Raw genomic sequence first — 67,500 nt, forward strand, 5'->3', positions numbered from 1 at the left:
AAAGATTATTACCTTATCCATACTCGCCTTTGTCAAATAATTCGAAGGGCACTTAAAACAATAAATATATCCAATCAATTTACAATAATACATAATCACAGTCTGCTTAGGATCCCGACAGTTCTGTTATTCGAAATGATTAGCGTTAAGCCATCTCTTAAGACAAACAAAGGCTTAGATTTAAGCTCCGCCAACACCAAGTCTCGCGGCCACCACGATCGACGAGCACACGGCTCAGACGATTAACTTCTAATAGGCTTCTGAATGACAAATCAATGTGTGAGGGTTTATTGATAAAAGAACCCAAGTAATATTTATAACCATTTAAAACTAGAAGTTTGTACCACTTTTGCTTCAATATTTTCTAAAAGTGTTAATTAAGAATTAACATTTTGATTAAAAAAATATTTTAAAAAAACATTAATAGAAACATTTCGCAATAGCATGATTTAATTTTTTTTGGTCTTTTTTGTTGTTGTTGCTGTTGTTGTTGTTGTTGTTGTTGTTGTTGTTGTTGTTGTTGTTGTGTTGTTGTTGTTGTTGCTGTTGTTGTTTAGGGGGGGGGATTGTTTGTTTGTTTGTTGTTGGTTTTTTTTTGGTCTTTTTTTCGGGGTTTTTTTTTTAGTATACACTACAGAAGATCGTTTTAATCCCTCTCCACATCGCGTGTAATGATCATTACTGCACTGTTCGTTTCACTGACACTTTAATTATCTTTTCCCTATGAAGTGGAATATTTCACGAGACAATTTCCTGATATTTTCCTTGAAGCGTAAATTATATTGCTAAGATTAGGCAGGTTAAATTGTAAGGTTTTCATATAAAGAGAAAGAAAATATTAATATAATAAACTCTGCAGTAGGTCGGCTGTTTTGAATGTGTTTGAAATAGAAAACCAACCTGCTGCCAACAGAAAACAAATACTCTTTTTAACGTATTAATTGACAGGTCGTGTTTGTTTTACAAAAACATAAATCAAGAAAGAACTTCGAGCGCCCGAAACTAATCAACCAAAAAACGAGTTCGGGCTTTCGACTTGGTACTCGAGCTAGGCATGTTAATGTAACTGCTGTGTGCCTTTTGTCATTTATCAATAAAGCGATTTCTTAGAAGCAAAAAAAAAAAAGAAAACCCAGACTCCCATTCATGATTGAGCACTGGCATTTTTCTAGTGCTTGAGTTAAAAGCAGACAGTAGGCAAGTGAACACTTTAATATTCTATAGAAGAGAAGTGGATGCCTTATAGCTTAATCCAACGTTTACAAATAAAACACATTTTTTAAATTTTGCCCAGAAACTTTTCACTTTAAATAATATCGATGAAATAAGTTGACTCTCAGCTTGTCAAAATTTCTAAAACCTAATACATCGGCTATGAATTTTTGATAAGTTAAGAGGCATCTTAAGTCATCGAGATTCGAAGAAGAAGGGAAATGGTTAAAAAAAAAAACAAAAAAAACAAAGCGTATTGTCAGTGTATGAGAGTGACCAATAGAGGACCAGATTCACACAATCAAACGGATTTGATCTATCGTTATGATGTCCAATTTATTTTTCAGCCAATCAACAACGATTTGGTTGCTGAGTCTTGTGTTTGGTCTGGCGAAAAGCAAGACCACCCTATAATATTATTAAACGCCATGCCATATCCATGTGGCTTTGTGGTTTTAAGGAACTACACTCCGCTTTTAACCTGGTTGGAGTTCCGATGTGGGCGTGGAAAAGTTGAGTCCTTGGAAATTTCCTCATATTGTTTCATCATACTCAGACGTAAAATGAGTACCTGGTCGATAAAAGCATTGTCTTTGTCATCATCAACAACAAAAGGAATAGTGATAATAAAGCATTTCAAACGTCATGTCTTGTTCTACATGTTTGGTTGCTATTATAAAATGCTTTGAGCACAATGAGTGGATATTGCTTGATTTAAAAGCTCGTCCTTTTTATATATAAATTAGTAAGCCCTTATTATGTATTTCTTTCCGTATCCCAAAACCGGATAACGTATTTGGCCTGATGGCTCTATATGACCTGAGACCAGCAAGTTTTTTGGTGACAAACACACAGACATGTACAGTACTCGCTGGGTTCTTGCACGCCGATTTTCAGCACGCTCTGCAATGCGACACGCAGGAGCTAGGTGACCGAATGCATTAGTTATCTCCCATGAGCATCGGATTTCGGCACGCGTGGATTCTTGCACGCTTTTTGGCTTCTCCCAAGATTACGCTAGAATCCGGCGGGTATTGTACCTACTAAACTCGTTCATTCAATTTTGGAATTTGACGACTTCCAAGTTATGCTTGTAATAAACACACAAATTATAAAAATTGTTTTAAAGAGAAATTTGACTGGCGGATGGAAAGGTGAGGTAAAATCTCTTCGAAATGATTCAAGCAATAGATCTATAACTTATTTACTCAGAAGACAAAATAAGAAGCATTACAATCGATAAAAAAAAAATTCTTCCCGCACTAAGATTAAAACTTGAGATTCTGATGTCTTTTGATTTGACCTAATGACCTGCTTTGTTTAGAATTGTTGAAGAGGAAAGGAAGTAAATGTGCTTATTCAATATTCTATTAAATATGTGTTTGGCTTAAGTATTCTTAACAAATAGCTGGAGAAGTAGAGGGGGTGAAAGTTAAAACGTCTATGATAATATTACTTGGGTATCGACCCACCGTCTGAAATGATAGATTATCATTATTTCACCGAGAGGGGCACAGAGAGAGAGAGAGAGAGAGAGAGAGAGAGAGAGAGAGAGTGTGTGTGTGTGTGTGTATGTGTGTGTATTTGTTTATGATAGAGAGAGAGTTTAGTAAGAAGAAGGAGGAGGAGAAAGAGGAAGAAGAGGAGGTGGTGGAGAAGAAGAAGAAGAAGGAGAAGAAGAAGAAGAAGAAGAAGATGATGATGATGATGATGATGATGATGATGGAGGAGGAGGAGGAAGAGGAGAGAAAGGAAGAGGAGGAGGTGGTGGAGAGGAGAAGAAGAAGAAGAAGAAGAAGAAGAAGAAGAAGAAGAAGAAGGAGGAGGAGGAGGAGGAGGAGGAGGAGGAGGAGGAGGAGGAGGAATATTATGTGCACAATTACGAAAATAAAATCGATTTGATTTTTTAAATGAATTATTTAAGATTTGGGGGTTTTTTTTTGTGTGTTGGAAGTTGGCAAGAAAGACAGTACATTTTAATTTTGGTTTGTATAAGGGGCTTCAAAAAAAAAAAAAGAAAGTTAAAACAGCATGTGTATAAAATAACATAATGTAGAAGGAAATTTAAGTCAAAACAAAAATCTTGAAGATATTTAATTTCAGTTCTTAACACCAAAAAAAAGATGCGTGTGCCTAAAGGTTACGTAACTTCCTGTTTCTCTACCTGGCACGCTGCTGACAAGGATGCTTTTTTACTATATGAAAATTACATCAGTTATCGTATATTTTATCGATTAAGAATAATTGACTGAACATTTCAGTTGTTCTATTTCGACTCGAATTTTGATTTTTTTTAGAATTACGTTTGCCCCTTGTTTTCGACCGAAAACCGAGGATTATAGTCATCTTAAGTTTTTTGTTTTCATATCTTACACCAGTACCCGCTCCCAAATTTATCACACTGTACGGCTTCGGCCATTCTATACATCATCGTCATGGATTTATATCCTTTCCTCGAATGAGAATGGACAGAATGGCGGGAAGGGGGACATCAGAAAACTACGTGTGTTATTGAAATCCAATAACGGCATAAAAGGCAGTGATTGGAAAACCTGAGTTGCCTTATCGGAACTCCATTCAATCAATATCAACTTAAGTCGAATAAGTCGTGAAAAAAATGCGGGTTATGCATTGAGGTTTCGTTTTGTTTTATTTTTGTTTGTGTTTTTTTTTTTTTTTTTTGGTGTTTTTTGTTGTTTTTTTTTTCTGCTTTTTTTGTTGTTTTTGTTTTGTATTTTTGTTTTTTTGGTTTTAGGGGTTTTTTTTTTTTTACTGGTATAAAGAATATAATTTCTCTTTTAAAATTAAAAAAGTATATCTATGCCTTCTGGCCGGGTGTTGATATATTAAAAACATGAAAGAGTTCATGTGCGTTAAAATGCTGCATTTATCCCCCCCCCCCACACATACACACACACGGACTGCAAACCGCATTGTACCACCTTTCTATTTCATTCAGTACAAAGTGCCTTTTATGCGTCTTTTTCTTACTAGCATTCTGACAATATCCGTCACCACCAATAGCCAGTCTAATCATTTAAACCAGAGTTGAGTCTGTGTGTATATATGTGTGTGTGTGTGTGTGTGTGTGTGTGTGTGTGTGTGTGTGTGTCTGTCTGTGTAGAGCTCCCTATCCAAAAATGCAAACCTCGGAACCAGAATGTTTGCGATCATTGTGAGGCTAAATCCTTTTCCAGATTACGATACCAAGTTCCATATCAAGGGCATTTTTAAATAATATACCATAATATATCATAATGTCATAATCATTAAGGGTTAGATAGACCAAAAAGACCTTTAAATAACCTGTCATATCCAGATAATATGTTTATGATATAAGATTCCAAGAATAAAGCCAAGGACAGAAACAGATGGAGAACGCTTGTGGAAGCCTTATGTTCCTCAAGGAGTGAAGAGTATTAAGTCAAGTAAGTCAGGTTATATTATAACAAAATACCACTATTGCAGATACAAACTAAATTTCAATTTTGTGTATTAAATAATAACGTTTTATAATAGAAGTATTGATCATACGTGTCATAAAAATGAACAAAAAAGGTAATTTCATCGTATACGGAGTTCCAAGGCATGGATGTTCTCTTAAAATGACAGCCTTTTTTAAAGTATTCTTTTTTTCAGAATTTTTCGTATTAGAATTAAGTACATTCCACGACCTGACTGTGATTTTGATAAATGAGTTTTGTGGAGCACAGAGGGATATTTTAAAAGTTGTCACACGTGTGATGCTAACCAAAAATAAATCTCTAAAATTAATTATAATCAATTTTATGCAATATGTTATATCAATATTATTATATACATCACATATTTCACAGGTAATTTTTTGTATATATCTAAAAATTTGTATTGGAGACAGTGCCAGATAAAACAAGAAAGAAAAACACAAGAAAGAAAAACATCCCAAAAAATTACTATTGATTTTTAGGGATGTTTATTTTTCTTGTATTTTTCTTTCTTGCTTTGTCTGGCACAGTTTCATACACTATTTTTCAGATATTTATCTTATTACAGTACCCGCTCCCTAATTTGGCACTTTTATAATTTTTGTAACCACAATGTGTCAATTAAACAGCCATACAGAAGGTATTCTATGGTAATTGTCCCTGTTAAAAAATAAACAGTAATAACCAGAAACGTTTGGTCTATACAAAGAGGGAGGATGGATATGGGAAGGAAGAGAGTGAGTAGTGTGATAAAAAAAAATGGAGAAGTGAGAGATGAAGAAGCAGAAGAAGGAGGAGGAGGAGGAGGAGGAGGAGGAGGAGAGGCGGGAGGAGCAGGGGGAAGAAGAAGAAGAAGACGATGAAGAAGGAGGAGAAGGAGGAGGAGGAGGAGGAGGAGGAGGAGGAGGAGGAGGAGGAGGAGGAGGAGGAGGAGGAGGAAGGAGGAGAAGAAGAAGAAGAAGAAGAAGAAGAAGAAGAAGATGATGATGATGATGATGATGATGAAAGAGGAGGAGGATGAAGGAGGAGATGGAGGAGGATAAGGATAGAGGAGGACAAGAATGGAGGAGGAGGAGGATGGAACTAGAAGAAGAAGAAGAAGAAGAAGAAGAAGAAGAAGAAGAAGAAGAAGAAGAAGAAGAAGAAGAATGAGGAGGAGGAGGAGGAGGAGGAGGAGGAGGAGGAGGAGGAGGAGGAGAAGGTTGAGACAAAGATGAAAATATTGTGTTGGATGGTTTAACTTTTCTTTCCTTTTCTTTTTGTTTACCTCCTCTTTTTTTATAATCTTATTATTAATGTTCCATCGAAGGTCAAATTATAGCGTGGCCCATGACTCGACGGATATAGAAAGGTAGAATATTGATTTGGGGGGTGAGGAAATTGAAGAATGGCGTGAAATGAAAATCATTTCAGACCGGCCTGGTTGACGAGTGATTTAGATGTATGGCTTAATTATGTATAATATAATGTTGGGGATGGGTCGGAGGGGGAGGAGTAATGCCAATTTAATGAGCTTTCTTTATTGTTAAAGATGAAGGAGAATGCTTTTGACTTATAGGTATATATTATAGAAGGAATAAACTTGACGTCACTCAACTCTTTGTTATTTTTAGACAGCCATTTGGATGATTAGTTCTCACATAATTCTGTCAATGAGACTATAAACGTTAAAGGTTGCACACAGTTTTGTGTGTTGGTACTTTAATCAGGCTGGTAGATGTGAGTATTTTACCTTAACACATAGCTTCCATAAGAGTTTGTGAAATAAGGACAAATCATGGTTTGATCGTAATTCTAGAAATAGACAGGGTGAGGGGAAAGTAGATCAATCGGTTGAGTACATAATCACACACAAACTGACCCGGTCCAAACCCGCGCTGCTGTCCATCTTGCCCGGCCAGCAGTGGTGACTTGCTTGAATTGATATTAAATTTAGTGGAATGTGTCGGGCATTAAATGCGTGTTTAATTCAAAGGGTAGCAAGCTATGTGCACATATTAGTAGGTCTGATGACCGAATGCAATTATGGGCAGTATGTAACATTAATGTAATGAACTTTTTAAAATTTTTCGTTGGTTTGAGAATTTCCAATACAACAATGAGCCCATAACAAAGTGGGTTATCAGACCTGCACAAAGAAGACGTCGGTAGCAAGCAATAACTCATGCCATTGTCACTCTGTACATTGTATTTAAAACAATAAGGCCGGTATATTTGGAGTTTCGCCCGATTTCTGTAACGTTTAAAGATATAGCAGCAGCATCTCGTTATATTCTGAATAGGGCATCGGTCTATCAAAAGGTATTTTCAGCCAGATATAACTAAGACCCATATACCCAATTACTTCTGGGTGGTCAGAAAAGTTCTAGGGAGAAATAATTCTTTACGGATCCTGGCCTAGTGTGTGAATCAATAAAAAAAAACAAAGCACCATTATCATTATGACAAGTGTCATTAATATTACAATAATAATAATAATAATAATAATAATAATAATAATAATAATAATAATAATAATAATAATAATAGTAATAATAATAATAATAATGATGATGATGATGATGATGATGATGATGATGATGATGATGATGATATGATGATGATGATAATGATAATATAATAATAATAATAATAATAATAATAATAATAATAATAATAATAATAATAATAATAATAATAATAATAATAATAATAATAATAATAATAATAATAATAATAATTTTACATTCGTTGAACCGACCTGTCATGTGAGAAGTGTGCACACGGATTAATTCAAAATTGTATAAATTTAGTATGTGATGAATGAAACACCCACTATAATCCAGTTATGGAATTCCATGTTACCCATGGCGTGTCCTTTAACCTCAATCCACGCAAATTCCAAACATTTTGCAGATAATTTTGATGACGTCTACGATTATTTTTTTAAAAGTTCTATAAAGGCACGAAGCTTTCACACTATCATGCTATTGATATCCGACCTGCCTAATTGAAAATCTTTTTTTTTTAAATTTGTAATTTTTGGGAGATGAAGATTGTAGTCGCTAAAGTTAACTTTTAAAATTAACAATTTACCCTCACAATGATGAAATGACACTTCAAAATTCATAAAATTATGTATTCTGGCATCAACTTTCATTTTCATTAAAATTTAATTACAAAGAGATGCTCGTGAAGATCTGAAATTGAAGTCAAACAATATCGTAAATCTGCGAATTTTTCGTAATAATAGGCAGGTCTGCTGGCACGGACCTCTGTTGATACATCAGGTATTGGTCTCGGACGGACAGATGACGGGTTTAGCGTAGTGTAATGATCTGTTTGCACTTCACGACATTCCACCAACAAACGCCCACCATCGTGACTCAATCGTGTCTGTCTATGACTTTCCACCCCGTATTACCGTTTGTCAGTTCGTCATCATTACATGACATCGAGACTATGTCAGAGGGCTGGCTGGCCTTCAAACCGGAAAGTCTAGGATTCGAGTCTCGCTCTGAGCGACGCGTAATTGAGTCCTTTGAAAAGGCTATTTATTCACATTTTTTTCATTGTATTCAGGTGTAAAATAAGTACCTGCTCCATGACAGCGTTATCTCTATCGGAAAAATTGTCATATCGCCTGACAGGCGTCATGTCTCGTCCTACATGTTAAATGTCGCTGTTGGCTAAGGACCCATTGTAAAGCGCTTCAAGCACGTTTAATTGAGATTGCACCATATCAATATTCAAATGGGGTTTTGTTGGGGGGTTTTTTTCGGGGGGGGGGAGGGGGGAGGGGGGGTAAAATCGAGTGACATTTTGTTCACATTTTCCTCGTCCCATCAGAGATGGAGGTAAAATTCAGAGCTATCCCTGCTGTAAAGCAACTTTGTCCTTGTCCGACAATCGTACTAGCGCCGAAAAGGTTGCATGTCTTCGTCCACTGCATGTACTGACTAACATCGCGAGCCTACAATATTGTAAAGCTCTTAGCGCGTGCTCTTTACAATGGATAAGGACGATATAAAAGCAATCACTTATCTATGTGATCGTTCAATACAGCTATCGGGCCTTACCTCGATAGAAATCGACGTGAATGATAAACTATGTGTTTCCATCGATGGCATGACAATTAATCTGTGACGTATAAAAACTTTACAATGACAACTTGTTAAAGGTCGTCTATGAGTCATGAAGTTCATGAACTAAACACAATATTAAGTAAATATTAGACTGTCTGAATTTGTTGTTGGCTAAATTTGAGTCCGAAACGTTCCTGTTAAAGTATTTTAATTGCTTTATTTATCGTTTTTTTTTTTAATATAGGGGAAAAAATCAAGGTCACGTGGGGTTTTGTTATTTTTCAGATTTGAAGTTCTTTCTCGGGTTTATTTCACTGTTATTTTTGCAAACAATTAAGGAAGCAACTTAATGGCCGAGTGGGTATTGTCCTTACACCAAGATGACCAGGGTTCGAGCCTTCTGTCAGCATCTCGGTTTTTCCTTGAGCAAGAAACTTAGCAACCCCTGTTGGTCATTTGGCAGCGCTGTACGTCTAGGTTATCACGGTCTTTTTTCGAAGACTCCCATAAAAATTTCCCCTAAGGACGAATGAGGGGGGTTGATATAATAGTAATAGGCTCTTGATTGATCAGCCATGGCTATTAAGCAGTTAACTGTCGTACTCTGGAAAAACTCGCATTAAAAAATTTGGCCAGAAAACCCTTCCTTAAAATATCGATCAATTTAAATGACCCTCGTCTTGGCTAAAACATTCAAACCTGAGACTTCGCAAAGTTTTGAGAGTTTTTGCCAAGATGAGGGTCATTTAAATCGATCGATATTTGAAGGACGAGTTTTCTGGACAATATTTTTTCAATATGAGTTTTTCCCGAGTACAGCATTTAACTAGTTAAATCCATGCAAATGCAGAGTGTGCAATGTTACGATGGCCCATGTTGTGGAACCGTGTGTTCTAAAGCAACCAAGTCATTCGGCCATTGGTAATAGGATCTTGTTAATCCGGTTGGTCCCTAACTGTATACAGATGATCAGAGAACGTTAGTGCATTGGTAATGCACAAGCAGTAATAATTTAATATTTATAGCACGTTTGATTCTCTCTCTCTCTCTCTCTCTCTCTCTCTCTCTCTCTCTCTCTCTCTCTCTCTCTCTCTCTCTCTCTCTCTGAGTTTTGTTTTCTCCAACTCCAGTAATGTGAATTTGCCATCCATCTTTGCTCCTGTGAACATGTAACTACAGCCATTGTACATAGTAACTCCCGACTGATGATATCTAATAATTTGATTTTCGATATCTTAGCTAATCCTTTCAAATAACGTTGACTCAGCAAAGGTGGTGGCCTGGTAATTGAGTCATTTAACTTTGAATCGAATGAGATATCTTTTTGATGTTGATCTTTGCAACATCTATAGTAATACTAACACTCAATCTGACAATAAACATTACTTAAAAATCAGATAAATTGGTTTTAAGTAATGTATTTATGTTTTAATTGTTTTCATTACTGGCTGAAGAAGGGTTTTGAGCCCAAAACGTTCCGTGTTTGGTATTTTGTTCTTTTTTAAAGCTGTTATATTCATATTTATTTATTACTTTTTACAGTCCATAGTTTCTAGCAACATAGTATCAGTTATGGAGAGAAAGATAAAGTGAGTAAATGTGACTCATATATTTTTTGTTTGTTTTGTGTTGTTCCCTTAGATATGAGTCACACTTACTCACTTTATCTCCATTTTATTGGCTCATTTAGGCACCTGTAGTTTTGGTTTTAGTATCAGTTAGATCTTTTGTTCTTGTTCTCCCACGCCCATTCTGTTATTTCTTTGTTCATATAATATATAAAACAAAAAAACCAAGAACGAAAGTAGTCATTGTTTATTTATTTGTCAATATGGAGCAACAATCAGTTCATACAAACATTCCTCGGGATGAAACAAGTACCTTGTTACCACATTTAGCGATTGGTTATCACTCTAAGAATAAAATTCTGTACCATGTTTAACTACTAGGTATTCATTATTCATGCTTGTTAGAGAAAATGTCATGTTGGGGTTTGTTTTTTTTTTTTTTGGGGGGGGGGGGGTTGGATTTTATTTCCTAAAGGGGTTTTGCGCACTGTGACTCTTTTAGATCATATTAAGACAAGTAAAAAGAAGTATGGTGGGATCGACGTGTACACATAAGCAGGTCTGACATCCAAATCCACTTATGGGCATATTTTAACATTGTTATAGAGGACAATATTTTGGGTCATTTTTTGAGATTTCCATTACAACAGTGAGCCCATAAGGAATTGATTATCAGACCTGCAAATAAGTGCACGTCGAGTGGGATGGTCAAAATATTTTATTGTTAATATTTGTTATTTTCAAAAGTTTAACGACACTTGCGATAAACATGGGTCTTTTAAGCGCCAGGAGAAGTAAGACAATAGATTTAGATAAAAGGGAGAACATGAAAATACTAACTAAATGTACCTCTGTACCTAGTTTGAGACAAAAACCATCGCGTCACCTGGGCCTTTGTAGAAAATGAATATTACATTTGTATTACCTCTCTCTCTCTCTCTCTCTCTCTCTCTCTCTCTCTCTCTCTCTCTCTCTCTCTCTCTCTCTCTCTCTCTCTCTCTCTCTTCTCTTTATATATATATATATATATATATATATATATATATAATATATAGATAGATAGATAGATAGATAGATAGATAGATATATAATACGCACATAATATAGAGCACGCCTAATACGTCTAACAGAGAGATGATTTACAAGGGGAAAAGATCATCTCTCATAGAAAACACATGACAACAGTGGCCCATACCCCAATGATAGACTGTGATCCCAAACCCCGGATTTTCTATCGCCCATTGTGCACAAGAGTACAGTCCATCCTGATAAAAAAATAAAAACACCTAATAGTTTTGTCCCACAATACACTACGCATGAGTCGGCCATTGCCGTCTTGTTTCAAATTCAGTGGAGAATAAACAAAAATTAATATTGAATAAAAAATAAAATCCAGGCAAATTTATTTTTATCTTAGTCAAGGAAAGTTACAGAGTATGCTGTTGCCTCGGTTATATGGAACTGTAATCTTAATGTTTATTTTGCGTGTTATAAAGATGGCCTGAGATGACTTGAGAAATTGAGATCAAGGGGACAACTCAAATTCTTATGAGTAATCTATCCTTGTGCCATTCAAATGTCCAAACTGAACACAAATATGTACCAAATCTTCTCCTTCAAATATACACTATTTAATAATTATGAAACAAATAGTACAGGAAATGTTTAACGAGAAAACAAAAAGATTGACTAAGACAAAAAGATGTATCGATCTGAATGTCTCCATTACAGTCAATGATGTGAGGCAAGTCTTAGTCAAACAAATTATGTCTCATTCAAGAACAAGTGATGCAAACTACATAGAAGAAGGAGACAAAACAGAAGTGTAGGATAGATCAGATACAGTAAAAATAAATGGATGAGGAGTTGAGGATTCCTACCCGACATCAAAGTCGAGAGGCAACTCGCGCTCGTAGACAACAGCATGAAAGAGTTGGCACTGGAGGAATAAAATAGCACGATTACTATTGGCTGCCGTTGGAATATTTGATCAACTTTATAGATCATTGAATACTACTCATTTCATTTCTTTGAGAGTACATGGAAGAGGGTGAATAGGGGGCGGGGACAAGATGACAAACAAAGAACTGATGTGTAAACTCAATGATAAGAGTTTAAATCTGCCTTCGCCATCTTTTTTTCACATTTTTATGCTGTTGGGTTGGGGTTTTTTTCAATCAATATTCCATTTACTAGTTTCAACAACATGGATGGTTTCAGTTGATATCGAGCATTCATTCAATGCACTGATTATATTTTCTCTAGAAATACTCAATTAACAACAATTTAATGATGCAATTTAATGATGCTGCGCAAGAGACTGACATTATTTAAGTAAAATCATCTTTCTCTTTTACACAAATATGCTCTAAATTAAAATTCTTATGTATTCAGAGAAAAAAAATGTGAACTCATATAAGAAGAATAATGTTTAAGATGGACCTCCAAAATTGAATTCTGAATTATCAAACAGTAGGTGTGTTTTACAGACACATGAAACTTGTAATGATAGAGCAGCGATCAGATTTTATACATGGCAATAGCTATACATATGAGTATCGATTCCAAAGCCAGGACATGCAAATGTCAGTGATACTACATCTCTCTCTCTCTCTCTCTCTCTCTCTCTCTCTCTCTCTCTCTCTCTCTCTCTCTCTCTCTCTCTCGTTTCTTTTTCTCTCTCTCTTTCTCTCTCTCTCTCTGTCTCTCTCTCTCTCTCTCTCTCTCTCTCTCTCTCTCTCTCTCTCTCTCTCTCTCTCTCTCTCTCTCTCTCTCTCTCTCTCTCTCTCTCTCTCTCTTTCTCTCTCTCATATTTGTATGTATCATTCTCTCTCGATTTCTCAGCTTTTCTTTCCCTTTCCTATTCCACACCAACTTCCTCTCACTAAACCATACGCCTGCATACATTCATACAAAACACAACTTTACCATGATTGATAACTTGCAAAGCACAGCTTTAATACGGTTTCAAAGTATTGTCATTTAAGGAAATAACAATTTGACATGATATGATCTAAATTTATGTAATAATTATTTTAATAAGAATGAAAGACATTGTGAAGATAATTTTAACTTCTTTTTCAGAAGGAGAAAATTAATAAGAATAATGTGGTAATGAAAAACAGCAATGTGCGAAGTCTTAAAATAACAGAGTAACAAGTCGCATAAGTTGTTGTAATTATACATTTGCAAAAAAGAAAGAAAGATAAACCCACAAAAAAACTCCCCAACAAACTAATCCATCCCTTTTCATTTCTTAACGTTGTCAAATGAAATATTTCTTTTAATATTGAATGAAATTATGAAAACCTGATTCCATAATAAGAAATACGGGAAAGTAAAAATCTCAAAAAGGAAAGGAATGGGAAGAAATTTGTAAATCTTTAGAAAATTGTCTTCTTCTTTTAAAACTTTTAAGTCAAAATTTGAAAAAAAAAAAAACGTTTTAAAAGCTAAAATTCTTACAAGACTCATGTTTAGTGACTGGTTGATGGTGGTTTAGGTACAAGCCCAGATGATGATTTTTTCAGATTTAAAATGGAATTTCGATGTTCTTGACTTCGCTGCTCATCAAAACTCTCCTCTGTAAAACTTGTTAAACTCATGTCTGATAGATTGTTATGCACCATTGGAATGGGTTCCTTTGATGAGGGAGTTCCACGACTTGATGAGGATTCATTATTGAGACCTTGCGATGCATGAATGAGGAATGAGTTAGAGGAAATACTGGGAAGACGTAACGGATCCACAGTTTCATCTTCTTGTTTGAAATTCGAAGAGAAATTGCCTTGGTTAAAGTCTTCTGACATGGATATGGATGACTGCTTGCCAGATGTCAAACTTAGGTTACTTGATGTGGATATTTTGGGGAAGCCTTTGAAATCTTTTGATTTAGATCTAAGTCGAGGTGGTAAGGACTCGTTTTTAAAGTTATTCTCAGAGTTTCTCTCCGACACTTCTTCCTTCCCAGACTCTAATAAGTTATCATACTCATATGAACCTCCATTGTGGTTATTGAAAAGTGCATTTTGAGAAATGTTTTGACCCTCTTTAGTTTGGATGTCAACATCATTGATGTCATTATCATCCCCTTCTAAGCGTTCGTCCATGATTGCTTTCCAAGCTTCAGCTGAAATAGTACTTTCCTCTCCTGGAGATAAAATAAATTTCAAATAAATTAATTCTTATACACAGTCAATGAGACTATATTACAAAGGAGTTAATGAATGTAAGACAAAGTGACAAATCAGGGAGCAAGCACTGTGTAAGATAAAGGTGTAAAAAAGTGTGTATGAAACAGCACCATATAAAGCAAGAAATAAAAATACAAGAAAAAAAATCCCTCGAGGCAGGCTGGTTTTTTGGGATGCTTTTATTCTCTTGTATTATTCTTTCTTGCATTGTCTGGCACTGTTCCGTATACACTTTTTCCCATCTTTATGAATGTAAGACAATTGTTGAGGCAGGTAGATTAGGTTTAAGGAAATTTGGAAATAAAAAAGCTCTGCATTTAAGAGAAAATTATAAATTCCTGGTTGATTGCCTCCTATAATAATTCAAATAAATAAATAGAACATCACAAAAAGACAATATTGAGATTGTAAGACAATATTGAGATTGTTATTAGATTATTAAATTATCAAGTGTATCTAGGTGGTAATCTCTTACACAAATAATCTGCATAACTTTTTATCTTTTAATAACGACAAAATCAAATTGAGCTTTCATATATTTACATGGGGTCCCTAGCAAATAACAACACAAAACAAGTGGGATGAGACAAGGTTGCCTGTAGGGCGTTATTACCCTTTTATTTTCAACAGCAACACTGCTGTTAGAGCAAGGTACGCATTTCACACATGAATGCAGTCAGAGAATGTGAGTAAAGAACTTAACTTTGCACCATCCATAACAAGACACGAACCAGGGACCAACAGGACCAGATACGAGTGTCATACCGCATACCACAAAGATGCAAGCAACTTTAAAATTCTTTAAAATATTGTTCTAATAACATTAAAATGATTCTGTCAATAAAACTTTTATTGTCATACAAACCTTCATCTTCAGAGAGGGCAGAAAGCTTGGAACTCATAGGGAAGTATGCCTCTGACAATAGCTGTTGAAGTTGTTCATTAGACAGTTTAGGGGGGTTTTCCATCAACATCAGTCGAGAAGAGACCTCCGACCTGAAGTAGATAGGATTTGAATCATAATATTCATAATATTAATACAAATCCTTTAAAAATTCATGAAGAGGGCAATAAGGATAAACTGAATAAAGCTTCAACTACAAAAGGATTAAACGTCTCCTTCAGAGCCATTTGGCAGATGGAACCGGAGTTTATCCCGGTTTCTATAGTGTGAAACAGACACTAGCAATTGCTTGCTACCCTTTGATAGGAAGATAGTCTATCGCAAAGTACTTTCCATCAGATCTACAATACCCAGCTACCTAATCACTGCTGGGTGGACAGAGGGGTCAGAAAAATATCTCAACAGCACCAAGGGTCCATCTTGGTCCTTTTGTGTGTGAAGCGAGTGCTCTACCAACTCAGTAATTGGGATTAAATGTTTAAAGACCATAAAAAGTTGCCTGAAAATAAAGAAATATATGGAGAGGCAAGAGCTGAATAGAATTGAAAGACGAGAAAGACAGAAAGAGAGAGAGAGAGAAATAGGAGGAGAGGAGAGGATAGCTGTAGACAGGAAAACAGCTATATTAGAGAAAAATATGTTTGTGTGTTTGTGTGTGTGTGTGAGAGAGAGAGAGAGAGAGAGAGAGAGAGAGAGAGAGAGAGAGAGAGACAGAGAGAGAGAGAGAGAGACAGAGAGAGAGAGAGAGAGAGACACAGAGAGAGAGAGAGAGACAGAGACAGAGACAGAGAGATAAAGTGAAGGAGACAGAATGAGAGTCGGTTGGAGAGAAAGAGAGACTGAGGCAGAGAGAGAGAGAGAGAGAGACAGACAGAGAGAGAAAGAGAGAGAGAGAGAGAGAGAAAGAGAGAGAGAGAGAGAGAGAGAGAGAAAGGGAGAGGGAGGGAAAGAAAGAGAGAGATATAGAAAGAGAGAGTGGGGGGGGGGGGAGGTCAAATAACTTTACTTGGAATCAAGACACTACATATCACATGCCTTGAACTCATAAAAGAATGTGAAGACAAACATTATCTATATATAAGCGAATGTTTAGGCAACAAACCTGGCTGTAGAGTCTGGTGTGTCCATGACAGCAGATGTGCATGACATGGAACGAGCACACTGATTCAAAAGATCGTCTAGTTGTTCATCACTCAAGTGGCAGTCAGATCTTCCGGTCTGCACCATGAAAAATGTAAAGTGGATTAGGCATGACTGAATAATATTGGATATTCATAAATTTACGACCTCAAAAATGACATCATATACTGCATGTTATTTAAAAATTTAAAACGCTAGTTTAATACCAAATTATTCTCTCCTTTACATTGTTAGGGAAACACCAAGCATTAAAAACATATCTAAATGAGGGACTGCCTATGACCAGAGTGTATATCAGTGTGTATCAGTAAATATGATAACCAAACGCAATCATGGGCTTGTTTTAACATTGCTGTAATGGGCAATATTTTACATTGGTTTATGCGGCTATGTGGTATGACATTCGGATCGGAAGGTCCTGGGTTCGAGCCTCGCTCGGAGCATAGTTGAGTCCTTGGAGAAGGCTCTTAACTCACATTCTTTCACCTTTCTCAGGTGTAAAACGAGTACCTGACCATTAGCAGTGTTGTCTCTGTCTGAAAAAAATTGCAACATCGCCTAGCAGGCATCATGTCACGTCCTAAATGTTAAATGTTGCTGTTGGTCCTTGTAAAGCGCTTTGAGCACATTTAGTGGATATTGCACTATATAAAAGGTCAATTTTTTAAATTTTTTTGAGAACATTTCCATTACAACCGTGAGACTATAATAATTTGGATAATCAGACCTGCATGTACACGTCGCTTATGACTGAAAATAATTCTGGAATCTTTCAGTGATTCCAAAATATGTATTAGACCCTTGGTGAGTATGTAGGTGTCAAAAAGAACATGCTCGACATTGTCAAGTTGTCTTTTCTTTTATTCGGTTTCGTTGGGGTTTTTTTTTTTTTTTTTTTTTTTGGGGGGGGGGGTGTTTTTTGGGGGTTTTTCACACTTCCTTGACCTTCCAGTAGTGAGTGGATGATCAAGCCTAATATTAGATCTAGTTGAAACTACTCTGAGTGTCCAATATCATATTTAGAGAGTGGCAATTATCACTGCCCATTTCACACGACAAAAACGGTTGTAAACTATGATGTGAAAAATTTATTGATAAATCTTTCTATGCTTGTCAGCAACAAAAACTTATTTCTTTGTTTTCTGTTTGTTGTCTTTTGTTAATAACGTTATGCGAGGTTGGCAGTGTCAATTATCAAACATATCAATATTTGGGTGTGAAATTCGAGTTATGGTGAGTGGAATCAAGAATCTTCTGCAAACTTAAAAGTGGAATCTGATGGGAATTTTTTAGTTTGTTTGGGTTTGTTGTTTTTGTTGTGTTTGTGTTTTTGAAGGGGGAGGGTCCTTTGTTTGGGGTTTTTGGTTTGTGTTTTTTTCTTGTTATTGTTTTATTTCCTAGTTTTTCGCTTTTGTGTTATTTTTATTTGGTTCGGGTTTTTTTGTTTTGTTTTGTTTTTTAAAATACTAAGTCAAACCGCACTGTTTTGCTATGAAGTGTTTGCGAGTCAAAAATAAATGTAATAACTTTTCATTCTTAAGACTTTATTAAAACTGTTTAGCATCATGCATTATGTCAATCAGTGCCAGCGAGGTAGAATCAAGATTATCATTATAGAAGAGAGCAGGGTAACAAAATTACTCACATTTAACATTTGATGTGTCGAAAAAATGAATCTAAGCAATGATACAACTACATTGTCCCACATACATCATTATACGCCAAAAATGAATTGATTGTAGCTCAATACCATGAAAAACTAAACGTGAAACAGGAACTATTCATGGATTAACAAAAGGAAAAATACTTTGTCAACACATTAGTTCCTTAAAACGTATTAAAATTTGTGTACAAATGTGAGAAAATGAAAATTTTTTGTATAATTTGACAAATGTGTGTGAATTATATACTTAATGTATAATTGAATAAATAATAAAATAGATCAAATTTACAAATGATACAAAACAAGAAAAAGAAAGCCTACAGAATATTTAGCAGACAATATTTCCATTTTACCTCTGTCTCTTTGGGGGCTTTAAACATTTCCAATTTTTTCTCTATAGAATCTAGCTTTGCTTTCAGCTCACGTTCCTCCTTAGTTTCGTACAAAACTTGCTCTCCAAAACCATCAAGTAGATTCGATTTCATACCCACACGAGTAAATAACATAGGCTGGCAAATAATTTGTGAAAAGCATTTTGAATATTTTAAAAAGTGACTTTTAATGAATGCCATAACAGTGAAATTGAAAATATTTCTTACAGTGATAAAATCAATAATGAATTGAAATAGATGAAAATCATACATGAAGCTGTGAACAGAACATCATAATTATATGGCATGTGAAAGACAGTGAAAAACTTAATAATTCATGATTTGAAAATAACATTTGGACAAGAGAAAAGTTAAAACATCAAAATGAACAGTACACGACATAAACGATAATCCAATATATTGTGACTTTTCAATTAACATAATAAAACTAGATGAAAACACAGTAATTGATTCATATAATTATGTTTTGACATTGAAGATAAGAACTTAAGCTAAATTTAAGAATAGATATAACAGTGCAATAATTAGATACAAAATCTGTCCAGCAGCATTTATTTCACACACACGACATTAAAGAACAAAGAGTACTGACATTCTAAAAATAATATAATTTACTACCTTTAATAGGTAATCTTGAACAAGTTGCACTGACAATTACATAATACTGTAACGAAGAGGAGTCATATTGAAAAAGATGAAATACCAAAACAATCAGTTGAGAGGGGTGTAGAAAGAAAACAAAACATTTCTACCTATACTTTATTTAAATCCGACAATAAAGAAATTTATAATCCCTGACCATTGTAAATACATCAATGTTAGACATAACATAAACTTAATGTCAAATCAATTTATGTATAAAACATTTTGTTAATTTTTTTCTCACCCTCGGACTAGAATACTGTGATGTTCCCGCAATAGATGCGTAATCATCTTCAGGCATGATATATTTCAATTTCTCATCAATGTTTGTGAGACTCTTCAACTCGAGATCATCAGGAATGAATCCATCACCAGGATTCAAAGCCAACTGAAAGACACTGGACTCTGTACCATCACCGATTGATTCATCCAACTCTGGAAGTTCATCAATGTCACCAAGCAAATCTTGCAGACGTTTCTTTTCATCATCGGTCATGGCAATAGTTTCATTTGCAGCAGCAGCAAGCTGTAGAAATGTTGAAAAAGCACATCTCATCAGTGAGTTCTCAACTCTTCAAAAAAAAGTTATTAAAAGGTTACAGCAGCTTTCAAAGAAACTGTTATATTTATTTATAGCTTCAAATTTGAGCCCTAGATAAAACAAAACTTATACTTTGATGTGATTAGAATTACAGATCAAATCTTGCACAAAATTTTAGTAAAATCTAAAAATGATTTTAAACAGTGGAGGAATTCAAGTACGTTTTAGTTAAATTTTAAAAATGAATTGTCTTAGCAAACATTAAGTTGCCTAGTCTAGTATTTCCTTTTATTTTGTTTTTGTTTTGTTTTGGTTAGTTTTTTTTTTTGTGGATTTTTTTTATTGGGGGGGGGGGGGGGGAGGAGTTCTGTCATGAGCATATTCATATCTTCATTAATATATATATATATGAATATTTCCGCGGTATAATGCTTCAACCGAAATATTTTATGAAAAAAAAAACCTCACCTCTTTATTCCTCTTGATGAAATCTTTCTTGCTGTTTTTGCGTTTACTGCCATCCCCTGGTGCACAGGACTCTGCCCTGCTCTTTGACTCTGCCCCCTGTGCATCAGAATCTGGTGAATTGGATCGAACTGAAAAAAGTGGATTTCAAAATAAAGAATAGTATATTTACATGTAAGACTTTTAGAATCGTTGTAGTCGGGTCATTTTAAATCATGAAACAGTTCTGGAATTGTTGGTTGAGAAAAATATGTCTCATTTCATTTCATCGTATGAAATATTGTAAAGAAAGAAGAAATATAAAGCAAAACAATAAATTAGCAGATGCATTACAACCGTTTTGCAAAGTAATGATACTGATCTAATGAAATTAATAAAACAATATTCTTATCAAGCAAAAATATCCAAAACAATTTATTTTTTATCAGTATTAAACCCCTCCCTTGATGCTCTGTTCAACTCTTTTTTCTTCTTCCCACCTGAGTATAACTAATAATGCATATGTTAATAAATATTAAATATAAATTATAAATTATAAATATGTGATCCAGCGTGTCAATGTGGCATTATGTCGGATTGAACTAGGTGGTAAAGAGTTGGAAGTCAAAATTATCTGTATTAAGAATTTAATTTTTTTTTTTTAAAGGAAACAAAAATCATTCTCCTTAATGAAGACATTTATTTAAATTCAAATGTTATAAAGTGATCTTAAAATCAATTCTAAACATAAGGCTCATTCTGACAGAATACTGTTTTGATACAACTGGTCACATATAAAGTAACTGTCTTTTTCTCATTTCAGTATATTTTTAAATATTAATATCGTATACTAGTTTTATTATGTTGATTTTTGTTTAAAACTAATAAATCATCCTGACGGTTTCAAATCAAGAGAGGTCTGTTCTTCTTTTTTTGTGTGTGGGTTTGTTTTTTTTTAAGGAAGAAGAGATGGTAAGTCTTCTATATCATAAAGTCAATGATTTCCATAGATTAGTAGTTCCTTACAAATGAGAAAGATTAAAGCGAATTCATTTTTTTGGAAATCATTAATTTACTTTCAAACCATCACAATTATCCTAACATGCCCTAATTCTTTACTTACCTCCCTTGTCAGACTCATCTTTCCCTGAAGTCTTTCTCTTACTCTTACTTGTAATTTCACAATCGTCAATTTGTGTCTGGAATAATGGCGGCATGTCTTCATCTTCCTCATAATCAAGTGAGATGCCTATGGACATAATAGAATGAGCACTGCATATAAAAGACAATTGAAAGTGTGGCATTAGTCACTGGTTCTGTCACTTAGTCTTTTGGAACAGAGGAAGCACAATAATCAAAATAACTCACATTTACATTGAAAATGTTGCAAGTGTCCATTAAATTCAATGAGAAATTAAAATTCACAACTGATATAAGATAATCCACAATGTTCAATATCCAAACTGATACAACGTTTGCAAACTATTCAAAACAGAGCCGCACAACTAATTAACAATCTAATGGCCATACAAAAGAAATTCTATATAATCTCCACAGTTAATGAAATGATTGTTTTTAAAGCGTGTAGTATTGTTCATAAATGTTTAAATAATCAAGCTCCAGTGTAACTAATGAATTTATGTCAAAACTATAATCCAACACGGCCATTGAGGTCGGCTGGAAACTCTTTTTTAATTGTCTGAAGAACTAGATTATCCCTTAGAAATAAGTCTTTTTCTGAAAGTAGCCCCATCTTGTAGAATACACTCTCCCCCAGATATAAAAATAACGAGGCATAGTCAGTCTTTCAAAAAACGCCTTAAGACAGAACTCTCATACAGAAGATGCTTAAATCTTAATTTAATTTTAAGTTTTATTTTATTCCAATTTTGATCTTAAGTTGAAATTGCCAATTTCCATTATATATCTAAACATTTTTTTCTTTCTTTTTCTTTTCTTAAATTATAAAATTTTATTGTAATTAATCAATCGAATGTCTTTGGTTCGATTAAGTTATTAATGTTAGTGAAGAATATTGGTGTATGTGTGTATGTTTATGTTTGTGTGTGAGTGTAATGTATCTGTGTGTGAGTTTGTGTACGTATGTGTGTTTGTTTCTTTATATGTGTTCTCAAAATTGTCAATGAATGAATGTTTGAATAACAATTAATGCTGTAAAGCGCCACAGAGCACTTATGTGGAAGTTGAGCGCTATAAAAGTACTTATTATATTACTATTACATTCATCTTTTGTATTTGAGTTGTTGTATCTATTATTGACTTTGAGAGTGGTGTTATTAAAGAATACTTGACAGCGATTGTGTTATTATTGACCCCCTACCTACTCTGTTAAGATATATTAAAAAATAAAATTTAAAATTTAAAAAATAAGGAAAAAGAAATATCGAGGGCCAGAGAGAGAGAGAGAAAGAAAGATTTTATTTTACTATGCATGTTATTGAATCATTTAGGCACCTCTAGATTTTGGTATTACAAAAATGTATTCCCTTATATAATTTGTGTGGCAATTACATTATTTGATGTTATAATCCTGTACTTTCAGTTTAAATTAAGTTAATATATAATGTTAATAACTTATATTGCCCAGATATTTACTTTATCTGGCTTTTCATGTAAAAATGAAAGGAAGAGTAATTATGCTCCTCAATGTTATGGATTATTTGCTTGCTACCAGTATATCAGTGAATTTTTGTGTTGTTCGAAGCTTTGCTTCTGATCTTTAAGCCACGATTCGAGTCCAGCTGTGGGCAGTACAAAGTTGAGTCCTTAGAAAAAGCTTTTCACTCACATTTTATCACTATACTCCAGTGTAAATAATAGCATTGTCTCTATCAGAAAACAAAATTGCAACAGCGCCATACAGGCATGATTTCTACTTTTGCATGTCCAACATTACTGTTTGTTTGGGACTGTTTGTAAAGCACTTTGAGTAAATTTAGTGGATATTGCCCTCTATCAAAGCTCACGTTTAAATTAAAAAATTAAGATTAGATATTCCTTGAGTGAGCCATTTCATCAACTTGTTTACAATGCCTTAGATGATATTAAGCACCCTGCCTTTAAAGGCTAGTCTCTGAGGCATGAGACAGCAAGTATGGTCTGCTATCCTTTGGACATGTCATTTATCTGTCGCAAAGCACATTCCACTAGATCTAACTAACTCAGTAATCCAGTCTATGCAGGTTGGGCAGAGAAGTAAAAAAGAAAAAAGCAACTAAAAGCCAAATTTGATAGGTGTAAAAACCACAATAACCTTACTTTACACTTCTTTTATAAACAGTCTCGATATTAAAAAATTAGTGCGTAGAATTCAAACACAAAGAACATACATGATTATTCAAATATTCTTTTCTTTCATTCAATGTGTAACTTTTTTGATGATGAGAGGTCATATCCAAAATATTGCAATGGTAAGATACGGAACAGTTTGATGCCAAAAACAAGTGATTGCATGAATCAATCACTTACCAATCAATCAATCATTCAATCAAAATCAATCAATAAATGAAATATAGCTTCTTTCAAAATAAAAATAAAGGGTACCTTCATTATGACTAGGAGGAGGAGCAAGGGCAAGAAACTTTTCTGTGTTGGTTTTGATTTCTCTGTAATTTGTAGCACCATGATGCATCTCAGATATTTCCTCTTTCAATCTGACAAGAATGAAAATATTGACAAAAAATGTCTAAAATGTCTTCTTGGAAATAGTAAATGATAGTTAAAACGTTTTGTGGCATGTAAAACAGCAGCTAATAATTATAAAAGTCATTCCATTTAATTACCTGAGTTCCATTTTATGAATTTGTCTCTAGTTTATTAATCTCCCAAAGAACCTTAATAATAATAACTGTTGGTTCAAGAAATGCAATATTCCATGATAATAAAAAAAACATGAACCAAGTTTGAAAATACAGTCATATTAATGACTAAATATAATACTGCATGAAGAATAAAATGCATGAATGAGTGAATATGTCTGTGCTGTCTATATATGGATGCTTGCTGTGAATGTATGTATTACTTCAAGTGTGTAAGTCTGTTCTAGTATCCAGTTAGTAATTTGTTTCCATAAATCTCTGTCTTGTGTTCTTAGCTTTTGAATGTCATCATGTGTCTTAAGTTGCTGAGGCAATTGGATATTTCCTTGTGTTGTTGAAATCAGTTCTTTGGTTGTTGTTTCTAAATACGAGGGCTCTTTCATAATTAACCGAAAAATGCCTGTAAAATCCGCGTTTTTTTATGCTATCAACAAAATTCTTGCACGTGTTCATACCTTGACTCGTCCATTTCTCTACGTAACAGCCAAGTCTGTCGACACACTTCTGCCAACGCCGCACCATGGAATAGATACCCTCTTGGAAGAAATTTCCGTCAAGGTTTTGTAGCCATTTCCGCACATGGTCAACAAGCTCTTCATCGACATCAAAGCGCTTTCCTGCCAGCTCACGTTTCAGTGGCCCAAAGAGGTGATAATCAGATGGTGCGAGGTCTGGACTGTGTGGTGGGTGTGGCAAAATCTCCCATCCATATTTCTCTAGCCAACCTTGCGTTACTCGTGCTGTGTGGGGTGTAGCGTTGTCGTGTTGCAAAATGGCCCCGTTGGTCAACTGCCCTGGGCGCTTTCTGCGAATGGCCTCCCTAAGCTTGTCAAGAGTTTGGCAGTACCTTGCAGCATTGATTGTTTCTCCAGGTTGTAAGGTGTCGAACAGAATAACACCACGACTGTCCCAGAAAACAGTTCCCATTATTTTCTTTGCTGACCGCATGACTTTGAATTTCTTCGCGACAGGTGAGGATGGATGTTTCCATGTCATCGAATCTTGCTTTGTTTCTGGGGTGCAATGGTGTAACCAAGTCTCATCACCGGTTACTATGCTGTCAAGAAAAGTCACATCGTACCCTAGAAAGTCTCCGCCGGCATTGGCAGTATGCCCGTGAACCCTGCGTGAGCTCTTGCTTCTCAAAAGTTCCCTGCAGATGTCCAATCTTTGTTCTTTATGATTGTCTGTCAATTGCTTAGAAACCCATCTTGCGCTGACTTTTCTGTAGCCAAGTTCATCAAATACAATTCTATGGGCAGAAGTTTCCGAAATTTCAAGACTGCTTGCGATTTCATGAAGTTTCAACCTCCTGTCTTGACGAATAAGCTCATCAACTCGCTTCACATTGTCTTCTGACGTCGCAGTTATCGAACGCCCTCTCCCTTCCCTGTCTGTCAAGTCGGAATGGCCGGCTTCAAACAAATTACACCAGTGATAGACTTGTGTACGGCTTATAACATGCTCATCATATACACTCTGAAGTTCTTTATGAATTTCGGTAGGATTCAGACTTTTGGCGTTCAAAAAACGTATGACAGCTCTGATTTCCTCCTTTGACCAAGATTCAAGGTGGGCCGCCATCTTTAAAATCGTCTAGAAATTCATTGTGCAAAATGATGCACTTCATAATTTCTGGGAATATTCGTAAGGAAATAAGGAATATCATGTCGTTTACAGAATTAAAAAATTTCCACTGGTTGCTGAGCAATGGGCATTTTTCGGTTATTTCTGAAAGAGCCCTCGTATAGTTGATATTTTTTGAGATCTTGATTCAATGCTGTTGGAAAATAAGTTGGTGTATGCCCTCTGTATTTGGCTCCTTGTTTGAAATAATCATGCATCAAGGTTTGTGCTGGAATATTTTCATCCCGTCGGAGTACGTGTCAGAACAGTTTCCATCTTTGCTTCTTTATTCATGTACTGACTGGTTGTACTCTGCATCTGTCATAAACATCCTTATTTCTGATTTTGTCTGGCCAATGTACCCCAATAACTTGTCTCAATTGTTTGCAATGAAGGGAGTCCAGGGTGTCCAAGTTCTTTTTTGTAAGACCCCACGTACCACAGTTGTACATAAGGATTGGCAGCACTAGCGCCTCATAAAGGCCTATTCTTTTATTTTCATAAATGATGTTCGTCCTGTTCCAAATGTTGTGTAGTTCTCTGAATGCAGTTTGAGCCAGCATTTTTCTCCGTCGATGTCTTCATTCTCATTAATCAAGTTTCCAAGTTTCCTTACACTTTTCCATTCCACTTGTTTCTTGTTAACCACTGTGATTACTGTTTTGGATTTGTTGACCTTAAGATTTCAATGTCACAGAGTATTTGATATAATTGGTATGTGCTGCTTCTCCAAGTCTGCTGTATCAAATATGATATCAACATCATCTGCATAGTCAGTTCACTGGTAAGGATTTGAGGAATCGGAAGTTTGTGTCTTAATTCTTTTAGTGCTGCTTCCAAATATACGGTAAAAAGAATTGGGCTCAGAATGTCTCCTTGGGTAGTTCCCAGCAATGTTAAAAGTGAAACTGTTTCCGCACAAGATGTAAACATAAGTGTTGTGTTTGCCAGCAGTAGTCGGATATTAATTTTTTTTGAGAAATGAGTTTAGTACCTTCAAAAGCTATGTTCTGAGGTTGTATCAAAGGCTGAGCTCATGTCACTCCCCAATATAGTGAACTCTTCCTTGTATTTTTCAGTTCTGGTTTTCAACCACCTATGAGCCCATAGAATGTCACAGGTTATCCTATCTTTTCTGAATTCGCTCTATGTTGGAGACAGATATTCCTCCACTTTTGATATTATTCTATTGAGTGTTATCATGCTAAGCAGTTTTCTTAGTTTTGAAAGAAGGTCAATTGGTCTTAGATTTTCTAATGGTCCTTTTTTCTTGTTTGTTTTATTCAACAGAATTAGTTTACCAGAGTCAAGATCAAGATATATTTTATGTTCGAACATTCCATTAAACATATTAGCAATGGTGAGGAGATGTGGCTCAGTTAGACATTTTAGTTCCTCTGCTTTGATGGTGTCAATTCCTGGGGCCTTATGATTGTTACGTTGGTAAATAACTGCACTAACCTTTTGGTTCTTCCAGTCTTGATTCAGGTTATTTGAATGGTTCTATCTGTTGGTCCCCTTTGTACTTATTCTCGAAGAGGTTTTTAACTCTTTCAACTATTTGTTTGTCAACACAGATTACTTTACCCTCAGCATCAGATATTATAAGACGACTTTTTGTTTCTGTTTAACGTTTTTAACAGCTTTGAATATTTTCATGCTGTCTGGGGCTGTTTCTATTTCCATTGCCATGTTGTCGATTTTGCTTTTATAATTGACAATAGATTGTGCTTTGATTTTATGCATCACTTGATTTCTCAGTATTTTCCAGTCTCGTTTTATTTATTCATTGTTGCAACTGTTTATATTGAGTTGTAGGGGCAGGGTTTTTTCCACATTGATTTGTATACGCTAAAGTTTGTTAGTTTGTTTTTGAATGCATCATGTATAGCTTCATCTTTTAGGCGAGTAAAATCTGTTGCTGGTTTTGGTCTGGGTTTTAAAAATCTTAATTTACTGACTGCTTGAAAGTAGTTACTAACAGTCTGTGGTCAGTGTTTACGTTTGTTCCAGAATATGTCCTTGCAATGTTCAGGTGTTTTTTGTAACGTTCTGGGACAATAACATAGTCAATTTGGATATAAGTCTTTACAATATTGTCATCCACTTTTATCGATCCTTCCCATGTGGTTATATGTCTAGATGGATGCTTGAATGCTGAATTGGCAATAAACATTCAGTTTTCTGTACAAAAATCAATTAGGTGTTGACCATTATTATTCCTTTTACCTTTGGAACATCTTCTTTTCTATGTTTGTTTATGAGGTTTTCTATTTCATCAAAAAAAATTTCTCTCTCATCAGCGTCTATTACTGTTGATACTGCGGTGGACATATGAGTGTTGATTATGATTGTAGATCTGTTGTTATTTAATATATTGCAGAGTTCTTAATTTTTAATACTGCTTGCCTACCATGAATGATCCTGTATGTTTCCAAATGTGGTAGCCATGCCTGAGATACTAGAGACCCCAAGCCCCCCTGTCTGTTTTCATTTTCGTGTGGAAAGGTTATTAGTCAATTCCATTCAATGATCTGGTCTGTTTCGGGTCGTTTCGTTTTTTGAAGGCATACGACATTGAGATTGTATTTCTTTAAATCCTTGATGAGATTGGTAGTCTTAATATTAGAAGATAGTCCACGGACATTGAATGACACAATAGTTAGTTGCAATAATCAAAAATTAATTAACAGCTTCAAAAAAGAGCAGAATGCCCAATAGAAATAGATGTAACATGTATCCAATTGGATTTATTGCAGTGGATACATGTTACACCTATTTCTATTCCATCTGCGATTTCCCATGTTTTTTGTGCACCTAATTTTATGCATCGTTTTAAATCTGCTCAATTTGGAACTCCTTTGTAACATATCAAATGCTCTTTTTTGTTTACTTTCCAAGATTTTTCTACAACAAAGAGGACCTACAAGATTTCTCTGTCGTCAATCTGGAATTTAGTAATGTATTTATCTTTATTGTTTTTTTTTGTTGTTGGCTGAAGAAGGGTTTTGAGCCTGCAACATTCTGTATTGGTTATTTTGTTATTTTTTGAAGCTGTTATATTCATTTTTGTTTATCACTTTTTACAGTCCACAGCTTCTAACAGCCTAGTATCACTTTGAGCAATATTTATTTGTGATGATTTGAGGTTTTCCTTAGAGCAAAATATAATTGTGTGTTTAGTCCCAGATTTAATGTAAACACTGGTGAAAACGATATATCAATAATTGGTCACTCACCAGCTTTGGCGCATCAATATGGGAATACTGTCTATTCTATTCCTTCCTTCTTCGAAAAGCACCATTAGTTAGAAAGGACATACCATCAGATTATGATCTAACACAAATTACATCACTAACAAGTCGAACCAACACACACAAATTCACCTTTAGATGTACATGTGCAATGGACTCCAATCATGGAATAGAATATTGAAGATCAATTTGTCTAATTAAATGGACTGATAGTTGAATCTTTTTTTTAATTAGCTATAATACCTATGACAGCTTTGGGTAATTTTATAAAGAGTCAACAGTGTACTCACTTTTTCTCTAAAAGAAGCCTGTCTCGTTTGACTTCCCTTTCTCTTTTCACCTTCTTTCTCAGAATTCTGTCGAGCTTTTGCATTTTAATGATTGCCTCCTTTAATGCCGGGTCCATCTCAGTCTGCTCTGTGTTGTCAGAGGATTCAGTCTTGGCCTCATTTGAGTCATCTGGCAATTTGCCAGCCTCAATGGCTTTGAGTCGGGATTGGTATACCTGAATCTCATCTTTCATTTCTTCCCGCACCTAAAATGTATTTCAGTCAGTCAGTCAAGGGCTTTTATTTATTTTAATCATTTAGATCTAAAATTTCATGAACAAAAATAGAATAACAATAATAATAATAATAATTAATAATAATAATAATAATAATAATAATAATAAATAATAATAATAATAATAATAATAATAATAATAATAATCATAATAATAATAATATAATATAATAATAATAATAATAATAATAATAATATAAAAATAATAATAATAATAATAATAATAATAATAATAATAATAATAATAAATAATAATAATAATAATAAATAGTAATAAAATAATAATAATAATAATAATAATAATAATAATAATAATAATAATAATAAGAATAATAATAAAATAATAATAATAATAGATAAAGTAATAATAATAATAATAATAAATAATAATAATAATAAAAAAATAAAAGAAACCATAAAAAAGAAAAAACTATAGAAAGAAGAAGAAGAAGAAGAAAGAAGAAGAAGAAAGAAAGAAGAAGAAGAAGAAGAAGAAGAAGAAGAAGAAGAAGAAGAAGAAGAAGAAGAAGAAGAAGAAGAAGAAGAAGAAGAAGAAGAAGAAGAAGAAGAGAAGAAGAAGAAGAAGAAGAAGAAGAAGAAGAAGAAGAAGAAGAAGAAGAAGAAGAAGAAGAAGAAGAAGAAAGAAGAAGAAGAAGAAGAAAGAAGAAGAAGAAGAAGAAGAAGAAGAAGAAGAAGAAGAAGAAGAAGAAGAAGAAGAAGAAAGAAGAAGAAGAAGAAGAAGAAGAGAAGAAGAAGAAGAGAAGGAAGAAGAAGAAAGAAGGAAGAGAAGAAGAAGGAAGAAGAAGAAGAAGAAGAGAGAAGAAGAAGAAGAAGAAGAAGAAGAAAGAGAAGAGAAGAGAAGAAGAAGAAGAAGAAGAAGAGAAGAAGAGAGAGAAGAAGAAGAAGAAGAAGAAGAAGAAGAAGAAGAAGAAGAAGAAGAAGAAGAAGAAGAAGAAGAAGAAGAAGAAGAAGAAGAAGAAGAAGAGGAAGAAGAAGGCGAATAAGAGTAAGAAAAATAATAATACAGTCAAGCCAGTATTGGGGATGCCACTTAATTGGGATGATTCCATGGGAACGAAATTTTTTCTATATAAAAAGCTGTACCCTTTCCAATTCCCAGCCGCTTAATTGGGATGGCTAGCCACTTATCAGGACACAATTTGACAATGGACATTCCCATAAAATGGGATTTAAAATGATGGTTCATAAAATGCAAATTAGTCTAACAGGACAGTCAACCGGATGTATGGTCATACCATTTATCACAGAGGTGTGACAATCAGGTGTGTGGTCAAACCGTATGTCATAGTCATCACAGAGAGGTGAACAATAGAATTTACCTGTATACCTTGGCAGTGTTATCAACTGCCATCATTACGTACATGGTCATGGGTCAACTCACCAATGGTGTGATAGGTAATGGGTGATAGCTGTCACCCCCAAATGGTTTGTTTGTTCAATGAGACGAATGGGTAGACAGTGCATTCTTAATCCATTGCTTACTTATGCAACTGTTATGAGTGGCATATTCGTTAATCGTTTTGTGCAGTTAGATTTATCTCTCATTATTAGATCAAATTAGCAGTCAAGTGGTCACTGAAGTAACCCAAATTAGACGTCAAACAAGTCTCACTGATTACTATGTAGACTACGATAAATCTGAAAAATTGCCCAATGTCAAGTCCGCCGCTTAATTGGGATGCCGCTTAATTGGGACGAGTTGTTGGGAACCGAGCCGTCCCAATAAACCGGCTTGGACTTTAATAATAATAATAATAATAATAATAATAATAATAATAATAATAATAATAATAATAATAATAATAATCATAATAATAATAATAGTAATAATAATAATACAGTTCAATCTGGATAATCGCGACACCTTGGAATGAGCGAAAATGTTGTGAATGAGTTTCCTGTCCAGTCCATCTGATTTTTTTGGGACCATCCATGGCCTCTTGAAAGAGGCGATGGAGATTTTTAACGAAGTCTAGCTTTTCTTACATATTTGAAACTCCAACTCACCTTTGTTTCAATTTCATCTCTGATTCCTTTCAAAATATCTCTCTCTTCTTCACTGTCAATGTCCTCTTCATCATCTCCTGTTCAAAGAAAACAGCAACCATTGTTTTTGCTACAAATTTAATTTCTAACATAATTTTGAAATAAAATCAATCGTCTTTTTCATGAACATAAAACACAAAATGAACAGAAAGAAGCTGGCTGTGGCATTCTGATCTTGCTACGGTCTACAGGTCTGGTAATCATCAGCATCACCACTGTCATCGCCGTCATCATCATGGTAATTATTATCATCATCGTCACCATTATAATAATAAATAATAATAATGCTGAAAATTTATATAGCGCTATAACTCCGAGACACCAGACTCTAAGCGCTTAAATTACAAATTACTTTGGCTGAAACATACTCATTCACACACACAAGCATACACACACACACACAGAGACACACACACAACACACAACACAAACCAGACAGACCTATCTTGCTTCTCATACCATCTACTAAAGACGAAACAGATATGTTTTAAGTGAACGTTTAAAATAAGACAAAGAATCTTTTTCACGAATGCTCTGTGGTAGGGCTTCCAAACAGAGGGTCATCATCATCATCATCATTAATATCATTATTACCTCTGGAACACACTCTGACAGAGTTTGAACCTTCATCTGTTCAACTTGATACTCCATTTCTAAACATTGTACACAATTTTAAGAAATTGTTTATGTCAATGAATATGTTACCCTTGTTACATTCAGGGCTGGCGGAGTCGGTTATTTTTAAACCGACTCCGACTCCGACTCCAGCCTTGAAACAGACTCCGACTCCGACTCCTGACTCCGACTCCGACTCCTCAAGCATAGTATTAATAGGTAATAATATGCAACCAACACTCGCAGCTACTTTTAGCTTTTCCCCAAGTATATGTATTATAACAATACAAGCCGCTTCATATTTGATATTGCATCATTAACATTGAAGAGTCAGCATCCCCACCCCTCCCTCTAGTCCGGTACGGGGTGATTGGCATTGATGCCAACTTAAATGTACAGCACGAGAGCATGAAAGTTGGGTAGGAAAGGGGGTTTTGGAAGCATAGTTCACCTTTAGCTAATACCAATGTAATTTTTTTTCAAATTCTATAGGCCTGGATACTATCTATATCTAGTATCTAAAATATTACACATTGAATGATATAAAAATGCAATGTCTGAAAGTGGTAAAGAGTCGGAGTCGGGACTTCTAAAACCGACTCCGACTCCAACTCCACCCTCAAACAACCGACTCCTACCGACTCCGACTCCGACTCGCCAGCCCTGGTTACATTATCACGTATATTAATCAAAGTTGTTTATTTATTTTACTACAAGTGTTCACTGTGCTCTAACATCGATGCCCAGTATTATGAATCTAGAAAATGAAACACACGTCACCACACAGTCCACCGCGATGACAAGTCTTACGAAAACCAACGATTGTCTTGAATACATTCTACACCAGGAAAGTGATAATTATTGTTGTGATTATGAAAGCGAATACAAACACCGTGTTGAAACAAGTGAACCGAAACATCGATTGAGTCGAGGAGGGATACGAAAACAAAGGGCCATCCCAACACAGTGTGGCCATCGGCCCACCCCTAAAATAAAACACCACGGCCACCTACCACACAGACAATTATACCACTTATGAGTGAAAAGAAATCACTTCCAATTTTAAAAGTGGCGACAATAAACGCCCAGTCTTGCCGCAATAAAACATTAGACATTAAACATATGATTGAGGAGAGATCTATTGACATTCTAATAATAATTGAAACATGGTTAAAGGAGAATGGGGATGAAGCAATTGTGTCGGATTTAACACCACTCACACATACAACTCAGTCATTTCCGAGAAAAGGAAGGAGAGGGGGAGGAATTGCAGTGGTCTATAGGTCAAATTTGACCATTAGATTTAATCATGATATCAACAATTTTTCGGCATTCGAATCGGTAGGAATGGTCATTGATTTTAAACATGACTCAGTCAAGCTTCATTCAATATATAGGCCACCACCCAGTGCAAAAAATAGATTAAAAACATCACTATTTATTGATGAATTCGAGGACTTCCTTCTTCGCCTTGACATGAAGTCAAAGAAAAATATTATTGTTGGAGATTTCAACTTACACTTTGATCGAGACACACCGGATATAAGAAATATAAATAAACTACTTTCGTCACATCACATGACACAGCATGTCAATGAAAAGACACATCGGTGTGGACACATTATTGACTGGGTATTGACCAGCGTTGACATGCAACTAGCGACACCTATCAATGTAGATGATCTTTGCATTTCAGACCATCATTTAATATCTTTTGGCATCAGAGGGGGGACAGTACACGACACAAAAACAAAAAAAATAGTTGTTTCGAGAGATTTGAAGAAAATTGACATAGAACTATTTAAAGCGGACCTCTCTCATTCTCTAACTACACATTGTGAGAAAGAAGTGACTGGTGACAATTTTGATAGAGCAGTTATTAGTGTTATGGATAAGCACGCACCTCTCACGACAAGATCTGTGAACATCAGAAAAGAATCACCATGGTACAATTTGGAGGTAAAACGTATAAAGAAAGAAAAAAGAAAAGCGGAGAAGAAATGGAAAAAATCTGGCCTGACAATTGATAAGGAAACTTACATATCATTCAAACATAGACTCAAAGAGGTGACAATTAAGGCAAAGCGTATCTACTATCTTGATAAAGTTGATAACATAAAAAGTCCGAAGGAGTTTTATAAAATCTCAAATAAGCTTCTAGGCAAAGAGATCAAAACAAGCCTGCCACACCACACTGACGACAAGCAACTCGCGGACTGCTTTGTAGAGTATTTCATGAATAAAATAACAACGATACGGAGTGAACTTGACACAGACGAAACAGAAGCAGAATATACCTCTTTTTATGGTGAACCCTTAACATCTTTCAAAGAAATTTCAATAAATGACACAAAGAAAACGATTCTCTCTAGTCCTAGCAAATCATGTAGGCTTGACCCTTTACCAACATCCCTTTTGAAGGAGTGTATTGATGAACTTGCACCTTACATCACTGAATTGATTAATCAATCATTAAGGGAGGGAGTTGTTCCAGACAGCTTCAAGAAAGCATTGGTGAAGCCATTGTTGAAGAAAGCGGGACTTGACAGTGATAATTTTAAAAACTTTAGGCCTGTATCAAATCTACCATTCATTTCCAAAATTCTAGAAAAGATTGTACTAAAACAACTTTCTTGTCACGTGAAACATAATAACCTCGATGAGTGCTTTCAATCGGCCTATCGGCAAAATCATAGCACAGAAACAGCATTGATGAGAATCACAAATGACTTGCTGCAAAGTATTGATCAAGGAAAAACCACCATCCTTAGTCTTCTCGATCTTTCGGCGGCCTTTGACACCATCGACCATGCCATACTACTTCGAAGGCTACAAGTTACTTTCGGCATATCGGGCACTGCTCTAAACTGGTTTGCATCATATCTTACTCAAAGAACTCAATCAGTTTTAATTGGGGAAGTAACTTCGTCAGAGCGTGACCTTCATTTTGGTGTACCTCAAGGATCCGTTTTAGGTCCAGTCCTTTTTGTACTTTACACTTCCCCTGTTGTGAGAATCTTAGAGCAACATTCTCTCGCTTACCATATGTACGCCGACGATACCCAGATATATAGCATGTGTTTGCAATCCGATATTGTTTCAAAGATAACTGTTTACGAACAATGCATCAACCATGTGATGAGATGGATGTCTGCAAATAGATTAAAATTAAATGGCGACAAGACTGAAGCCTTATTCATTGCTAGTTCAAATAATAAGACAGATCCATTTACACTGGCACTGACAATCAACGATAATGACAAAATACAACTCACAACATCAGCAAAAAATCTCGGCATCACCTTAGAGAGTGATCTGTCTATGAACAAACATATTAACAATGTGAGAACAAGTGCTATCTGCATTCTAAGAAATATCAGAACAATCAGACCATTTATTAATAGGGAAACTTGCAACAAATTGGTAACATCTTTGATATTCCCGAAAATGGACTACTGCAATGCACTGTTTGTTGGTCTCACAAAGGACAAAATAAACAAACTCCAGAAAATACAGAACATGGCAGCCCGCGTTGTACTACAGAAAGACAGAAAAACTGCAGCTCCCGAATTACTACAGCAGCTGCATTGGCTGCCAGTGGACCAGCGGATAAAATATAAATCTTCAACTATCGTTTTCAAATGCCTGGAGGGCTCGTCACCAGCATATCTCTCAAACCTCGTTGAACGGTATAACCCACAGCGATCGCTTCGATCAACGAACGACCTCAAACTGAAAACACCCCGCTGTCGAGTGAAGGCTGGTGAACGCGCCTTTCAGCATTCTGGTCCAAGGTTGTGGAATTTACTACCACTGGAGATACGTTCTTCGTCTTCACTAGAGGAATTCAAGCGTCGATTGAAGACATTCTTATTCCGACAGGCTTTCTTTTGATTATGTGTATAATTAGCGTTGTTCGTGTACTGTGTTAGGGCTTCATGATTAAGTTAATCTATGTTATGCGCCCAGAGCCCTCCTGATGAAGGGATGTTTGGCGCACTATAAATCTATACCATTATTATTATTATTATTATATTTCCTGAAATAAACTATCTTGACATCTGTTTGTTTGTCTGTCTGTCTGTCTGTCTGTCGGTCTGTCTGTCTGTCTGTCTGCCTGCCTGTCTGTCTGTCTGTCTGTCTATGTATGTATGTATGCATGTATGTACATATCAGGAAGTGAAAGTGAAAGTAGATTGTTGTGTTTATTATACTTTTTCAGCATCTGCTTCTTCTTCAAAACCATTCACAAACGACATTCTACCACACCAAGGGAACAAATTTGAAACCTCAAAGAAAAAAAAAAATACAACACAGCATTACATGGAAAATCATCTCCAGAGCACAGTTGTATTCCCCCTCTTCTAAGATTTGCAACCACTGCTTGGAAGAAAAATTCTTCATAATCACAAAACCGAATGTGGCAACACTCAATAGAAGAAATGAACAAACATCTTCATGCAGACATAGAAACAAATACCTTTTATGTATTTACGAACCATGATAACCGCAAAGCCGAAAAAGTATGATAAACACAACAATCTTCTTTCACTTTCACTTCCTGATGAGAGTGAATGCTCTAAACAATATCGTAGAAGTTGATCATAATTATACTTTAAAATAAAATAGCTCCTTTTATCAAAAGGTTGAGCACTATTATTTCATATATATATATATATATATATATATATATATATATATATATATATATATATATATATATATATATATATATATATATATATATATATATATATATATATATATATCCTTTCTTTAAAAAATATAGCATTGTGGAGAACATTGTGCTTATTTGAGTCAATAAAAAAATTGATACGGCGCACAACTCTACTGAAAGATTTGAAAATTAGAAATGTATTTTTTACAGATAGATAAACAGATAACTTGATTTCCTTTTATAATTTAAAGTCAGTTTGAAAGTTCATTGAGTCAAACAGATAATATCATAAAATATGCACCGACGACACTAGATTCTCAAAATCAACTAATTTTGACACTGTAAAAAGTTGTCAATTTGCGTCATCTATTTATGACATCAAGTATTATTATTACTTCCGTTGTGTTGTTGATTTAGCGGTGATCAGTTTTGTTATGTAGTAGTATGTTCTAATTGCGTGTATGTTTGTGTGTGTGTGTGTGTGTGTGTTTGTGTGTCTGTTGTGTGTGGTGTATACATGTGTGTGTGTGTGTGTGTGTTGGCAGTTTTCAGCAAATCGTGGCATTCATAGTGATATTATTCACTTGATCACATGAAGGTATTTCAGTCGCCATTTTATTAGGGTTAGTCATAAGTCTTAGTAAAAGTGCTAGGATGTTTGTTTTTCCATAAGTTAAGTAAAGAAGAGACATTCCGAAAGCTCCTACATCCCCAGTATTCTTTAAATTTGTATTTTCACAGCTGATATTTTGTCAGGCATTTATTTATTCAATTTGTCTTTATATAGAAGTATTTTAAAAACTCTAGAACAAACCTTGATAGATTTGACCATTGTTTTGATTTTCGGCCGCCATTTTGATTTGTTAAGTATTGAAAGGTAGTGCAAAGCAGTCCAAGAGTTGTTTTATTCAATTTGTCATCATTTTTTCTATTAGGGTTAGCTCGAGATCGGAGGATATTTTTCTTTTCTATTAGGGTTAGTCATAAGTCTTAGTAAAGATGCTAGGATGTTTGTTTTTCCATAAGTTAAGTAAAGGGGAGACATTCCGAAAGCTCCTACATCCCGAGTATTCTTTAAATTTGTATTTTCACCGTTGATATTTTGTCAGGCATCTATTTATTCAATTTGTCATGCAATGACAATTAACAAGTCTCAGGGGCAGACATTAAGCAAGGTGGGGATTTTCTTACCACAACTGGTATTCACACAAGGACAACTGTATGTTGCTGTGTCACGGGTCAGAGGCTATAGTGGTTTACACTTCATGTTGGGCCACACAGAAAAATCAACCGAAGATATACCAAACGTTGTTTACCAATCTGCCCTCATTAAATGATGGTGAGTACAGTATCGAATGAAAATAGTTCTTTCCCCGCGAAATTGCGGGCTTTTTACTAGTATATATTTATATATATATATATATATATATATATATATATATATATATATATATATATATATATATATATATATATATATATAATTGAATCGTGTTTGATACAAATATGGTACGGAAAGTGTTGAGAGAGATATTCAACGTCGCAGCCACCCCCTACAAAGACGCACTCACAAAAAGCGGATACAACACACCATTTGAATACACAGACGCCCCCCTCTCATGTAAACCTCAACACACAAGTGAAGAACGCAAAACAAGAAAATGACATATTACTTGGTTCAACCCACCTTTCGACAAAAACGTCAGCACAAACATTGGACAGCAGTTCCTGAAGTTAATTGATACACACTTTCCAAAAAACCACAAGCTACATAAAATTATCAACAGGAATACCATAAAAATAAGCTACTCGTGTATGCACAACATAGAACAGATAATTTCAAGCCACAACAAAAAAATATTAATAAACCGTCGACAAGAGCAAAACCCACCCACCAGAAAATGCAACTGCAGAAATAAGGAACATTGCCCGCTAAACAAACAATGTTTAGAATCAAGTTTAATTTACCAAGCCACAGTCACCAAAACTAAAACAAACAAGCAAGAAAAATATGTAGGACTAACGGAAAATAATTTCAAAACAAGATACAACCTCCATACCTCAACATTTAGAAACACTAACAAAAAAACATCCACAAAACTCAGCGAACATATTTGGAAATTAAAAGACAACAAACTAGACCACAACATTTCATGGAAAATTTTATCTAAAGCAACAGGATACACACCAACATCAAAACAATGTAGCTTATGCCTGGTACAGAAATATACTATAATCAAACACCCTCATGAAGGCACACTCAACACGAAAAATGAGATGTACAATACGTGTCCACATCGCCGGAAGTTCTTATTAAACTGAAACATCAATGTAGACTGACTCAAATATTGTGGTAAATATTAAAATAATATATATATATATATATATATATATATATATATATATATATATATATATATATATATATATATATATATATATATATATATATATATATATATGTTTGATGACATGAGTTAGATAGTGAATAGTGAGATGTGTTAAGAGAGTATAAAAAATTATGCAATTGATTTCCATCAAACCTTTTCTGTCTCAGAAGATATATTTTTATGCATTCTTTAATGCTTTGTTTCATCAGTTTATTCTATCAACACCAGGGGTAAACACGATATCCATTATGAGGATATTCAATGATAAATCTTGCTTGATATTAGTTATCTGATAAATTTAACTTTCGTTATTTTCTTCATAAATCAATCATTTGAAACCAGGAAGGAATTATACTGTTTGCAATTTACTATTCCATACACCACCTGGATAAATACACAAGGTGCTGCAGTCTACAATTCAACATGTGTTTGACAATCTAAACAGATGAAAAAATCTTTAATTTCTTTCTTGAACATAGATGTTTCATTATCTGATTATGCTTGTTTGGTTCATGATAAGAATTCAGATGATTGCTCGTTTTTGCGGCATTAAATTACAGCTATAAAATCAAAACCTTGTTTGCTTTTAAAATACAGCAAGAAAATCGGTTGATATACATTGTTTTACTTTTAGACCATCAAACGTTAGAACATTTTGAAATGAATTGTGATTTTCAAGCACCCTTTGCTCTTCAAATATTCAGGTGTACAGAAAAATCAGCTGACTGGTTGGGGGAAAAAAGTGACTGATTGCCACAAACAATTGACGCTATTATAGAAATATTACCTTTTTGGGAAAAGTTTTGTAATGGTGTCGCAACATTATCTTCCTTCTTCATGATTGACAAGTTGTCAACATGGGTTGTTAAATTATTGTTGAGAGATTCATCCAAATATATCTCGTCATCAGATGATTCCAATTGGACAATATCCAGAGAGCATGTCTGGAACAAAAGATCATTAGATGTAAGGCATTTATAGAGGCAACCATTTATTTTCTTTAAATAAATTTTGGACGAGTGATTAAGAAGCTTCCAATTTGTTGCTATGTCAAATTTGGATAGACTCATTTAAGAGCTTCTATTGCTTTGCAGTTGTCCCGAATATGTTCTCATCAATTTAATTAATTTAAATGTCAAGTCCAATGGTTTGACTGTTTCTTTTTGTTTTTGGCTGCTGGTTCGCTCTCTCTCTATGCTCATCCTCCTTCTCCTCTTCATCATTTTCATACTTACCTCCTTTTATTTGTCGCCCTTCTCCTTTCCCTTCTCATTTTCATCATCCTCCTCCACCTCAATGGAAACTGTTTTTAGATCTTCTTTGTTCTTCTTCTTCTTCTTCTTCTTCTTCTTCTTCTTCTTCTTCTTCTTCTTCTTCTTATTATTATTATTATTATTATTATTATTATTATTATTATTATTATTATTATTATTACAGTAGAGCATGCCTATAGCAGGACTATTGGTCCCAGCAGAAAAATCCCGCTGTAGGCAAGTTCCCGCTATAGGAAAGCAGGGGAAAATGTCCCAAAAATAAACATGATTACCTCCCTTGAATGTCAATAAAACTAACGTGACCCATGAGCCTTGAAATGGACTATCTTTGGTTCAGTGTTTGTTTTGGTTGGTTTTTTTTTTTTTTGGGGGGGGGGGGGGGGGGACTACGATACGAACGAGTGCGAGTGATGTGTATGCTTGAGCAGCAACAATTGCAATGAATGAGGAATGGCATAATAGTAATAATAGGGCTGATCTGGATTAAAATGTACACACCACCGCGTGCGCACAAGCCTTTTCTCTCTAATTGGCCAAGGGCTTTACACACGGCGTCATTTTGTGCAACGCATCTCTTTTAAATCAGGTTGCCCAACTTAATTAATCATTGCAAGACATCATAATCATCAAGTCATTTTCACAAAAATGATACCTCTTTTTCGTAATTGTAGCTTCTTGTGTCCATATTATTCATCAACTGTATAACACCATTTATATTTCATAATATAAAGCACTCAAATCGTGCTCTTTTATCATCAGGTACAAATCTGTGGAAAATGAGAGATTGGATTGGATTGATAAAAATAAGTGGATACCACAAGTGAGGTAGAGAAAATGGTAAAATATCAACTTTCATCTTAGAGAACTAAATGCATCCTCTCCTTAACGCTTATGTCACATAAGTGGTACGTATACCTTTTATGATAATTTACACACCTGTCAAATTTGCACGTTATTTTAAATTATGCAATAACTTTTAAATAGCACTGGCCACCTCTTAGATTAGAGTATTATAGTATAGTAGACAGCCGATACTTCAATCTCCTGCCAATTATCTTATGACAAATAATTGTTTTGAACTGAGAAGATGATGCGTTAAACAAGTATCTTTTTCCATCCATTAGATAATTTTCGTATTAGATCGATAATGTAAATGCCACAATAATTCGATGTCTCTTAAATAATTAAAACAAGAGAGGAAAGCAACTGTCCTAGCAACATACCAAGCCGCCGCCATGATGGTACACAATGAATCTTTTACTGTTCCATTACCTAAAAAGAGTTCGTACATGTTTGGTTCTCAAGAACATCGCACATTTGTTGAATCAAAAGTTAATTGAAAATTACTGAGCCACTTACAAAAATTCGATGCATCCGTCTCATGGCCGACTAGAGTAGTAAAGTTACGTCACGATCAGTCTCAATATTATGATAGCGCCTGCTTTTGCCCCAACGTCAAAGGAAGGAATAGAAGTCAAATAAGCAAAGTAAATATAAATAAATTGCAAATATAATTTTTTTTGAATACGAATTAGTAATTTAGCGGAGACTCATTTCTTCTTTCGAATTCCTTGTTTCCGGTTTCCATATGAACAAGAGGAAAATGAAAGTAGCAAGGTTTTAAACCATCATGGCTACAATTTATATCAGTATCATTTTCGGGATTCCTTGAATATCTCTTTACCATACTTGGCCGTTATTTACAGGAATAATACCTCAGATTCTATTGACTTACTTCGATAATTGACGTTCACATCAAGGTTGGTTGTAGTTAGGTTGTAAAATTTTAGATTTTTGTTGTGTTGAAGTTGATGATGAAATGAAGTGTAAAATTGCCTGTGTGTAACCATAGTAGGAAAAAGAGTCTAGTAGAGCGCGGGAATTCGCCACTTCGAATTCAATAACCCATCTTACCTATTATTGGACAGGAGAGACCTTCCGCACGTTCCTCGAGGTAGCTTCACTTCGTATAGACGTCTAGTATTGCTATTTTTAACTGGGAAAAGGCTATTCACATTCGGACCCAGTCTGAATTGCTTCCCGTGGCAATTCGGACCCAGAGTCTGAATTGCCTCCCATGGCAATTCGGACCCCGAGTCTGAATTGCTTCCCGTGACAATTCGGACTTGAGTCTAAACTAAATAGAACTCCGTGGTTAACCAGGGTCGAGTCTGAATAGTCTCCGATTGCTCTTCGATTCGGAATACTGCAATGCAATGCGCCCGAACGATGAACTTATCATAATAGTATCATTGTGAAACTATTCCGTTTGCAGTTATAGAAACCGTATTGGTCTTCCTAAACAGACACACACTCATGAGTATCTCTCTAAGTCTTAAGTAATTAAAAACAGAATAATCACACACACACACACTCCCCCTCCCCCACCCCAACAACCATTTCCACAACCCAAGAACCGACGGCTTTTTCTCTTTGATCTCGTATCACCATGTTCTCCCCTGCGTCCAGCACCTCGATCGTTTGTGGGTTACCCCCATTGTTGATGATTCAGGCCTCGAAGTGGGCCGGGAAAAGCCGGGAACTTTATTTTGAAATTTCCCGACCGGGAAAAGCCGGGAAAATCTGTGAAAATTGTCTGGGGCCGGGAAAAAGCCGTGAGAAAAGTTTAGGTGAACAACAACCCAACATGTATTCTTCCGCGTAATCATTACCCAACCTGCGAACGATCGGCTTAGAGCATGGCAGCAGCCTCTTATGGTTTCCTCACACTACTAGGCCCTATATGTTATGACGATCGACCTAATCAGCAAAGTCCGGTCCGCATTCGTAGAGTACACAGACTACAGTAGAACTCGGAAATAACGAGTTCGACGGGTCCACTCCTGATTACTCACTATTTCCGAGTTCTCGCTATTCCCGAGTTGCCAGGAAAGGTTATAATATTGCTGGTTATTCCCCCCAGTGTGTAATTCGAGTAAAAGCCGTCGCCCCTATTTCAATTTCTTCACAGAAGTGGCAGAATGCTTGGTTTTTGTTGTTTTTTGTTTTTATTTTCAAGTAAAATCATGACTAGAAAAAAAAACAAGAACATAGAAGTGTGTGTGTGTGTGTGCGCACGAGTGTTTGTATGCACTCGGCATGTTTGATGAGGTAAGCAAGCGCATCACTCAATCACTGACCCATTGAAATAATGGTTCCACACTCCCCTCTCTCGCTGATCGTGTCGTTCGTTAACGATGCTACTCGCTGACCGATGCTGCGAAGTGAGGCATGTTGACATGTGCTTACCTCGCGCGTCGCGTGGCACCACATTAGGTGAATAATTGACCCCCACCCCCAATACACACACACGCACACAAACCCAACCCCCACCCAAATTTGTTTCGCCTATTATGTACTACAGACTAGGCTACTATGTAATATTACTCGTAACGAAAAATAAGAAAAGAAAAGAGGCTAGGCTAAAAATATTTAAATTGCCATTGTCTCTTGTTTTGCTTTACTTCGTTCGCAGTCCTAGGCTGGGGCAGGAAATGCTCGTTATTTCCGAGTTGACCTCTTTTTCATACTTGCTACTTTCATGCTAATTTTATTGACTCAAATAAGGGAAAAAAACGGGGATTTAGATTTTACTCGCTATTTCCGAGTTCTCGCTATTTCCGAGTACGTTACTTTCATGTTCTACTGTATTACCATGTTTCCTGTGCATGACGTAATTATAGTGGTTTCGAGTCATCGCTGAAACACTGGAAGACGGCAATGGGATAGTTGCGTCAGTTGTTGAATAAATTATCCAGGCACGGTTGATAAGTAAAAAAACCAAATTATGTTGTAGTTACATTTGAAACAAACAAAGTATATCACTGATCTCGTCTCATTAGGATATAAAGAATGATATAAAAATCAAGAAAATCGGCCGATAAATAAAAAAGTTGCTAAAAAAATCGAAAATAAACAAAAGCAATTTTTAAAATCGAATTTATTCGTAAAACAGTTGGTTTTCAACCGATTTTTCTGAAACAAGGACCAATGTTCTTCTTTTTTCAAGCCGATTTCAACAATGTGACTTTCAAATTCCTCAGAATCATATTTTTTACTTTTAGATTTTAGCTTTTAGGCCTACTCAAAAAGGTGTTATATTCCTTGCTACTTGCACAACAATAGCGTAATACATCGACGGCAAGAAGCGTCTTTGTTTCGACCAGCCGATTCACTCAGTCGACTCATCATTGTCGACAAGAGTGCTAGAAACACACATCCCTCCCCTCATCTTAGTAGTGTGTGAGTGTGTGTTTTTTTTTTTGTGTTTTTGACTTGGTCATGAATGCGATTGTTAGCTAAGCTAAGAAAGACGGTCGACGTCCTTGGGCTACTTTAATTAATTTTCGTGACTTGTTATTCAATTATTTGGAGATGGCAGATTAAGGTCGTTTACTCATTGTAATTTGTACTAAGTTTGTTTTGTCTGTCTCTAGATTAAAAACTAGCTTTATTTCAGTCATGTGCAATTCAATAAGTAGGCCACAAGTCTTTGGACGCTACTTTCTCTCTCATAGTAATATTCAAATGTCTTTTTCTCTCTATTGATTTCTCTTCTCTTTGTCTCTTTTCTCCCCATTTCTCTCTCTCTCTCTCTCTCCTCTCTCTCTCTCTCTCTCTCTCTCTCTCTCTCTCTCTCTCTCCTCTCTCTCTCTCTCTCTCTCTCTCTTCTTCTCTATCTGTCTCTCTCTTTTTTTTAAATATTTTTTTTTGCATGTTGTAGGAGGCCTAGACTTTACAGGAATACGTCCAAGTATTAATAGCCAGAGTCAATATATTTCTTTCTCTCAGTCTCAGCCACTCTCTTTTTCACTCACATCTCTCTCTCCTCTCTCTCTCTCTCTCTCTCTCTCTCTCTCTCTCTCTCTCTCTCTCTCTCTCTCTCTCTCTCTCTCTCTCTCTCTCTCTCTCTCTCTCTCTCTCTCTCTCTCTCTCTCTCTCTCTCTCTCTCTCTCTCTCTTTTTTTTCCCCACGGATGGTGTAGGCTTAGATACTGGATGGCTTGTTATAGTAATATGTACTACAAGTCAATAATTTCCCCCTCTTTTCTGATTCTCACTCTCTCTCTCTCTATCTATATATATATGTCTAGAATTGATGAATATGCTTGAAAATTACTATCTTAAAATTTTCCCTAGAGCCTGGAAAAAACCGGGAAAAAGCAGGGAAAAATATTTTTTGAATCACTTCTAGGCCTGGATAATGGTTACCCCCCAGTCCCATTTTACCAGTTGATCATTTTCTTAATAGGCACCTAGTCCAGTATATTATCTAATAATATTAGTATTAGACGTATAATAGTACTCTGCCCCTACCCCAGGGGCGGGGCTCTATTGCATGGTAAGCTGCCAAGAATCGCCTCTATTAGAATTTTTAGAAATAAAACAGCATATTTTTTTAATTAAAAAAGAATTAAGATAATGCCTTTTGTCGAAGCCGACCCATACTGCCTTTTAAATGAAACGCTCAATGCCCAAAGTCATATTATTCTCCTTTCCCCGCACTTTTTCGCGGCCGCAAATGGCAAAATATATAATGTAGATATGTCATGCTTGTATCTTTTGCAACATGCTCATGGCAAATCAAATAAATCTTACAATCATTGCACAAAGATACTCTTTTATCTATGCGAGGGCAAATTGATTTTTAACATTGTCAATAGCGACTACAATTGTAATCTTCCAAAGACCACGAATATTTAGATCTATGTTTTAAGTTTGTTTGTTTGTTTTTTTTTGTTTGGTTTTTAAGGCGCTTGCAACACATTTGTCATATCAGCGCCAGTAAAAAGGGAGAAATTGGATAGTAAAAAGTTCTAGAATTACAATTAAAAAGTACCCAAGACAAAGGGGAATAATAGATCACCGCTTTTGAAGGTATAGTCATCTTCTGGAGTTCTAAAACGTGACTTGCTCGCTCACTCGCCCTCCTATCGATTGACAACTGAGAACGAGCAGCTTCCCCCCACCCTACCACGCTTCACTTTCGACCCAACTTCCACTTCCGACACTTCCAGTGATTGCGCAGGCGCATTGTGGCAGGAATCAGAATTGTCACGGGAAGCAATTCAGACTCGGGTCCGAATTGCCACTTCGTTTTAACTGTGTGTAGCGTATAGATATCATATCTGGTACTTTGGTAAAAAGGTGGTCCCTGTCGAGCGAATTAATTTTGCCGTTGTTTTGTTAGATGTTTTATGTTGATCAAGAGAAATAGCCGCCAAATGTGTTTTGATGTTTAAAAAAGAAAAAAGAGATGTGAAATGTCACCGTATGATATTGTATGTATCAGCCAATTGGAAGCACTTTTATTCACCTAGTCCCTACCACCAGATCACTCATAAATAAGAAAAATATGTTTTGTAAGTTTTAGATTAGTAACATCGTCAATGGCGAATCTGGCGGTGACATACGTACATTGCTCTTTTATTTCGATATCACTTCTATGTTTTTGGGGGGCCTTTTTTCTTTTGTTTGTTTTGTTTTTCCTTTTGGTGAATTTTACCGCACAGTTCGTGAGCTAGCTGAAATTTAATTGTAGGGGTTTGGGGGTGTACAAAAGTTCTGGGGAAAAAAGCTTTTTAAACATTTCAACATTTTGGTTTCTGAATTATTCAACGATATTTTATATGCCGTGCTACAACATAGTTTGGTACGGTGAAAATCCCCTACCAAGATATCACTGTACAGTGAAAATAGGCTACCAGATTAATATCACTGTACGGTGGAAATAGAAGCTTCCCAAATAAAATGATGGGGTTGGATATGTACTTTGTGACGTGCATTTGTATTTCAGGGCTGAGAATCTTCCGCCTAAATGGTAGTTTATCTCCGCCCATCCCCATCCCTCCTTTTTCGATTTTTTTTTTTTGGATAAAGAAACGGTGATTATCTGTGATTTTGAGAATTTCTCAAACTTTCCGCTGAATTTGCCGTGTCAAACATTTTCCTCAAAACCACAAAATCACCATTATGTCTTATGTTATATTTTGACACCTGTGCTCAGTCTCGTGAAATTTTGTGAAAGTCCCGTTATTATGATGTCGGGCCAGTTAGTTGATGTTTGAAAGGGAGGGGAGGGACAAATGGGTCTGGGTTTTTTTTTCTTTGTTGTAGGTAACTATTGCCTTTTTAATCTCTCTCGCTCTCTCTTTTTTTTTTCCTCTTTCCCTTTGCCTTTCTTTCTATTTCTCTCTATTATTCTTTCTTTTTTCTAATATAGAATTCATACAATCAATACATAAAATTATTCTGGTAGATAAGTCTCCCCTCCCCCCCCCCCCCCCCCTCTCTCTCTCTCTCTCTCTCTCTCTCTCTCTCTCTCTCTCTTTTTCTTTCGCAACCATCCATTATATCATCTGGTTATACAGATAATATATTAGAATAAAGCAATGGTGATTGGCTAATTTACTCTTCTTTCTTTTTACCTTTGGACCATGGCTTTAAATTTGAGACATTCTTAGGTTGTATTTATAAGCTGAGTGACCACTAGGTTTCGGTAACAAAGATATTGTAGCCTGCTTTATAATGTAAAAATCAAAGCAAAACAACACTTTCTGGCCTTTTATTTGAATAACATTGTAGGCCTTGAGCATGTGGAAAGGACAATTCATTAAATGTTTACAAAAAAATTTATTTCTAATAATAAGAATGGATTTAACCTAGAAATAATAATGTATTACATAATACTAATACAAAACTATGTTCCTGTTATTTTTACACTTTGCTTGTATTTGATCGATGGACCGAGACATTTCTTCATTTTTGACAAATTGCTATTATCATCACTGAATAAAAAACACTCACCAAAACCACTACATCAATATCTCTACCACCACTACTATTACAACCACCACCACGTCATCATCAATTACTACTACAAATAACACCACATCATTCCTACCACAACTACTACAACCACCACCACACAATCATCTCTAAGACCACTACTAATTCAACCACCACTACATCATCAACCCTACTACCACTACTACAACCACCACATCATCCCTACCACCACTACTACAACCACCACCACATCATCATCCCTACCACCACTACCGCATCATCCCTACCACCACTACCACATCATCCCTACAACCACCACTACACCATCATCCCTACCACAACCTCCACTACACCATCATCCCTACCACAACTACTACTACAACCACTACCACTACTACAACCACCACCACATCATCATCACTACCACTACTACTACTGCCACTACCACCACACCATCATTCCCCCCCCCCCCTCGTGGATCTTTACCTTGCAGTTGGTGAGGGGGCTTGAGGCACACGGGAGGGCAAAGGTGTAAACCCCGGTCGACCGTCACGAGACCATCCCGGGTATCGAGCCAACGAGCCACATGAGCTGCTCGCCCCGGTGTGTGACTAAATTTGATCCAAACCTGGTGCCCGAATAGCAGCCCTATCCCGGGCGCCACACTATTGTCCTTATGTCGAGTCCCAATCAGTCCCATCAATGGCGAAGCGGTCTGCCGCCTAGCCAAATAATACCGCGTTCATGTCGCCAGGGTCGTCCGCACGTCCGAGAAAAAAGCAAACGTCCCATGCATCAATCGATTCGCGGCCTGCCGATCGGAAAATGCGATGGCGGGGATGGCGAGCTGACGCGTATATTGTCCCTGAACGTCGAGAGCCAGAGTATGGCAAAAAATGAGCTTTTATCAAAGCTATTGGCCGTTCATTGCGTAGATATCCTCCTGTTACAGGAGACCCACCTTTATTCAGGCGCGCAATCTTCCCGATTCCAGATCCCAGGCTATACGGTGGTACAACGCGAGGACACCTCGAGGCTCAAAGGAGGGGTTAGCGTTTACGCTAAAGAGCCATCGAAGGTAAGGGTCATTGAGAGCGTAATGGACAGCAATGGGGTGAACCGAATTTCCGTGGAAGTAGGTGGACTGTGTTTGCATAATATTTACAAACCACCTAGAGCGACTTGGACTACACCACCGGTACCGGTGGTCAGCCATCCTTCCATCTGTCTGGAAGACTTTAATAGCCACCATCACGAATGGGGCTACCGAGACTGCAACGAGGCAGGAAGACAACTCCGCTCATGGATGGACTGTAATGATCTACACCTAGTGTACGATCCTACAGCCAAGGGTACCTTCCGGGGTACCCGCCATAAGAAGGAGTATACTCCAGACCTCACCCTCGTAACGAAAGGCGCGAACGGTGAACGGCAGCAGGTGAAGCGGACAGTCCTCGGGGACTTTCCGCATAGCCAGCACAGGCCGGTTCTTGTCACAGCTGGGGTGACAATACCGAGGGTGCAGTCTCTCCCACTTTGCAGATGGAATTTCAGGAAGGCTGACTGGGAGGAATTCAGTTCCTATATCGAGCAGGTCTGCCCTGCCATTCCTCCCAAGTCCAAGAATATAACCAGATTTAGTAGGCTACTGGTTAAGAGCGCCCAACGCTCTATTCCACGGGGCAAGCGGAAATTCTACACCCCTTGCTGGACAGCAGAGTCGGAAGAGCTGTACCGAGAGTACCAGCAGACCCAGTCCCAGGACACAGCCGATAGACTACTTCAGTCTCTAGCAGAGGGAAGGAAGCAACGGTGGCAGGAGACCGTGGAAAGTCTCGACTTACACACTCCAGCCGCCACGCTTGGCGTTTGATAAAGAAATTGGACCCAGATCGGAATTTCGCGAAGGCTGCACCGGAATGCGAGGCAGACACAATTGCCAAGAATATTAAGAACCGTAGTAAGCGGGTCCCTAATCAGGCTTTTGAGCGCGGTGTCTGCAAGGCGTACCGTACGATTTTGGACTCGCTACCTGCGGAGGAGTCGGACTGGACGGCCCCGTTCAGTCCCCGAGAAGTGGGTGCAGCCATTAGCGAAGTAAAGAACGGCAAAGCAGCAGGGATAGATGGTGTATATCCCGATATGGTGACGCATCTGGGCCCCAGGGCACGGGCCTGGCTAGCAGAGGCAATGTCTGACGTTCTTGCAAAAGGAAAGCTTCCACAAGTGTGGAAGCACGCGAAGATAGTTGCCATCCTGAAGCCAGGGAAGCCGGCGAAGGAGGCAGACAGTTACAGACCCATATCGCTGCTGAGCTGTCTTTACAAATTGTTGGAGCGTGTTCTATTAAACCGATGGGGGCCGGTCCTAGACGCTGCCCTGCCACCTGAGCAGGCAGGCTTCAGGGAAGGGAGGTGCACCACGGAGCAGGTCATTGCCCTTACAGAGCATATTGAGCACGGGTTCGAGAGAAAACAGCAAACAGGTGCTGTGTTTATAGACCTATCAACGGCGTACGATACGGTCTGGTGCGATGGGTTAATGCTCAAACTTGCAAAAATCATAAGGTGCAAAAAGACCTTGAAGTTGTTCTCTTCGATCTTAGGGGAAAGGCAATTCCACGTCGCGCTGGGAGACGTCACGAGCAAAGTAAGGAAATTGAAGAATGGGGTCCCTCAGGGGTCGGTACTTGCGCCAATGTTGTTTAACGTCTACATTAGCGACATGCCGAACACTTCCTCCCTGAGGCTGGGATACGCAGACGACTGGGCACTCGTTACTCAGAGTAAAGTGTGGACCCGTCTCGAGAGCGTACTCAGCGAGGACGTCACCAGACTCAAATCCTACTTTGACAAGTGGTACCTGAATATGAACACTTCAAAAACCGTGGCCACTGCATTTCACTTATGCAGTGGTTGGCACACCCGTAAACTGAATGTCCTAGTCGGGGACCAGCCACTCCCATATGAGCCACGTCCAAAATATTTAGGGGTGACGTTGGATCGCAGCCTTACCTATCGGGTTCATCTCGAAGGGGTTGCCCGGAAGATAGAGAAATGCAACAGTCTTCTGAGGAAGCTGGCGGGATCGACTTGGGGCGCTAGCCAAGCGCTCCTGAGAACATCCGCCCTGGCACTATGCTATTCCACCGCGGAGTATTGCGCTCCAGTGTGGGGTAGAAGCAGAAACGTTGAGAAGGTGGATGTAAAACTTCGCAAGTCGATGCACATAGTGTCGGGAACGCTAGCAACAACCCCTAGAGAATGGGGCCCGATAATGGCAGCGATCCAGCCCCCCGATGTCCGGAGGGAGACCATTACGGGAAACTGGCTGAGTAAGATCAAAGAGAGAGGGAATGGGGATACCCCTCTCATGCGCATAATGAACGGTGCCCCCGTTTCAAGCCGAAATAAGTCCCGGCAACCCTTGTACGCAGAATCCCTGACTACGGACAGAGCTGCACATACGAGATGGAAGTCGGTTTGGACGAATTCAATCCCTCGTGGGGGCGGGGACCTACACTCCTCTAAGCTTGGTGAGAAGTTGCCAGGCTTTGATACCAGTAAGAGGAGACACTGGGTAGCTGCGAATCGGCTTCGGTCGAGGAGCTGCCTAACGGCCGGTGCGTTACATCAGTGGGGTCTAACTTCCTGTCCAATATGTCCACGCTGTGGACAAGAACCCGAAACGGCAGAGCATCTAGTCGAAAGGTGTGTTGTGACGATGCTACCAGGCGGGTTCGCGACGGTGCACGAATGCGGACCGGACTTTGCTGATTGGGTCGATCGTCATAACATAATAGTGTGAACCATAAGAAGCAGCAGCAACCATCATCCCTACAACCACTACTACAACCACAATCACATCATCAACCCTACTAACACTACTACAACCACCACCACATCATCATCGCTACCACCACTACTACTACAACCACCACCACACCATTATCCCTACAACCACCACCACATCATCAACCCTACTACAACCACCAAATGCTGTAATTACGCTTTCAACTTTTGAAATTCCACCGAGTCGTGTCAGAAATTTTGGATCTCATCTCAATAAATTTTAGTGAAATTCAAGTTTATAGGTTATGGTCGCATGGATGGTCATGATCTTCACGATGAAAAATTCCCTCCTTTTTTGTGACCAGTCATTCTAACCCCTGGTATTTGCAGGTCTCATTCTGATAGCCTATAGGCTCATTGTTGTAACAGAGGTTATACGTATGCGGTAACCGTAGGCAGTTTAGTGAGCAGCAGCAGTGGGAGTCAAATTGTGACCCAACTCGCCCATAAGAAATTTATGACTGGAAATTGCCGTTCGCTTTTACTAAAAGTTTTAGGGGGGGTTCAGTTAAAGATGCATAACTTCGTTATAAAGAGGAGTATCGCAGAAATAGTTAAGTTGAAAAATCAACTTGATAAGCTGTGAAAATTATTTAGAAGTGAAATTAAGCTTTGATGTTTCGTGAAAATGTACAAAAAACGTTGATTTAACCATTTAGGATAGAAATTGACTTTCTAACTAAACTTGACAAAATCTCAGTTCAAACCTTTTCACCATCCGACTGATTATGTCATTCACTGTAACATATTTAAGAAGATCCCAAGTGTCGTTTTGACACCTGTCAATCATAGTGACAATATGACTCAGGATTGGTAGTCCACCTCCAGCTCGCTTGCTATTATATGTTTTTGAAAACTTTAAAAAATCCCCTGTATCTCGGAAAGAAGTTTTTTTTTTTTTTAAATCATAAGGTATGACTACTGAACCAAGGTCCCCCAGTTTGAAGTCTAACAGCTTTACCACTATTCTGCAGAGACACCTGTCCAATATTAGTAATTTTTAACCATATATTTCTAAAAGGATCATTTCTATGTGAATGACACTTTTATTTCTTGATTTTGAATGTGAGTTCTATGTAATTAATATGTGTTTTCATTAGTAATGTCATCCTATTTAGATATCGTTTGGTTATAACTTTTTAATGACCCTTGTTTTGCTTTTTTGTTCAGAGAGCTGGAGTTTAACCTGGTTTCTAGAAGTTGAAATGGACAATAGCAATTGCTTGCTACCTTTTTTGACACTAGTCTGTCGCAAAGTACTTTCCACCAGATCTAACAGACCCAACTACACAATCACTGCTGGGTGGACAGGGGGTCCGAAAAAATCTTGACTGCATCTGGGATCGATTTCGGTTCCTTTGCGTGTGAAGCGAGTGCTCTACCGACTGAGCTATCAGGACCCCCTTGTTTTGCTATGCATGACCAAAAACTGCTCTTATTGGCTGAATTATTCTGCAATGTCTGGTATCAATCCTTGGGTCTGTTAGGCCTGATGCAATAGACTGGTGATGTATCTAGGGGGTGGCAAGCAATTGCTTTTGCCCATTGAACACTATAAAACCAGAGATAAAGCTGGTTCAATGGGCCTTATGAATCATAAGGACATATCCACTTATTTAAGGGGAGTGAGCTATATAAAGACAAAGTAAAATAATTGGCACAATTGTAGTTGTGGAATGCTGAAGTAGACATTTCTATTTTATTTTTATTTTTAACTTTTATGTATGAGAACAAGCCCTGGCTTAGATTGTATACAAATGTATTGTCATTGATGTTTTTAGCACCGTAGGTGCAAGCACAAAAGTAAAATTAAAGTTTTTTGAAACTGAAACTCAGTACAATCCAAGCTGACATTTATTGTGTAATATATTCTACAGGTATTAATCTGACAGCATGAGAAAATGTCTACAAAGGGCAAAAAGTCAGGACCTCGTCACTGTCCTTATAATGCAAATGAAATCAAAAGAGCAAGTGCCTGCTTGAAACAAGATGCAGAAAGGGGACCAATTGCTTTTATGCAGCGTAGACTTTCATTTATTTCAGCTAGCTCATTTAGCAATGTATGGGAAGGAAATGAAGGCTACATGGAGCATGTGAAAGGTTCATTTCCAATGCCAGAGAAAGTAAGTGAAGAAGACCAATCTGAAGTCGGTGATTCCGATCTTAAGGATTTAGGACATGGCATCTCTTCTTCATCAAAATGTCCAGTACCTGCTAAAAAAACAGTTAAAAAGAAAAGCAAAGTGGGGAGTAATATATCAGGACCCTCATCATCAATGTCATCAGCTTCGCCGATTGATTCAAATTCTGTAGGATTAACAAACAATGTCAGCAGAAGTCACACTGTCTTTGATTCAGAGGAAGAGGATTGTGTCATTGTTGAAAACGAAGAAAAGGAGGTGATTGAAATCAGGGAAGATGATGATTGTGTAGGGGGAAAGGATGTGAGTGCCTCAAATAATGAAGTTATACATTGGCAAAGACTTTTCAAGTTGCATGACAAAATCACAGAGGCCAAACAGAGTCTTAAAAAGATCGACATTATGTTTCAATATGGTCAGTTTTTGGTGAAAGCTTGTGAGGATATTAGTCTCTTAAGGACACACATTATCAGTTTGATTAATCAGTTGAGACAAGCAAAAGACGATATTGTCAACAATAATTTTAGTGAAACTTTAAGCTCCAAAATGAAGAAAGAACATTTTCAACAACAGGTCTTCAAGGAAAATAATACCTCTTATACAGACATTTGGTCTTTATTTAAGTCTTTGTGTAATAATTATGTTTCTGTAAGAGCAAAGTGGAAAAACATTTTGCTTGAGCATAGGCAGTTCCAAAATAGTTCACCAACAGAATTACAAACTAGTATTCAGAGTATAAAATTCACCATCAAAACTTAGGTGTTTCTGACAAGTTGTGGAATGTTTGTGGTTGTTACTTTTTAAAATATGGTTGGACCTTCTGATACTGAATCGTGGTGGAGCAGTTAAATTTATGTTATTTCTCAATTTTTTTAATTTAAACATCAAATCCATATTTCTTATGTTTGTTTTTCAAATCTTCGCCCTTTTTTGGGGGGTGTGGGAGGGTGTAAGGAGATAATTTCTTTGTTGATTTAGATCTGCTGAACATTTGTCCTGTTATCAGCTTCCCATGATGGTGGATGAAACAGGTATATTCTTAAGCCTTTGGTCTCAAGACAGGAGTGAGAGAGAGCTTGTCCTATAATTAAGTTTATTTGATTTGCCTGGGTCCTTGATGGACGATAATTACTTTGTTGATTTTGGACTGCTGGAAATTAATTATTGTCCTTTTATCTGCAATCAATTATGGCAGTTGTATCCTTCTTTACAAGCCTTTTTTCTCAAAACAGTTTCTTCAATGTTCATTCTCCCCAACCATTTAATTTTATACATTTGTCTCAGATAGGAATTGAGAAAGATTTAAAAGCGGGTGGTTGGATGGGAGCATCACCCTTGAATCATATACCTATGATGTTCGCATGGGTGTACGATCCGATAGTGATGCCGTTTCTTCTTCTCTTTACTTGCCTATTCTGCTTCTTTGGTTTGTGATTGTATTTTTGACAGGGGATTTTTTTTTCTGTAAATCTTCTGCCTGTTTGTTCTTGGTTATTTATAATTTAGCTTATGGTATCTTTAGGTTATGATTTTGATTTACATTTGTACTATTTTTGTTAGATTGCTTGTTTTTTTGTTTCAGCGGTCTCTCATATAACCTCAATTGTGTTGGAAGAGACCTAAAGCAACAAACAAAAAAAAAGATTTAAAAAATATTTTGTAGTAATGTAATGGTCATTCTCCATGTCTATGAGTCAATAGTTTCTTTTTATATTTTTGTCGAAGATACTTATTTTCGTGGTAGTGTTCTTTCTTTTGATGCCCAAGTTACTTTCATGTAGGTTTGAAGAATGACCTTGCTCCTGGGTGGGGTATTCTCACCTCCCGTGGTTAGTGGGGAGAACACTTTTGCTGTTCATTCTATCCCTCTATATCTGATCTCCTTTTCTAGTTTGCTTTCCATCTTTGTCTTGGAATGGGATTACTTGGTTTCATCCTGGACCAGGCCAGAGTCCTTGGCTGAGAGAGAAATAGTCAGATGTATAGTATTAGATTTGTAAATCATTTCTCTCTTATGCACTTTTCTTCTATAATTTTTGTTTTAAATATAATTGTGTAAACTTTTGAGTGTAATTGAATCCTGTACTCGAGTCTGGATGGGACCTTTAGGTGATCTCAAAGTAGTACATCAACAGTTTATGCTTGGAATCTACATCTGTTTCCTATTTGAACTACAGTGCAACCCCTGGATAATGACATTGCCCGGGACCAGGAAATTGTGTCGTTATTCCTGGGTTTTCAAGATGGCAGAAGAGGGGGCGTGATGAGACCCATGAATACATACAGTGCAATGCGCTGACCAGTGCCTGAGAGAAGACACCTCCTAACAACGTTAGAATGTGTATTTCTCCTGTTTACAAAGGGTATACCAGTTACGCTTTCACTCTCCAAAGTGTATTGTCATTGTTTTGATCGTAAACAGTTCTCCAACGCGATTTAACAAACCTAGGAATAAATCAAGAAAATCAAGTACCAAAATGATATCACACAAGAATACAGATGCTGACATCTACTTTTAATACGTGTTAATTAAAGTCCATGCGATGTTGATGATGAGTTTTGAAAAATCGACATTTTTATTTAAGTGCTCCACAATTTACAAGAACTTAAAATTGTTTGATTTAAATAAATCTAACGGGTTTTTTTTAAAAACTAGGTATTACCCGCAATAATATCACATTTGGACTGATGTTTAGAAAAACAATAGAGTGAAGGAGGCTATTCCAACGTATATTATAATATAAGACCATGAATATCCATAAATGCGCAATGGACACAGCATTGCCTGATATCAGTTAACCTCCACTGAACTTTGACAGGTAGTTAATAGGGAGCGTTAATGGACCCTTGAGAGTTCCATCCTTTGATAGTCTTCTTTTGCTGTGGTTCCATATGAACTGGTGTTGAATCCACGCAGTGTAGTAAACACGTGTTTTGATTGGTTAGTAACAAAGTGATCTCACTGGGAGGGGGGGGGGGTTTATTGTTTAAGAGTTCGAGATGACGATGGCCGGGTATCAAGCATCGGTTTCGACTGCAGTTTGTTGCTATAGCGGTGTCGCTAAACAGGGGTTTTACAGAAATGCATGTCGTTATTTGGGGGTTTTTATTATTAATGATATATAGCAAAAAATTCGGGACCATTGGTCAATGTCGCTATCCAGAGGTTCCACTGTAGTCCTCTTTTTTCTTACTTTATCTCAGATGCTTTTAATTGCAAATTTTGAATTTTTTGGCTATTCAATTTTTCTTCCTTTTAACTAGCGCTGAATTGAGCTAAAAGTGATGGAAGTGTCATAAAACCCTTACAAACAAACAATCATCTTGCTCTTAATTTTGGCATTTGAATTTTAACCGCGCCCCCTTGCGCATCTACCTTGCTGCCCATATAATGACATATGTAAGTGTGTTTCCTTAATTTGATAGCCTCTAAATTTTCTATGATTGATAAACACTCTGTGTAAATTTTCGTATTTTTAAGTCAGACAAAAAATGTTGCTATTTGAGAAAAATTTAGTTTATTTCTTTTTATGAATCATCTGTTTGCTGTGTTTGTATTTTTTTTAAATGGTATTAAACATCATAAGTAAGGTCATATCAATGCCACTATTTATGAAGGCTGATGGGATAGTTTGATAATTTCTGGACTGTGCTCAGAAACACAGAAAAAATGGAAAGCAAAAGGTACAATTTCAAAAGTGAACAGAAGCAGATCACAAGAACAATCTATCCATTTGTCTTGATTGAAGCCAATAATGGGCTGTCCTTCCACATGTTCATGTTGCTAACTTTGCCGTTAATTTTTAAAAAATCGTTATTCTTTTCTCAGATATTTATTTATTCAATTTGCTTGTAACATAATAAAATGTTTCAAACAAACCTTCATTCGTTTGTAAAATTTTAGATTTTCCTAATGTGACCATTGTTTTTTTCCTCCCCTGCCTTTGTTGTTGAAATGAAGTGACAGCTGGTGCAAAGCGGTATCTACAGTACTCTTAATTTTCTGATTTTTTTGTGGAATTCCACTTTTTCCAGCATCTGAGACTTTTTGCTGTCATACCCGATGTTCGGGTATATCAGAAAAATTGTCCGTTAAATTTTATTTTTTTTTTTGGTTTCAGCACAGTCTCCTAGTTTGCTTTAATATTTCAGAACTGGGAAGTACATGGTGGGAAAACCAACGCCATCATATCTTATGTCAAAATTTGACACCTGTGTTCAATTGCATGAATTCCATAGACTCTCCCAGTTTTATGACGTTAGTCGAGACAGGCTGGCGTCAAGTGTCAGAAGTGACACAAGATGAGTAGTTGTTTCGGACAAGATGATGGTTAACAGGATAGGGGAAAGAATGGGAGCAGATGGTATTTTGGGGACTTTTATTTATTTAGGTATTTATTTTATCTATTTATTTATGAATATAGAATTTTTAAGACGTCTAATTATAATGAGAGATATATATTAATCCATATGTAACATTCTTATTCATTCTCTCTCTCTCTCTCTCTCTCTCTCTCTCTCTCTCTCTCTCTCTCTCTCTCTCTCTCTCTCTCTCTCTCTCTCTCTCTCTCTCTCTCTCTCTCCCTCCTTTATCCTCTCATCATTTTTTCCTCTTTTCCCCGCCATTACGCCTCCATTTTATCATCAGATTTATCTGATTACAGGGGCATAATAATAATAATTTACAATAAGGAAGTATAATCGACTTTGGAAACAAAGAATGAATGGCTGACTTCCGATTTAATTTTTTTTTCTATTTTGCAGTTTATTTAAAATTCATGAATAACAATAAGTTGTACAGTCCAATCCGGATAATCGCAACTCGGTTTATCACATTTCCCCTGGGTGGGAATTCTAACCTCCCATGGTGGGCAGGGAGGTGCTTATTGTGTCTTCTGTCCCCCTATATCTGTTTTCCAACTTGCTTTCTGTCTTTGTTTTGTAATGAGATTACTTGGTTTTGTCCTGGTCCTGGATGGAGAGGGAAACAGTCAAGTGTATAGTTAGTATTGGGAGATGATATTTTTTTCCTTGTAAATCATATCTCTCTTATGCACTGTATTGTGTTTTCTTTATATTATATATGATTTGTAAAACATTTTTGAGTTTATTCCTCTTAGTGGGGACCTGTGCTTTTTGTGATCTCAAACTAAGTACTTTGATAGTATGCTCTTGAATCTACACCTGTTTCAGTTTCTTATTTGAACCAATTCCCCTTTGTCTTACCTTTTATTGTGTGCTTTAATTTTAATTCTATAACTTTTTACTATCCCATTTTCTCCTGGCGCTGATATGACCTTAATGTGTTGCAAACGCTGTAAAACCCTTAAACTTCAAAACAAACAAACAACATTTCCCAAGAAAATGAATTAATTCTATTATAAAAGTCACTGGTTAAATGCAACAGACTTCGGTTAATCGCAACAAATTTTCGTCCTCAGAAAGTGGAAAATTCAAGAAATCAAGCAAACAAAATATGATTAAATTTTATCATGGATGAAATCGTGACAGGTTGAAGAATCGTGAGTGAGTGGGATTTAATGCTACAAGTAGTACCTATGTCACCTCTCTATTACAGACAAAAGAGGGCGAGACTTTGCAGTATGGGTTTGTAATGTCATCTTCTGTGGCCATTAAATAGGAGGCGAGGGGACTGGGCATAGTCTTGACAACGGGTAGACAATGACAGTTGTAAAGAGAGACTGGGCGATATCCTTAACAACAATTCTGCCTGTTAGGCCAACTACACATCATTTGCAACTTAAAATTTAAATATCTTATTTTCGGAATGGTAGTGTTATTATGTATATCGCCTGATGTGTTATTTTGGTTTGAGTGACAGGTGGACTGACTGGGTGGGGATCCTGACCTCCCATAGTGGGCAGGGGGGTACATACCGTGTCTTTTATCCCCTTATATCTGTTTTCCAACTTGCTTTCTGGCTTTGTCTTGAAATGAGATTACTTGGTTTTGTCCTGGCCCTAGTCGGAGTCCTGGTTGGGAGGGAAACAGTCAAATGCATTGTTATAGTTTTGGGAGATGATATTTTTTTCTTTGTAAATCATCTCTCTGAGTTTACATATTATATTATATGATTGGTAAACATTTGAGTGTAGTCCTCTTAGTTGGGACCAGTGCTTGTGTCTGGATGAGACTTTTAGGTGATCTCAGACTAAGTACTTTGATAGTGTGCTCTTGGAATCTACATCTGATCCCTATTTGAATTTGTTCCCAGTTTCCCTTTGTCTTACTTTTTCTTGGGTGCATTAATTGTAATTCTAGATCTTTTTACTATCCCATTTTCTTCCTTTTTACTGGCGCTGATATGACCTTAATGTGTTGCAAGCGCCGTAAAACCCTTAAAAACAAACAAAACAGATGGACTAATAAATTTTTTTCCTTTTTAACAAATTGCTATTTTCGTCACTGGTAACACTGGCTTTTTCGAGGAACTTATTTGGCAACTACGGAATGCGAGTTTAGTTTTTCTGGTATTTCCCCTATTGTGTAGACCCTTCTTTTTCTTTTTTTTTTTTTTTTAAATAATCATAAGTTACCACTCATCGACACAAAGGTGGGAATTAGACGAGGTTGATTTTTCAGACTTTTGACTTTCATCTGTATTCGCCTGAGCACTGTATCGAGTCTCGGGTGGGAATTTGACGAGATCGCTTTTTTTTTCCGCCTATCAAGAGCACTGATATAATTATAGTTTATTTTTACCCCTAATCATTAGCTGGATGACTGTCAAATATTAATTCATGTATGTCTATGTCTTTGTCAGACCCATTGAGTAGTTTCTGACTTGGCATTTTTGCTAACCAATTTTTGGATTACATTTACATCTCCGCTTCTACCACTGACAACATAATTCAAAAAATAATTTCCTGGACGTAAATCTGCTTTTGTTTTGTTTTTTGTTTTTTTTGCTTTTTGGTTTTCTATGAGCTTTTTGTTTGTTTATCTTTTGGGCAAATCACATTTCGAATTTCTGGTTGGGGTCTTCTGACCTCTAATGGTGTGAAGGAGTTCACATCTATCCTCCTATATGTTTTTCAATTTGCTTTCTATCTTTGTCTTTGTTTGTCCTGGCCCTGACCCTGGGTGGGGTTCCTACCTCTCATAGTGGGCAGGGAGGTACTTGCTGTGTCTTCTATCTGGGTGGGGTTCCTACCTCCCATAGTGGGCAGGGAGGTACTTGCTAAGTCTTCTATCCCCTCTTATCTGTTTTTCAATTGCTTTCTGTCTTTGTCTTGGAGTGAGATTGCTTGGTTTTGTCTTGACCTTGGTCGGAGTCCTTGGCTGAGAGGGAAACAGTCGAATGTGTAGTTATAGTTTTGGGAGATGATATTTTTTTCCTTGTAAATCATCTCTCTGTTATGTACTGTTACTCTTTTCATTTTTAACATATGATTTGTAAACATTTGAGTGTGTTCCTCGTAGTGGGGATCTGTGCTTGTGTCTGGATGAGACTTTTAGGTGATCTCAAACTAAGTACTTTGATAGTGTGCTCTTGGAATCTACATCTGTTTCCTATTTGAACCAATTCCCCTTTGTCTTACCTTTTCTTGGGTGCTTCAATTGTAATTCTAGAACTTTTTACTTTCCCATTTTCTTCCTTTTTACTGGCGCTGATATGACCTTAATGTGTTGCAAGCGCCGTAAAACCCTTAAAAACAACAACAAAAAATGTGTCTTCTATCCTCCTGTATCGGTTTTCCAACATGCTTTCTATCTTTGTCTTGGATTGAGATTACTTAGTTTTGTCCTGGCCCTGGTCGTATACGTGGCTGGGAGGAAAACAGTCGAATGTATAGTTATAGTTTTGGGAGATGATATTTTTTTTTTCCTTGTAAATCATCTCTCTGTTATGTATTATTATTTTTTTATTTTTAACTGATGATTTGTAAACATTTGAGTGTATTCCTCTTAGTGGGGACCTGTGCTGGTGTCTGGGTGAGACGTTTAGGTGGTCTCAAACTTAGTACTTTGATGGTGTGCTCTTGGAATCTACATCTGTTTCCTATTTGAACAAATTCCCCTTTGTCTTACCTTTTCTTGTGTGCTTTAATTGTAATTATAGGACTTTTTACTATCACATTTTATTCCTTTTTACTTGCGCTGATATAACCTTAATGTGTTGCAAGCGCCGTAAAACCCTTAAAAACAAACAAAACAAACTGGCCGTGACCAGAATCCCCGGCTGAGAGGGAAACAATCAAAGGTATATTATTATTTTGGGAGATGGTGTTTTTTTTCTCCTTGTAAATCATCTCTCTGTTATGGACTGTAATATTTTAGTTGTTTTTGTTTTTTTTGGTGTTTTTTTTTTTGAGTTTTGAGTACGGTATCGTGTTTTGTAAACATTTGAGTGACATCCTGTGATTGTGTCTGGATGAGACTTTGGTAATCTCAAATAAAGTACACTGATAGTATAGTATATTCTTGGTGTCTGTATCTCTTTTCCCTATTTAAACTATTCCTCTTACGCTTTGTCTTACTTATTCTTGTGTGCTTTTCTTTACTATCCCGTTTTCTGTCTTTTTACTGACGCTGATATGACCTAAATGTCCGCAAGCACCGTTGAAAATCCTTTAAAATAAAAAGACAAACATAAACATTTAAAATTTGACTTAATGTTTTCATTTTTGAATTACAAAATGAACTTAGTATTGGGTGCCATTCATAGTTATGTCTTTTGGCTTAAATTCTTGTTTTTATATGCACTGATTCCACATTTTAAGTTATTCCTGTGTCCTAGAGTTTATCCCGGTTTCTATAGCATGAAACAGATAATAGCAAAGTACTTTCCATCAAATCTAACAGACTCAGCTACCCATTCACTGCTGGGTACACAGGGGGGTCAGAAAAATCTCGACTGCACCAGGGATTGATCTTGGTCCCTTTGCGTGTGAAGCGAATGCTCGATCAAACTGAGCTATCGGGATCCTCATTTTACTTATACCAGCTGATATTAAATTTTATATCTACATTCACAAGGAAGGAGTTGTTAAGTTGTTATTCTGCCAGATGGTTTATAAAATTGATTCAGCAGCGAGGAGTTATGAATTAAATATTATCTATATCATGTTTAAAGTGCTGGTTCAATACTCTTCAACAGCCGTAACGTCACTTCCTTCCTAATGACTCACGCTGGTAACTTAGTAACACTGGCTCTAAACTATCGGAACAATGGCGGACGCCCGTATGAAATATTTCTCTGGCGAGCATAAGGGGTATCCAGAGGGGAAAAAAACACATAAATTTGATCATGTTTTGACTTTTACACATTCTGATCACAAGGCATATGAAAATTTCTAGCCAGCATGAAAAATAAAAAGTAATGATTTTCTTTGTTTAGAACCAAGATGGCCACCGTTGCCGGGCGCGTGACATCAGACTATTGACTGCAGTCTTTGCTCTTTCTTATCTTCCTTTGTACCTGCTGTCCTATATTTTATCAGTGCTTCCTCTTTCCGCTTTTATGCGGATTTCCGCATTTTTAATGATCCTTGAAAAATCCGCACTTGTCAAAAACCAAGAGAAATATCCGCGGAAAATTTCAAGAAAAATTCTTTTTATTGGAGTGCTTAACAAAAATCATAACTTCGATGCCAAAGTGGCTCCAAATGGCTCTAATCGCATGTCAATTTTTTTAAATTTCCCGGGGGAGCATGCCCCCGGACCCCCCTACGGCGATCGCATTTGACAATTTCTTGGAGATAAGCACTGTTTTATGACTCTGTACTTGCCAAACATAGCAGGTGGCGGGGCTACTGGCAGCGTCTTATATCCCACTAATATGTTGTCGCTTTTTTCTGTGACTTTCAGATTATTATTCAGAATCGAGATCATGATTTGGGTTTGCCCAGCTCTTGATGAATAGGGATCCCTTTGTGAAGGGGAGTAACAAGTGAGCGTGTGTTTATCTGTCCGGTCAAGGTTTTTTTGTCCTCCCTTAGTAGGCTGGGAGGTTAGATGCTGTGTCATCAATCTCCTGTAAGTTTTCCAACTTGCTTTCTAGTCTTTGTCTTGGACCAATTTGTTTTGATCCTGTCTGGAGTACTTGATGACTGGGACTCCCAATCGTGGACAGGGAGGCCCTTACTGTGTCTTATATATCTCCTTATATCTGTTTTCCAACATGCTTTCTGTCTTTGTTCTGGAATGAGATTACTTCGTTTTGTTCTGGCCCTGGTCGGATACCCTAGCTGGGAGGGAAACAGTCAAATGTATAGAGTTTTGGGAGATGATATTTTTTTTGTCTTGTAAATCATCTCTCTGTTATGCACTGTATTATGTTTTGTTTCCATATTATATATAATTTGTAAACATTTGAGTGTGTTCCTCTTTGTGGGGACCTGTGCTTGTGTCTGGATGAGACTTTCAGGAGATCTCAAAATAAGTACTTTGATAGAGCAGTGTGCTCTTGGAATCTACATCTGTTCCCTATTTAAACCAATTCACCTTTGTTTTGTTTTTTTGGGTTTTTTGTTTGTTTGTTTTTTTTTTGTTTTTTTTTTTTGCTTTTTTTGGTGCTTTAATTGCAACTCTGGAACTTTTTACTATCCCATGTTCTTCCTTTTTTACTGGCGCTGATATGACTTTAATGTGTTGCAAGCGCCGTAAAACCCTTAAAAACAAACTTGACTGGGAGGGAATCACTCAAAGTCAAAGTGGAGATGAGATATTTTTTTCCTTGTAAATTTCTCTGTTATGTACTGTTATATTTTTTGTTTTGAATTAATAATGATATGTAAGCATTTGAGTGGGATCTGGTGCTTGAGTCTGGATGAGACTTTTAGATGATCTCAAGCTAAGTATATTGATATTGTGGTCTTGGAAATCTACATCTAAATCTAACCCCTGTTTGAACGATTATACTTTTTATCGTGTGCTTTTAACTGTAAATCTATAATATTTTGACTATCCCATTTTCTTCCTTTTTTACTATTATTGAAACAATATAACTGTGTTGCAAGCCAAATCATCTCTATGAGTGACTGCGTACTCGTTGTTATTGTTAAAAACTGGGTATAATATCTGGATTTTTAGGCAAGAACCCTATGCCATTTGTCTTCTTGAACCTTTGGGTAAGCTCAGGGTTAGGTTGCTGCTGGGATCTACTTGTAAAAATCCCTTTATCCTAAGCGTATGTGACCCTAATAAATGATAAAAAGATAAAATAAAGTTCCCTTTATTCATCTTTGGTGGAATGGGTTTTTTTTTTCTTTTTGGTCTATATGGAGAAAAGACAGATAGCCCAGGTGTCAGCCGCAGTGCAACGTTTCAAAGTTAGCAAAAGGGACTGAGTTTCTTGTTCTAGGAAAAAAATAAGATGCTGAATAGGGATTCGATTCTTGGTCTCTAGGATGGAAGTGTAAGGTCTTATCAGCATATCCGTCAAAGCTCCAAGATTTGCAGAACTTGAAATCTGGTTGTTCTTTGAGTTGTTCACCATCTTCCTTTTCTGAAGTGCTGAAATGACAAACAGGTGTGGTACCAAAACTTAACCTAACAGTAACTGGGTCCATTAGCTAGGAGGGAGTGGGAGTTAGTCAAGCGCAAGGTGTCTTTATATACATGTATATGTTTTGGGGTTTTTTTTCATTCAGGGAAATTATTTTTTACTTTCGAATAAACTCTTCGGAGGGATGGATGGAATTCTCTCTGGGGTCAGGGAATATTTGCTGTCCTGGTCCGTGCCTCCTCTTTTGTCCCCTAAATCAATTTAGTTGTCCTTTCTATCTACGTTTGTACTTTTGTTCTTGCTCTGGAATGAGACCATTTGGTGTTTTCTCTCTAATCATATTGTGGCTTTGTGGTCTAGTGGTATGACACTTGTCTTCGTACGTATACGTTCGTGGCTCGAGTCCTGCTCTGGTCATCGCAAAGTTACATCCTTGGAAAAGGCTCTTTACTCATATTCTCTCACTGTACTCATGTGTAAAATAAATACCTGGCCGATAACAGTGTCATCTTTGAAAAAAATGTGATTTTGCCTTACAGGCTTGACGTCGAGTCCTACTTGTTAACAGTTGCTGTTAACTAGGGACTCCTTATAAAGTACTTTGAAATCGCAAAATGGATATTGTCCACTAGGAAATCTCAAGTCTTTTACTTTCGAGGGGGGGGGGGGGGGGTATTTTTGATTTTTAGAAAAGCTGATGTGCACTTTGAATAATCTTACAAAACATGTCTGTATTATCAACATTGGTCACTGGATAGTCTTTGAATGAACTGGTCAGACCAGAACAGTTAACGTCCATTGTCATAGTTGACATAATAATACATCAAGGTCAAGCATTATCTGCTCTTGGTATTATCAGTATAACACGCACAGAAAATTGTCATGTCACTGGTATCAGAATAACAGTATCACCGCATTTTTATCACTACCAGTGTCCCTTTCTTGAACTATTGCTGAAATTTATTGATAAACTGTCCATAGCTCGTAAATGAACACTAAGATTCATTCAGAATCGTGTGCCAATTGTAGTTACTCTGGTTCTAAGTGATTATTAATATGCATAATTCAAACTGGATTTTAATTTTTTCAGTTTTCAATCGCTAGTATCCATTCTAAATGCTGTTATTGTAGCAACATAATGTTTTAACTTTCTTTTGTGGTAGTGAGTAGAAAAGGAATGTAATGGATTCTTATAAAGCAAATAAAATAATATCTAACCTTGTATAATCTTAATTAAATTTGCAGATTGTGTTTTTTTATTTTTTTACACCAATGTCATTGCCCTGACATGGTAGGGTAGATATAACTTTGGTTGATAATATTCATAAATTATATGTATTTTCCAGTATCGGAGAACTGCCTTTTCAGAAGTTTACTGTCGTTGTTATTGTTATCATTTATTATCATAATAATAATACTGAGTGGGGTTCCTGACCTCCCATAATGGACAGGGAGGTACTTACTGTGTCTTCAATCGCCCTAAATCCGTTTTCCAACTTGCTTTCTGTCTTGGTTTTGGAATGAGATCACTTGGTTTTGTTCTGGTCCTGGCTGGGAGGGAAACAGTCAAATGTGTACCAAGTTCGTTTTTGGAGATTATTTTTTTCCCCATGTTGTATTATTTTTTAATTCTTTTATATATATACACTCCAGCACGGTTTCCTCAAACTCTTCGGGACATGCAAATATGTTCGATGAAACAGTAGGCCTACATTGC

The 67,500-nt window shown here is 36.6% G+C and overlaps 4 protein-coding genes across 7 annotated transcripts in view; 2 read left to right on the forward strand and 2 right to left on the reverse strand.

The window, feature by feature from the left end:
• The window catches only part of LOC144963811 (uncharacterized), an 8,501-nt gene extending 8,345 nt beyond the window's left edge, over positions 1 to 156 (reverse strand). The window contains exon 1 of the mRNA XM_078897750.1: positions 13 to 156. The gene's annotated coding sequence lies outside the window, so the exon portion shown is untranslated. The remainder of the gene's footprint in view (positions 1 to 12) is intronic.
• A 12,919-nt stretch (positions 157 to 13,075) lies between these two features.
• On the reverse strand, positions 13,076 to 41,819 carry LOC144972514 (uncharacterized). 4 transcript variants are annotated; one of them, XM_078913814.1, is made up of 13 exons: positions 41,758 to 41,819; positions 41,187 to 41,301; positions 40,048 to 40,204; positions 31,539 to 31,615; positions 29,237 to 29,481; positions 23,792 to 23,901; positions 21,351 to 21,476; positions 20,252 to 20,379; positions 19,487 to 19,768; positions 18,562 to 18,717; positions 16,508 to 16,623; positions 15,367 to 15,497; positions 13,076 to 14,458 (listed from the first exon to the last, which is right to left on the reverse strand). In XM_078913814.1, exons 2-13 carry the CDS (start codon positions 41,226 to 41,228, stop codon positions 13,785 to 13,787), a joined length of 2,244 nt encoding a protein of 747 aa, XP_078769940.1. In that variant the 5' UTR covers positions 41,229 to 41,301; positions 41,758 to 41,819; the 3' UTR covers positions 13,076 to 13,784. The 4 variants fall into 4 exon arrangements, with proteins under 4 accessions (XP_078769940.1, XP_078769967.1, XP_078769957.1 ...); XM_078913841.1 differs by lacking the exons at positions 40,048 to 40,204; positions 41,187 to 41,301; positions 41,758 to 41,819 and adding an exon at positions 32,968 to 33,177; XM_078913831.1 differs by lacking the exons at positions 40,048 to 40,204; positions 41,187 to 41,301; positions 41,758 to 41,819 and adding an exon at positions 32,831 to 32,942.
• Positions 41,820 to 42,107: 288 nt separating this feature from the next.
• Positions 42,108 to 58,192, forward strand: LOC144972530 (uncharacterized). The gene is made up of 2 exons (XM_078913854.1): positions 42,108 to 42,294; positions 54,050 to 58,192. Exon 2 carries the CDS (start codon positions 54,074 to 54,076, stop codon positions 55,070 to 55,072), a length of 999 nt encoding a protein of 332 aa, XP_078769980.1. The 5' UTR covers positions 42,108 to 42,294; positions 54,050 to 54,073; the 3' UTR covers positions 55,073 to 58,192.
• Positions 58,193 to 66,490: 8,298 nt separating this feature from the next.
• Positions 66,491 to 67,500, forward strand: part of LOC144972545 (uncharacterized) — a 4,849-nt gene continuing 3,839 nt past the window's right edge. The window contains exon 1 of the mRNA XM_078913877.1: positions 66,491 to 66,808. The gene's annotated coding sequence lies outside the window, so the exon portion shown is untranslated. The remainder of the gene's footprint in view (positions 66,809 to 67,500) is intronic.

The sequence above is a fragment of the Berghia stephanieae genome, chromosome 1 (assembly GCF_034508935.2).
Source record: "Berghia stephanieae isolate SIO BIC M18660-M18661 chromosome 1, UCSD_Bste_1.3, whole genome shotgun sequence".
Lineage (NCBI taxonomy): Eukaryota > Metazoa > Mollusca > Gastropoda > Nudibranchia > Aeolidiidae > Berghia > Berghia stephanieae.

Coding starts and splice junctions, on each gene's coding strand:
- LOC144972514 (XM_078913814.1), bottom strand. CDS start 41,228: ATGAATAATATGGACACAAGAAGCTACAATTACGAAAAAGAG. Junction 31,616..40,047: donor ACAAAACTTTTCCCAAAAAG/GTAATATTTCTA, acceptor TTCTTTGAACAG/GAGATGATGAAGAGGACATT. Junction 20,380..21,350: donor AGATGAGTCTGACAAGGGAG/GTAAGTAAAGAA, acceptor CACTTTTTTCAG/TTCGATCCAATTCACCAGAT.
- LOC144972530 (XM_078913854.1), top strand. CDS start 54,074: ATGTCTACAAAGGGCAAAAAGTCAGGACCTCGTCACTGTCCTTATAAT.